This window comes from Schistocerca nitens, chromosome 3 (genome assembly GCF_023898315.1).
Source record: "Schistocerca nitens isolate TAMUIC-IGC-003100 chromosome 3, iqSchNite1.1, whole genome shotgun sequence".
Taxonomy (NCBI): domain Eukaryota; kingdom Metazoa; phylum Arthropoda; class Insecta; order Orthoptera; family Acrididae; genus Schistocerca; species Schistocerca nitens.
In genome coordinates this window covers 239,564,261-239,636,349 of record NC_064616.1, presented here as the reverse complement: position 1 = coordinate 239,636,349, position 72,089 = coordinate 239,564,261, and positions in this window count along the sequence as shown.

Sequence of the window (72,089 nt, the reverse complement as noted above, 5' to 3'; positions counted from 1 at the left end):
GGGCACACAGTTTTAATATGCCAGGAAGTTTCATATCAGCGCACACTCCGCTGCAGAGTGAAAATCTCATACTGTACTTTGATTATATCAAATACAACAGAAAGAACTTCACTATGACCAGTTAGTACTCGAATGAATTAGCTTAGTTTTAAGTTTAGAGGCAGGACAGTCTTGTATTGGCGCTCCGTCAAATGTGTCAGCAGGGTATCATGTTGTTTTACTCATAGTACTCGCTACCTATCGTTACGCGGTGTGCAGTCAGCTGTGTGGTTCGAGTCCTGTTGTAGGCTACTTTACTTTTCGTTGTGTTTCTGTGCCTTATTATACAGTACTGTCAACCCTGGGTACGTATTATGGTGTTTTACCGTCTTCCAAACACGAATTCACTTATGCGTTTAGTGTTTTGCGCTGTTTGTACTTAAAATGGTGTAATACATTTACATTTTCTCTCTTCCAGTACTTGTTACCAATGGAAGCCTACAACTCGACAAGTGAAAAGGCAGGTATGATATTCTGCTACGGTTTAGCAAATTGACTTAGCCTGAGAGCCCGTTTCCTCTACTTCTTGAACAATTTCTGTGCCCATTTATCTACAGGACGTTCAGGCCATAAGGCCACAGGATCATCATTTCAGACGGCGGTTCTGTCAGTGGCTGTTGGAGAAGTGTATAGCAGATCCACTTTTCACATTCAAGATTTTATTTACCAATGAGGCAGGGTTCCCAAGACATGATGTGAATTTTCATAGCATGTATAGGTACATGAAAATCCCAAGCAATTCAGGAAACAGGGCATCAACACCGCTCTCAATCAACGAGTGGGTACGCGTACTTGGTGATACATTAATAGGGAGATACGTCCCACCACAAAGGTTAACTTTCTCATTAATGTGTTGCCTACCTTGCTGGAGGCTGTGCCATTGCAGCAAAGAATACATATGTAGTTCATGCATGATGGCGCCCCAGCACACTTTCGTCATAGTGTGCGCGAAGATCTGACCCCAGACGTATCAGGACTGCTGGATTGGTCGAGAAGGAGGGTGGCGTGGAGGAGGGGGCGGGGGGGGGGAAGAGGGGAAGCACACCTGGGCCTCCTCGTTCCAAAGCCTCAACCCCCTACACTTACGGTTATGAGGACACTTGCAGGATTTGGTCTACATCACGCCAGTCGACCACATGCGGACAGCACACGGTCGCGTCTTCAATGTGTGCCAGTAAGTACAACACCACCCGGGTATACTTCAAAGGATACGTCATTCCTTACGTAGAATGGCTGAGGAGTCCATTGTTATGAATGGACACCACATTGAACACCTCCTGCACACACGTGTTTATCACATAAAGTATGCAATTCTGTACCCATGTTTACTGGAATTATCTAAGGAAGTATGCATTTTCAGATCTATTTTTATTGGAATTAGTTTTCTTGCTTCGATAAGTACTTCCACCTCTAAAAGTACTCGACACTTTCTTCTGAACACCCTGTATATATGCAAGAAAAATTTCATTTTTTATGTTCCTGCCGCCATAATGGCACACTTGCCTGCAGTTAACTTTATAGAAAACCACAAGCTACTAGCTGCAGGCAACGGCGGTGTACCGCGGGCGCCTCCTGTTTGACAGGGATGATGTCATAGCAGCCTTAATGCACCCATACGTGGGAGATGTTATACATGTGAACTAGCAGCAGTAGTAAAATACGAGTTTAATGAAAGATACAAATATTTGTCAATACTTTGCCAATAAATTATTGAATGGCTGAATTCTGGTACAATGCACACAAAAAAAACTGAAGTAAACTCCGTCCGAACAGGCCTTGGAAGTCCCAACGGTTCCGACCGGCCACCCTGTCATCCTCAGCCCACAGGCGTCACTGCAGATATTGGGGGCGCGTGGTCAGCACACCGCTCTCCTGGTCGTATGTCAGTTTACGAGGCCAGAGCCGCTACGTCTCAATCAAGTAGCTCATCAGTTTGCCTGACAAGGGCTAAGTGCACCCCGCTTATCAACAGCACTTGGCAGACCGAATGGCCATGCATCCAAGTGCTAGCCCAGAACGACAGCTGTGTTACCACTGACACCAAAACTACACTTAAACTATTTTTTTCCAGTGCAAAGTTTTACCGCCCCAGTATTTTGTCGCCCTGTGCACCTGCTCACGTTCCACCTGCCTAAATACGGCACCCTCAATCACTACCTGTGAAAAATCCCCTTAGAAAAATTTTATAAATGACAGTGCTGGAAAACCTCTACGTTATTTGTTTTTCAGACATCTACGCAGAACTGAACGTACTCAGACATTTCTCTCTTCACTTATTCTGATCAACACGAAACAAACACACAATATTTATAGCGCAATGCAATCTGACCTTCAACAATCCCTACAAAAGAATGGCCCTGACTAACAATAACCTATAACTTTCATGAATCACTTACCTCACAAAAATCTTCGTTACTCGAACTACTTTAATACAGTGAGCGCCAATACTGCCAGCTAAATAAAGGATTCTAACTACTGAGGGCACTAACTAGTGATAGGCATAGTTAGCAAATGAAAGATTTTGATAGAGAGCAAACAATGTATTTACCTTAATAATATTCAAAAGTCCTCATATATATATATCAGTTCATGATATCCAATATTACAAATTTACTCTTTCTGGTGGACACACGTCCAGATCGTCCTCTCTCAAAATTCTGCCATCTCTCGCCCCACATCCACCACTGCTGGTGGCTCACCTCCAACTGCACAACGCTACACGCTTTTCTCATCCAACTGCCCAACACTACCATAGCGAATATTCCAACAATACCAACCAGCCACAGACTGCACACAGCACAGCCAGTGATTTTCATACAGAGTGCTACGTGACGTTACCAACATAAAAATCTAAACAGCCTACTTAGATAACCCCCATGCTCCCCACAAAAAATTTTACAAATTCTTTTGGGCACTGGATAATACATATTTGTTAAAAAAATTTATATTGACGCTAACAAATATATCAAATGCAAACACTTATCGATAGAATGTTGGTCAAAAGCTAAAATTTTCTCACAGTCCATAAAAACATTCCTGATCATTCACACAGCATTAATTGCAGTTTTTTTTCCCTCAAAGTCTGAGCAGTAAAAGAAGATGGACACGTAAGTAGTGGATTTACATGCAGTCTTGAAGAAGTAGTGTTATCCTTCCAACGGAAAGACAATGCTGACTCTTGGCATGCAGAATGGTAATGGGCCACAACAGAGCAAACCCACAGCAGAGTCACACGAATTTTGAAGAATATTGGTAGGTAGGTCATCACAGAGCAGACCCACGGTAGTCCTGGTAGAGAGTATGGTATTGGTGGGCCATCAAAGGTGCAGACACACTATAGTTCTTGTAGAGACGGCCAGCAGCCATCTGTTGCGACTGTGCAGGTGCACAATCACCATCGAAGAGTTTTGCGGACAATATAGCAAGTCCATAAACTACCACTTGTACACTCACAAAGCTTTTGGAATTGTCCTTAGAACCAGCAATGCTGTTAACCAGTCCCTTGCTGAATAATTAACACACATGCAAACAGTAACAGTCCCAACTTCTCATATATTGTGCATATACTATGACCAACAGAGACGTGTGCATTGAAATGAAACTTAATTTGAAGAACTGGTGTCTATACAAATATAAAATTACAACATAAAAATACAATTACAAAGGTACAAAATACATAATTAAATAACATAATAATACAGATAACGTTTGTAATAATACGGGCTTTACAAAAGAATAGAAATAAACATATACATCAGTGTTACAGGAATTATAACATAAGTAAATAAATAAAAAAATGAGAATAGTTTTCAAAACACTAATTTCACACATGAGCATTGAAACAGAACAGAATTAATAATGTCTAAGCATCTTTACAGAGTAAATAATATAGTATTAGAAAAATTCTACAACATAACTCATATCAGACAGGAAGAACAAAAATACACAAGGGTTCACAAACACATAGCAGAATAACACACAAGGAAAGGACATCTCCCTGAGTTCATCATTATTCCCAAAAAGTCCTATCTATACCTGTTGTCCCTAAACCCTACTTTTTTGTTCATATCCTCTTTTAAAATAATTATTTCTCATTGTACAATACTCATTTAGGCCCAAGTCTTTTTCATATAACTTCTCAACGCATTTCTTCCATTTCATCGCAACTCATTCTCTTATATAGCCTACCCCATCTTAGGCTAACTTAAATCTACTGAGCTCAGATATATATACTAAGGGATGAGGCAATGCAGCAACACATAACAAACAGCAATGACAAAAAAATGCAGATTGGCAAAGCGAGCAGCAGCATATCTAAATTAGCAAAGCAAATGCAACATTGCAACTAATATGAGCCAACGTGCAGCAACAAGAAACATAAATCAGTAATAAAACTGGCTTAACAAAGCAATACAAAGTGAAGTTCAGTAGCACTATGCCTGGCAAACAGCAGCATCAAATGGAGTAACTTATACCTAAATATGACAGAGCTCAAGCAGAAAAAATAGTACACTAAAGACAATATTGCAGATAAGGGAAATGTCTATTTACATCTTCATGTCTATGTCATTAAAGTGGTGCACCACAGCAACTTATTCTACAAAAGAAAATTACCAAGTACTTGAAAAGAAAATTATCTGTGCGGTTACTGTTATTAGTCCCTTCTTATTGTTCTTTTCTTTCCAAGTGCTCTTTTTCGAAGAATGTGGATCATAAAATTATTATTTAATACATCTGTTGACAGAAAGTGTCCAAATTAGCAAATGCATTTAATTTTATTTTATAAAACCAATGCTGCAACACAGCTGGAACCCAGATATCAAATGAAATAAGTAACTATGTACATCAGGTGTGCAGATGTAAGAATATTTCCCATCGGTTCATAAGCATTTTAGTAAGTAGCACAAAGTATGAGCTCCACAGTATAATCATATGTTTCCAAGTAAAAGCGTGTCATATTTGCGATGCTTTCTACAAATGAATGTCAATAGCGAGGTTAATGGCCTCTTTTTTTGTTGTGCCTCTGAAAGGCTCCGTTTTTTTTCCACGTGACTGTCGCATAGCTGGGCGCTTACAGCACATTACGTCAAGGTCACTTAGCTTTCTTACCGAAATATTTACGACAGCAGGTTCCGCTACAGTGACATCTCACATAAAAAAATTTCACAGGTCGAAGAATTACAGTAGAAATGCGTAGAAACGAAATCTCATGAATAGCAGTGTTGTGATACATTCATGCATGGACAAACATGTCATAACTCTTAAAGTATGATTCTTGGTTTCCAACATCCTTTTTCACAAACCAGATTACCTAACTTCTACTCATCATTTATATACATATACACACGTAATCACATTCCTCATATAGCATCAGCTTATTGATCATAAACATACCTCAACAGCATAATACACATCATCATCATCATCATAATAACATCATAACACCCCAGTCAAAACTCAAAAACGTCGAGGCTTTCTGCAATAATTTCAAAACCTACAAAAAATTCTCTGCTGATTTCAATAGTGTCATCTAACTCAAACATACTTTAAAAATCATGATCCCATACCAAATACACCATTCCAAGCTCTCATAGTATCACAATGGTTCCGAAAAAATATGAACAGTTCACAAAGTAAAGACAAAATACAATTTAATAAATGTGAAGTTATCCAACTGTGTTACTGACATAGTAAAAAAAATGTTTGTCTCTCTCAGTTAAATGATCAGATAGCTGTGTAATTCTGTGTTAGAGAAATATGGTACCGATATGTAAAGTTGTATAAGCAAGTACCATATTAGCTAGGGTTCCTAGCGCTTGCCACACACTTAGTACACAAAGAAGGAGTGTACCCCCTGAGGATTAATGTAATTATACCCTCAGGTGTTACAGATTACAGCAATGGAATGAAATGTATCACGGAAAACCTTTGTATCTTTCTAATTCAAAAATTTAAAAAAAATAGATGTTTTAAGTAGAGTTAATCACTGAAATACGTGTACTGTAGCGCTAAACTGTGCGCCTTGTTGTAAGATAATCTCTGTCATTACTTAAGGGTAAAAAATGTGCCATGTGTCGTAATTATCGTCGTCCGTAAGCGAAGTTCTGTAGAAGTCAATGTACTCTCCCCATAATAAACAAAAGTGAAATGCTTTGCGTATAGATATCGTAGTTATTACGCACATTACTGTGATCAAGAAAGTACTATACTTTAACGTATTTTTGTGCTATGGAAAAGGCTGTCTCATTGTAGCTATACCACAATAGTTACTACTAAAACATGTTTTACTTTCCAGAAGAATTCAGAAAAACTGTGCTGATACGAAACAGATACAGCGCAGAAGCAATCATATAAATTGTGTCACTCATTAGTAGCGTCGTGATATAATCATCAAATAAACTAACCACTGTGTTATCTGGTATCTCAGAACGTACTTTAAATCTAGATCGTATTTTCAAGTAAACCAAAATGTTGCAGTAAAATCTCATTAGCAGTACCAGTACATGTTCTAAGTATGTAAGCCTTATAGTCGTTACGTAATCGTGCAACGAACAAGGAAGAATGTACACACAATAACACCGTGTTGTCTGTTCACTACAAAAATGCATTCGTAATTACTGTCTAAATAAGTTCCCTAGGTTCTTGACTGGATAGTTAACTTTAAAACATAGGCGCATGTTAACCGTTTCTATGTGTGACAAAGCGTACTAGTAACGCGAAGTAGGCGCGCAGTCCGGAACCGCGCGGCTGCTACAGTCGCAGGTTCGAATCCTGCCTCGGGCATGGATGTGTGTGATGTCCTTAGGTTAGTTAGGTTTAAGTAGTTCTAAGTTCTAGGGGACTGATGACCACAGATGTTAAGTCCCATAGTGCTCAGAGCCATTTGAAGTAACGCGAAGTGAAAGATTTTATGTCAAAGACTAAGTTAAAAAGCAGATTATCTCTCAATAAACGGTTTTACATGTGAAATGTTGTGCAATCCTTTACTCTTCCTAGTACGCAGAGTTTCAACTTCAATGCAATTATCATGTGGTATACATTGGTAAAGAATGCTCAAATTTTTCTCAAGGTTAGTGTCTATGTTATTTTTCGCTGAGCCAGCCGGCGCACGTGGTTGCCTGCGGTGCGAGTCATTGTCTGTTACCTTTGTTGTCACGCGTCGTTACTGGGATTTGGAGATCTAACTTCTAAAAATTCACATTGTCGAGAGGGCCCTGCCCTGTTTGAAACCCACCAGTTCTGATTAAATTCTGGTCTGTTGTTAAGATTATATCGACTGTCGTCATGTCGGTAGTTTCTGCAATTTTTTTCTTGTCGGTCACGTGGTGGAGAATTTCTCCACGAGTCGTAACTGCGTGGTGGCCCATTGCGTCTGAAGTTATTCTGTCTCCCTTGATGATTCATTATGTTGTTTCCCATATTGCCTGTTTCTCTGTCTCTGCCATAGTCATTACCGCGGAGAGATGATCTTTCCCTGTAATTATTGCTACTCTGCCAACAGTTGTCATACGGGTGGTGTCTGTTTTGGTCACGATTTGCGTTGTAAGGGTAGCCTTGTCGCATCCAGTTATTATTTCTGTTATCGCGGAATTGCGACGGATGTGACCTGTAATTGTTGTGTTCCTGTTTTCGTGTCCAGCGATTGTCAGCGTCAATTTCCAATTCTTGTAATAGTCCCTGAAAAGCTTCGATGTCATCTTTGCAACGTCCTGCCAAATTAATATGTCGGAAATGTTCAGGCAATTTGATTGAGCAAATGCGAATAAGTTCTGAGGGGCTGTATGGGTTTGACAGATACCGATTCTTGTGCACAATGTCTTCAAAATACACTCCTGGAAATAGAAATAAGAACACCGTGAATTCATTGTCCCAGGAAGGGGAAACTTTATTCACACATTCCTGGGGTCAGATACATCACATGATCACACTGACAGAACCACAGGCACATAGACACAGGCAACAGAGCATGCACAATGTCGGCACTAGTACAGTGTATATCGACCTTTCGCAGCAATGCAGGCTGCTATTCTCCCATGGAGACGATCGTAGAGATGCTGGATGTAGTCCTGTGGAACGGCTTGCCATGCCATTTCGACCTGGCGCCTCAGTTGGACCAGCGTTCGTGCTGGACGTGCAGACCACGTGAGACGACGCTTCATCCAGATCTTGCTGGCCAGGGTAGTTGACTTACACCTTCTAGAGCACGTTGGGTGGCACGGGATACATGCGGACGTGCATTGTCCTGTTGGAACAGCAAGTTCCCTTGCCGGTCTAGGAATGGTAGAACGATGGGTTCGATGACGGTTTGGATGTACCGTGCACTATTCAGTGTCCCCTCGACGATCACCAGTGGTGTACGGCCAGTGTAGGAGATCGCTCCCCACACCATGATGCCGGGTGTTGGCCCTGTGTGCCTCGGTCGTATGCAGTCCTGATTGTGGCGCTCACCTGCACGGCGCCAAACACGCATATGACCATCATTGGCACCAAGGCAGAAGCGACTCTCATCGCTGAAGACGACACGTCTCCATTCGTCCCTCCATTCAGGCCTGTCGCGACACCACTGGAGGCGGGCTGCACGATGTTGGGGCGTGAGCGGAAGACGGCCTAACGGTGTGCGGGACCGTAGCCCAGCTTCATGGAGACGGTTGCGAATGGTCCTCGCCGATACCCCAGGAGCAACAGTGTCCCTAATTTGCTGGGAAGTGGCGGTGCGGTCCCCTACGGGACTGCGTAGGATCCTACGGTCTTGGCGTGCATCCGTGCGTCGCTGCGGTCCGGTCCCAGGTCGACGGGCACGTGCACCTTCCGCCGACCACTGGCGACAACATCGATGTACTGTGGAGACCTCACGCCCCACGTGTTGAGCAATTCGGCGGTACGTCCACCCGGCCTCCCGCATGCCCACTATACGCCCTCGCTCAAAGTCCGTCAACTGCACATACGGTTCACGTCCACGCTGTCGCGGCATGCTACCAGTGTTAAAGACTGCGATGGAGCTCCGTATGCCACGGCAAACTGGCTGACACTGACGGCGGCGGTGCACAAATGCTGCGCAGCTAGCGCCATTCGACGGCCAACACCGCGGTTCCTGGTGTGTCCGCTGTGCCGTGCGTGTGATCATTGCTTGTACAGCCCTCTCGCAGTGTCCGGAGCAAGTATGGTGGGTCTGACACACCGGTGTCAATGTGTTCTTTTTTCCATTTCCCGGAGTGTATTTCACTAGACTGGAAAATTCAGATTGTTCGAAATGTTTCATCATTATGATGCTATGTTTTACGCGATCTTGAATAGCTTGTGACCAATATGCTGAGAGGAAGGCATGATAAAATTCTCCTTCACTGTGACAATCGTGAATGACCGATTGCATTCTTAGAGCTGGCTCATTCTCTAAGTAGCCACACATAAATTCTGACCTGTGCTCTAATGACCAGTTGGGAGGAAAACAATGAGGGAATTGACGAAGCCATTCTTGTGGATGAATGTCGTTGCCAGAATTCTTAAATGATTTGAATTTACGTGTAGTAATGAACAGCTTACAGTGAAAATCATCATGTCGGCGAGTCGCATGTCGGTCACTGTTACTTCGGTTCGGCGGTTCCATCTCAAAATTCGGTGCACCTTGCCTATTTCTTTCATAATTTCCGAAGTGCCCTGTGTTATTATTTTGTGGCTGTTCCGTATTTCTATGTCCCTCTTCCCGTATTGGAGCGCGAGTGTCCTTTGAAAAATGTAATTCTTGTATTACCTGTGTCAACTGATCTTGTACTTCCCGGATTTCTCTTTTGTACTGTGTATTTGATTTGATTTTGATTTTCTTTGAATTTTTTAATTTGTTCATACTCTTCTGTGTCAGTGAAGGCAACCGGTCTTGTGTCATTCAGATCATCATCTACCTTTGTAGATAAGTTAGTGAACTGATCCAAAAGTTCGGCTACTTTTTCCGATAATGAACTGATTTCCTCAGTGTGTTTTTCTGAACCAAGTTTCAGAGTGCCCATTTGTGTTGAAAGCGCATCTATCATGTCCTTTATGTTTCTCTGAGTTTTTCAAGTTGCGTAACCGAATCGGTAGATGCAACTGAGTCAGTTTTAGCTTACAAGGTGTCGTGATTTTAATGAACAATAGTTTGCAGTTCTTTTATCGCTGCTTAGTGATTCTGTAATGCATATCCATGACGCGAAAAAATAGGTTAGAAATGCTCACAAATATGTGTTTTTACGTCATTACAGACTTTTTGACATTTCTATTCGATTTTAAGTAATTCAGCACTTAAACATACACGCGTTTGTGCAAGCGTGGTGTCTAACTTTTGAAGATTTTGTTCCAATGTGTCTAACTTTTGAAGGTTTTGATCCATTGTGTCTAACTTTTGAAGCTTTACTTCCATTTGTTGCATTAATTGTAATAACAATGCACTGGTGTCTGAAACATGTTCCTCAGTGCTCTTCGGCAGTGCATTTGAACCGGCAATATTCGCATTTTGAAAAGCAGAAAATGTGTATAGATTTATTTGAGAAAACTGTGAGGACGCAAAACCTGAATTTACAGTATTTGCAAGATTGTGTCCTGTCATTTCCGATTCCTGAGGCGAGCTGTTGCCGACCGATCGATCAATAATGCTTCCCTGTTCACTAATTGTTTCTCTGTCTACACCATTATTTGCCGCCTGGTCCATTTCCCTATGCACAGTTACCAAATTACTATGTTGAACATTAGTTACTTCATTACACGGTGGCGCTAACACACTTTCTTCGTCTTCACTGTCATTTCTCACATTACTTTGGAGCCTACTATTACGTTTCCACACGCGGTAATTGTCACAATATTTCACACGATAACACAGAAAAGCACAATTTGAAGAGTAAAATAAGAAAACACATTAACATAGCACTGAAAATAATATCTAGTTAATTGCAAGCGCAGATGCGAAATACTTGATGCAAATCTACAAGCACGCCACAACTGTTTTACAGTACAACAGTGCAAAACTAAAACTACAAGGAAGATTCTCCCTACAATTACGCGCTAGCAATGAACAACACCTACAATAATTACATAAACTACAAGAGACAATCAGAAGATTCCAGTGAGGTATCCTCGGCTAAGGGACGACATATGAAACATCCTCTTAGAAAAATTTTATAAATGACACTGCTGGAAAACCTCTACGTTATTTTATTTCAAACAGCTGGGCAGAACTGAACGTACTCAAACATTTCTCTCTTTACTTATTCTGATGAACACTAAACCGACACACAATACTTTTAGCGCAACGCAATCTGACTTTCAATAATCCCTACAAAAGAATGGCCCTGACTAACAATAACGTATACCTTTCATGAATCAGTTACCTCACAAAAATCTTCGTTACTCGAACTACTTTAATACAGCGAGCGCCAATACTGCCAGCTAAATAAAAGATTCTAACTACTGAAGGCACTAACTACTGATAGGCATAGTTAGCAAATGAAAGAGTTTGATAGAGGACAAACAATGTATTTACCTTAATAATATTCAAAAGTCATAATATATAGACTCCTGGAAATGGAAAAAAGAACACATTGACACCGGTGTGTCAGACCCACCATACTTGCTCCGGACACTGCGAGAGGGCTGTACAAGCAATGATCACACGCACGGCACAGCGGACACACCAGGAACCGCGGTGTTGGCCGTCGAATGGCGCTAGCTGCGCAGCATTTGTGCACCGCCGCCGTCAGTGTCAGCCAGTTTGCCGTGGCATACGGAGCTCCATCGCAGTCTTTAACACTGGTAGCATGCCGCGACAGCGTGGACGTGAACCGTATGTGCAGTTGACGGACTTTGAGCGAGGGCGTATAGTGGGCATGCGGGAGGCCGGGTGGACGTACCGCCGAATTGCTCAACACGTGGGGCGTGAGGTCTCCACAGTACATCGATGTTGTCGGCGGAAGGTGCACGTGCCCGTCGACCTGGGACCGGACCGCAGCGACGCACGGATGCACGCCTAGACCGTAGGATCCTACGCAGTGCCGTAGGGGACCGCACCGCCACTTCCCAGCAAATTAGGGACACTGTTGCTCCTGGGGTATCGGCGAGGACCATTCGCAACCGTCTCCATGAAGCTGGGCTACGGTCCCGCACACCGTTAGGCCGTCTTCCGCTCACGCTCCAACATCGTGCAGCCCGCCTCCAGTGGTGTCGCGACAGGCGTGAATGGAGGGACGAATGGAGACGTGTCGTCTTCAGCGATGAGAGTCGCTTCTGCCTTGGTGCCAATGATGGTCGTATGCGTGTTTGGCGCCGTGCAGGTGAGCGCCACAATCAGGACTGCATACGACCGAGGCACACAGGGCCAACACCCGGCATCATGGTGTGGGGAGCGATCTCCTACACTGGCCGTACACCACTGGTGATCGTCGAGGGGACACTGAATAGTGCACGGTACATCCAAACCGTCATCGAACCCATCGTTCTACCATTCCTAGACCGGCAAGGGAACTTGCTGTTCCAACAGGACAATGCACGTCCGCATGTATCCCGTGCCACCCAACGTGCTCTAGAAGGTGTAAGTCAACTACCCTGGCCAGCAAGATCTCCGGATCTGTCTCCCATTGAGCATGTTTGGGACTGGATGAAGCGTCGTCTCACGCGGTCTGCACGTCCAGCACGAACGCTGGTCCAACTGAGGCGCCAGGTGGAAATGGCGTGGCAAGCCGTTCCACAGGACTACATCCAGCATCTCTACGATCGTCTCCATGGGAGAATAGCAGCCTGCATTGCTGCGAAAGGTGGATATACACTGTACTAGTGCCGACATTGTGCATGCTCTGTTGCCTGTGTCTATGTGCCTGTGGTTCTGTCAGTGTGATCATGTGATGTATCTGACCCCAGGAATGTGTCAATAAAGTTTCCCCTTCCTGGGACAATGAATTCACGGTGTTCTTATTTCAATTTCCAGGAGTGTATATATCTCAGTTCATGATATCAAATATTACAAATTTACATTTTCTGATGGACACACGTCCTGATCGTCCGCTCTCAAAATTTTTCCATCTCTCTCCCCACATCCACCACTGCTGGCGGCTCACCTCCAACTGCACAACGCTACGCGCTGTTCACATCCAACTGCCCAACACTACAATAGTGAATATTCCAACAATGCCAAAAGGCCACAGACTGCACACAGCACAGCCAGTGATTTTCATACAGAGCGCTACGTGACGTTACCAACAAAAAAACCTAAACAGCCTACTTACACCAGCCATGACCTGAAGTCATACCCGAAGCTCCCGTACACCATAACACCTTAAGTAACACAGATGTGCTTCTCCAAAACATTAGAAGAATGGTAAATCTTTCCGGTCGCCACAGAACTCGCCGATGACTGTCATACGCGATTCGTGGTTCAAAAAAAAATGGTTCAAATGGCTCTGAGCACTATGGGACTTAACATCTGAGGTCATTAGTCCCCTAGAACTTAGAACTAGTTAAACCTAACTAACCTAAGGACATCACAAACATCCATGCCCGAGGCAGGATTCGAACCTGCGACCATAGCGGTCTGGCGGTTCCAGACTCCAGCGCCTTTAACCGCACGGCCACTTCGGCCGGCTTCGTGGTTGAAGACATGCGACACCATTCATCAGTAGTCCTTGCTTCCCAGTCACGGTACCACTTCATGCGTAGTCGTTTGTGTTGAGGTGTTAAAGATAGCAGGGATCCAGTAGTCCAGTTGCTTTCAGTCTCCGACTAGTGATGCGGGATGACACAGAATGTTGCAGAGAATCCATAACCTGATCTCGAATGGCAGAAGCGGATGCGCCGGGTCTACGACGTTCTTAATGCACAATTCGGATATTCTCCCTCGTGGCGGTCAGACTTCGTCGGCTGGAATCTTGACGACGAGGATGCTTGCCCACACGTTCCCGTGCGGTCCAACATCGGACCACTGTCGCGGACCACTGTCGCACCCGAATGCCCCACAAATCTGAATTCTGTACTGTTCGACCAGCCAGCCAAACGGATACCCACAACGAGGCCACTTTCAAATTCTGACAGCTGCTGTGACGCTCTCTTGCACGAATAAACGGCATCTCCGTGTCCTTCATAGTAATCTCTCAAATCATGATACAGTTCACGCCCCTTATACAGGGTGATTCACGGAGATATGCAAATATCTTAAAACATTACTCTACAAGCAAAACTAAAGAAAAAAGTTCATAAAAACATAGGTCCGCAAATGTTTAGTGACGGAATTACGGCTAATAAAAGGTTTTAACTGAATCTAATGAAACATGTCCCAGACGTGTAACTGCAGTGGTTTTCCAGAACATCCAGAGAAGCAAAGATTATTATACACTAGGTGATCAAAAATATCCGGACACCTGGGAGAAAATGACTTCCAAATTCGTGGCACCCTCCATCAGTAATGCTGGAATTCAATATGGTGTTGATCCCTCCTTAGCCGTGATGACAGCTTCCACTCTCGCAGGCACACGTTACATCAGGTGCTGGAAGGTTTCTTCGGGAAGACAACCCATTCTTCTTGAGTGCTGCACTGAGGAAAGGTACCGATGGCGGTCGGTGAGGCCTCGCACGAAGTCGGTGTTCCAAAACAGCCCAAAGGTGTTCTATAGGATTTAGGTCAGGACTCTGTGCAGGCCTGTCCATTACAGAGATGTTACCGTCGTGTAACCACTCCGCCACAGGCCGTGCATTACGAACAGGTGCTCGATCGTGTTGAAAATTGCAATCGCCATGAACGAATTGCTCTTCAACAGTGTGAAGGAAGCAGGTGCTTAAAACATCAGTGTAAGCCTGTGCTGTGATAGTGCCACGCAAAACAGCAAGGGGTTCAAGCCTCCTCCACGAAAAACACGACCATACCGTAACACCACCGCCTCCGAATATTACTGTTGGCACTACACACGCTGGATGGTGACTTACACCGGGTATTCGTCATACCCACACACTGCCATCGGATCGCCACATTGTGTACCGTGATTCGTCACTAAACACAACATTATTCCACCGTCACACTCCTTACACCAAGCGAGGAGTCGTTTGGCATTTACCAGCGTGATATGTGGCTTATGAGCAGCTGCTCGACCATGAAATCCATTTTTTTTCACCTCCTGCTTAACTGTCATAGTACTTGCAGTGGATCCTGATGCAGTTTCGAATTCCTGTGTGAATGTCTGGATAGATGTCTGCCTATTACACATTACGACACTCTTCAACTGTCGGCGGTCTCTGTCAGTCAACAGACGAGGTCGGCCTGTACGCTTTCTGTCTGTACGTGCCCCTTCACGTTTCTATTTCTCTATCACATCGGAAACAGTAGACGTACAGATGTTTAGGAATATGTAAATCTTGCGTACGGACATATGACACAAGTGACACCCAATCACCGGACCACGTTCGAAGTCCGTGATTCCGCGGAGCGTCCAGTTCTGCTCTCCCACGATGTCTAATGACTACTGAGGTCGCTGATACGGAGTACCTAGCAGCAGATGGCAGCACAATGCACCTAATATGGAAAACGTATGTTTTTAGATGTGTCCGAATACTTATGATCACGTAGTGTACGCCATGCCCTAGCGCTCTTTCCTGACGCACCTTGTAGTGGATGTGATACAGCGTTGTACACAATGGTTCCGTATTCGAATCGAGAACCTGCGGAAAGGGAAATGGCAATGGGCGGCGAGCAGCGAGGTTGTACCAAGAGACTAATCCCCGCTGACAACAACCACAGCATTCTATGTTTGCAAGAGTCTTTCGCCGTTTCTCGGAGACAGGGTCGTTTCAGGAAGCAGGAAACGATGAAGGACATACCCTAAATGTTCGGACACCAGACTTGGAGGAAAAGGTGATTAACACCAAGGAATGCGACTGCCGAGTCAGTGGCAGGCAGTTGCCCCGTCAGTACAGGATAAGCCAGACGACAGTGTGGAACATTATCCATGACAATTGTTGCTACCTTATCGCTTACAGTGTGTGTAGTGCTTACTAGCGACAGACTTACCACATCTGAAGCAGTTTTGTCACTGGTTTCTTCGCTAGGTAACCATGATTCCGCGATTTGTGTCATCCATTCTATTCACAGAGGCCAAATTTACGCGGAGTGGTATCTTTGACTGTCATAACAGGCATTTGTGGAATAGTATGCAGAACCTCCATGGTATGGTGACAGCGAATCATCAGCAAAGGTGCAGCCGGAACGTGTGGGCCGAGATAATTGGCGACCGTATTTTGGGACCAGTCTCCCATCCACGTCACCTAACAGGCCGGAGCCGGCCGATGTTGTCGAACGGTTCTAGGTGCTTCAGTCCGGAACCTCGCCGCTGCTACGGTCGCAGGTTCGAATCCTGCCTCGGGAATGGATGTGTGTGATGTTCTTAGGTTAGTTAGGTTTAATTAGTTCTAAGTATAGGGGACTGATGACCTCAGATGTTAAGTCGCACAGTGCTTAGAGCCATTTGAACCATTTTGAACAGGCGCGAACTATGGGCGTTCTTGCGTGTGACTTTGCCTCCCCTGCTGGAAGAAGTACCATTGATGATTTGAAGGGTTATGTGGGTGCTACATGATGGTTCTCCAGCCCACCTCGCCGTTAACGTCCGGACGCATATTAATCTGGTCTTCCCTGGTCGATGGATCGGACGAGGGATTCCAGTTACACAGCCTGCCCGTTCAGCTGCTCTCAACCCGTGCGATTTCTGGTTATGGGGCCATCTGAAAAGTATCGCGTCTGCAGAGACTGTTGCAGATATGGAGACACTGGAGCCGCGTATTCATGCTGCCTTTGAAACTGTTCGGATGCAGCCTGGACGATGTGAACGTGTGAGACAGAACTTGCTTCGGCGCGTACACGTATGCATTGAGGCACACGGAAACCATTTTCAACACATGCTGAAACTGTGGCTGCATGGACGAGCGTATATTAGACCGCAGTCTCTGTAATAATGTATGATTAAATATATTGTCTCTAGCATGGGAACCATGCATTTCTGGACGTAAGTTCATTAGACCTATTTTGCTCCGTGTCCTCTCATGGATCAATCCCTAGAGTTAGTACACTGTGGAAAAAAACACCCTGTAGAAACGTAGCGCAGGGCGTCTCAGACGTCAGCAGGGGGGCTGGTGCAGACCGTGCGTGGCACCATCCAGCTGAGCGGGGCTGACGTAAAGATCGTGCGAAGGTAATTGGCGAGGAAGGAGAGGTATCGCAATCGGTGCTTCATTTCATTATGGGCGGTTCGTAAGTACTGCCAGAGGTCAATGCGTGATTTATCGCCATCATTATGCAGGTACGAGATAGTCCATCCGTTGACCCATACAATAGCGTGAGTTTTTCTGGCGGGGAAATACGTGTCCTCAGGATGGATGAAAGCCCACGGCTCAATCGAGTCCGACGAAATGCGCAGTTAGCAGGCACCGAACTGTCGACCCAGTTTACGGACGTCATTGGCGGCAGTACAAATAAGGTGGCAATCATCATCGTCCACGAGGTGGTACCCGACAATCCGATTGCGTGAAGACATTGATTTGTGGCGCATTTTGTACATACAACATGATAACATGTTGGAGGCAAGTAAAGGCTGGTTGACATGGCGCCAAAGCTTGGACCACCGCGTCGATGGATGTGTGAGTTCTACGTTGTTGAGGGATGTACAGCACAGTAGTGGAGTGTGAAAACCTTTGGTTCGAGGAAGGCGCGTCTTAACTAAGTGACTGAAGTCAGTGATGAAATGAGAAATATGTGCCATATGGGGCGTGATGTGTCCTGCTGATACCGGTGGTGATATGGTTGTGGGCATAAGGATGTCCACTAAGCTGCACGTAAGGGAGGCGCCCCGGCCCAAACCTTGTGCATGGTGGTCATGTACATAGACGCCTCTCGGAGTGGCACTTTGGGAAGACCGAGGCTCCCAGCTCTCATGGGGGAGGATGAGCGTCTCGTAACGAACCTTAAAGAGGGTACCGGATGTAAGAAAGTAGCCGAACGCGACCTGGATGCTGCGTCCAGTATCTGATGGCAGTGGAATGTGGACCATCTTGGACGCCATATGTTGATTGAGGTATTCCATTCTTTATAAAGAATTGGGTCGGCGGAGGAGACTTTGTCGCGCAGATAAATTAAAAACTACGCTGAAAATTAGTGGCAACGGAGCGGCGCACGGTGGGGTTGAAAATAATACCAAAGTATCGTAGGTTCTGCACGCACTGGAGGGGTGCTAAGTTGTCGTGTGAGAGGCCGCGTCCAATGGACATCGCCGAGGCTTTAGCGACATGCCTGGCACTGCTTGCTGCTGCTACGTACACTGCTATCAAATCGGCTACTATTTGCGTTTTGATCGGCGAGCGGACTAAGAGGAGAAGCATGTCCTCATAAGCAGGACAGCAAAAATTCTGCTATCGCAACGTGAGACCAGATAGGTACTTCAGCTAAGGAGATGGGTAATCGCTCTATTCCCGCTGAGAGAGTACTTGCGCTCGGTATTCTGCATTATTTTCCTATCCTTATAACACATGCCGATCAAATAAGGTCTTCTGCAACAGTTTAAATTTCGTGTTCATTTTTGACCTGTTATAAGTTTGTAGCACACATCTGATTCTCTCAGTAAATGCTCTGTTCTCTTCAGCATCAGCTACCCTTACACTCATCGAATCTACACGGAACCTCACACACCCCTCAGATAGTAAGAGAGAGTTGCTGGGAATAGTGAGTGGATGTCATAGGGACATTCAACAATCAATACTTCCAGTATGGCTGATACGTAGCACTTCACCTGGCCTCGGCCGGAGGGTTGAGCGTGGGTGGAGCACCTGGCTGTTTCCATGGTTACGGCCGGCGCGGACAGCTATTGAGCGAGCGGCAGCGCCGGCGGGGGGAAATGCTGTCTTTCATATAATGAGTAACTTAACCGTTTACGAACTGCGCTGGCTTGCAACGTGGATGTCCTAGTCTGGAGTCCCTACCTGAACTAAGTTTGTGTTTTAAAATTCATTTTACTGAGTGAATAATTCAGACTGACAGAAAGCATTCACGGAAATGGTTGCAGATATATTTCAGTAACGAATATAAGATTATGCAAGTAAATAATCAGGATTATAAGGCAGTGAATAAATTTATGATGAGTGTATCAATAAATGTACTGTTCGCATGGCCGAATGGCCGAAAAGCGAGAACTCAGTACAAAACAAAATTAATTTTAGAAGAGACTACGTGCAAACGAGAAAGATAAGCCAAGGGCATCTAACTCGTTATTGTAATTTTCTGAACAGACAACATACAGGTACATAATTACTTGCTGGTGCTGAAATTTATATTTCGAAGTATGTCATTTTGGAAAAATTTCAGTTCACGGTGCGAGATCTTTCAGATTAAAATTATGTTCGCCTTCTTCCTCTTGTTTGTTCTGTGACGTAATCCATGCAAAATGAGCTGTAAAATTGCAAAATTTATCGTTTTCCATCATAAGGTAACGTACTACTCACCAGAGATACAGCGTGTTCTGTTTTGTTGACTTTTAGCAGCAACACTAGTACAGTATAAACAAAAATAACGCCTTTCCTTACAAATATATACCTCTCTTCTTGAAGAAATGCAAACAGGAAACGTTTCACACAATAAATTCTTGTTTTAAGTAAAAAAGTATTTCTGTCATCACTCTGTCCCTTAAAAAATGCAAACAGCATACACTTCATGTAATGAATATTCACTATTAGAGTAAAATAAATTGTTTGTTCCTCATGGGACTCACTGCTGAATACAGCGATAATGAGAACATTTTCATAAATTACAAATCGCAGATAATGTTACATACCGAATATAAGACACAATTATTGTTGTTCATAGACGTTCACATGCTGTTAGCTAAATTTATATTCCACGGCTGTGCGAAACATGATCCGTTAACAATTTTCCTAGTTCCTAATAGGTTCTCACTAAAAGCAAGACTGAGTTTAGGCTGCAGAACATGCAGATATTTATTCACATAATTGATTACAGTTGATAAGGTGTAAGATGAACTTCGAAACAAACAAACAGGATGTAAAAATAATAATTTCTAAATTCACAAACCCTCTAAGCTATTACTTTTATAGAAGAAGCACAGAACTTAGGGTCATGCGTTATAATTGGCCTTGGAATAAGAGAGAAACATAGAAAAGACATGGTGACAAGAGCCAGTATGACAGAAGAATTCAACAGCCTACGCAATTTGAAAATTAAATGGACAGCACTTGAGCAGTACATCAAGCAGAAGAAAGGGAAGCTGAAGCCACAACCTCTCAAAAATTACGTGTCAAATCAGTCTCGTTGACTTCTTCGTCAAAGGAGTGATAAACTGATTCCAATTTATTACACTAATCAGAATACTAGAAGAAGATGCACGACTCTTTCATTAAAATACCCATTGCTATTCGATATTCCCCCACGAAAGTGGAAGAAAGAATTAGTCCCATGTGTGTGTGTGTGTGTGTGTGTGTGTGTGTGTGTGTGTGTGTGTGTGTTTGTGTGAGTGTGTGTGAGTTTGAAGACATTGGAGAGGGAAGGACCACGGCGGTGGGGGTAGTGAAGCTCGGTGCGAGGCGGAAGGAGGGATCTAGAGTCATGTTCAAAAATAAGTGTCCAATCAAAATGTCAAAAGGATTTCTGTTGAAGAATATACAAGGGAGGAATAAGAGAATCGTGGATATTGCCTAAAGGATGGGCAGTCAAGGCGCTATTACGAAAGTATTATTAGTGGACATTATAGGGTGTGTCCATCCTTCACCTTTGTCGTGAAAAGACAGTTCTGAGCAGTGAGTTTCATTCTAAAACACTCTTTAGTTACAAGTCACAGAAAATTTATAACAAAAAGAGTTTACAGAGTAGATTAGATTAGTACTTGTCCCATAGATCATGAATACGACACTTCGTAATGATATGGAACGTGTCAGGTTAAAAAAGGTGTCTATACAAGATATTAAGTTACATAAAATATTACATGACACTTAATATTTTTAATCTTTTGTTTGGGTTTGGGGTGGGGAAGTTACCCACTTACTGTATCCAAAAATTCATCTAATGAGTAGAAGGAGTTGCCATTCAGAAATTCTTTTAATTTCCTTTTAAATGCTATATTGCTATCTGTCAGACTTTTGGTGCTATTACGTAAGTGACCAAAGACTTTTGTGGCAGCATAATTTACCTCCTTCTGAGCCAAAGTTAGATTTAACCTTGAGTAGTGAAGATCATCCTTTCTCCTAGTGTTGCAACCATGTAGACTGCCATTACTTTTGACTTCTTTCGGATTGTTAATAACAAATTTCATAAGTGAATATATATATATATATATATATATATATATATATATATATATATATATATATATATATATTGTGAGGCTACAGTGAAAATCTCTAGCTCTTTAAATAAGTGTCTGCAGGATGATCTTAGATGAGCTCCAGCAATTATTCTCATTACACGCTTTTGTGCAATGAATACTCTTTTACTCAATGATGAGTTACCCCAGAATATGATGCCATACGAAAGCAGAGAATGAAAATAGGCGTGGTAAGCTAATTTACTGAGATGTATATCGCCAAAATTTGCAATGACCCTAATAGCATAAGTAGCAGAAGTCAAACGTTTCAGCAGATCTTCAGTGTGATTTTTCCATTTCAACTCCTCATCAAGGCATACACCTAGATATTTAGAATATTCTACCTTAGCTACCGATTTCTGAACGAAGTCTATATTTATTAATGGTGTTATTACATTTACTGTGTGGAATGTATATACTGTGTTTTGTCTAAGTTTAATGAGAGCCCATCTGCAGAGGACCACTTAACGATTTTCTGAAACACATCGATTACAATTTCATTAGTTAATTCTTGTGTATTGGGTGTGATAGCTATATTTGTATCATCGGCAAAAGGTACCAGCTTTGCATCTTCGTCACTGTAGAATGGCAAGTCAATAATGTACGTTAAGAACTGCAGAGGACCCAAGACAGAACCTTGCGGCAACCCATACTTGAATGTTCCCCAGTTTGAGAAATCACAAGTTCTTTGCATATAATGTGAACTGCTTATTTCAACTTTCTGCACCCCTCCAGTTAGGTATGATTTAAACCATTGGAACATTGTCCCATTCATACCACAGTGCTTGAGCTTATTTAGAAGTATTCCAGGATTTACACAATCAAAAGCCTTTGAGAGATCACAAAAAGTCCCAACGAGTGACTTCCGGTTAGTCAGAGCATTTAATATTTCATTAGTGAAAGTAAATATAGCATTTTCCGTTGAGAAACCTTTCTGGAAACCAAACTGACATTCTGTTAAAACTTCATTCTTACAAAGGTGTGAAGCTACTGTACAACACATTATTTTTCAAGAATTTTTGGTAAGGCAGTCAGAAGAGACATTGTGTGGTAGTTGCTGACATCAGACGTATCCCATTTTTATCCAGTGGTTTAACAATGGCATACTTCAGTCTATCTGGGAAAATACCCTGCTTCAGAGAGCTATTACATATGTGGCTAAGAGTCCCACTTATCTCTTGGGAAGAAGCTTTTATTATGCTGATGGAAATGCCATCAATTCCATGTGAGCTTTTATTCTTGAGAGAGTTTATTATATTTCTAATTTCAGAAGGAGAGGTGGGTGGAATTTCAATTGTATCAAATTGTGTGGGTAAGTCCTCTTCCATTAACTGCCTTGCTTCTTCTAATGAACATTTAGATCCTATTTTCTCTACAACATTTAAAAAAATGATTATTCAAAATGTTTTCGACTTCCAGCTAGTTGTTTGTCAAGTTTCCATTCGCTTTGATGGTAATACCATCATCCTGTACTCTAGGTTGACCTGTCTCTCTTGTAATAATATTCAAAATTGTTTTTATTTTGTTATCAGAGCTATTAATCTCAGACATGATTCACATGATTCTGGACTTTTTAATAACATTTCTTAATGTAGCACAGTAGTTTTTTTTATAATATTTGGCTGTTTCTTGGTCATTACTCTTTCTTGTTGTTAGATACAGTTCCCTTTTGTGGTTACAAGATATTTTTATTCCTTTAGTAAGCCAAGGTTTTTTGCGTGGTTTCTTATAATTAGATTTAACTACTTTCTTGGAGAAACAGTTTTCAAATTCTCTTACAAGTTTATCATGAAACAAGTTATATTTTAAATTAGCATTGGGTTCCTTGTACGCCTTGTCCCAGTCTAACTACTGCAGATTCTCCCTGAAATTTCTAATTGTTGAGTCATTAACTGAACGCACAACTCTGGAGGGTAGTTTTGAATTACGGAATGGAGCTGTGTGATATACTATAACTAGCTGAGCACCATGATAAGAAAGGCCATTCTCAAAAGGACAAGAGTTTATGTTTTTAAACTTATCTTGTTCTATAAAAGTGTTATCTATCAATGTGCTACTGTCCCTTACTACCCGAGTAGGAAAATAAATGACAGATGTCAAATTGAAAGAACCGAGAAAGACTTCCGGGTCATTCTTCGTATAACACTCTTTCAGTGAATCAATATTGAAGTCCCCACAAATAATAATTTGCTCTCCCGTATCTGACAGATAGTACAACAAGGCATCCAAGTTTTCCAGGAATAAATTAAATTTTCGAGAAGGGGACCTATATACTGTTACAATTATAAAAGAGCCCTCCTTCAGTTTAAGTTGACAGGCACATGCTTGTATATGTTGCTCTAGATAAAACTTTTTTGTATCTAAGCTTTTAACAGAGTGATAACTTTTGACGTATATGGCAACTCCTCCTCTCACCTTATTCTCTCTACTCTTATGTGCAGCTAGTTTATAACCACTGATATTTACCTTTTCCATATTAGACACAATGTGATGCTCAGACAGGCATAGTATATCTATTACGTTATCAGATTTAATGTCATCTAAACAAATCAGCAGCTCATGTACTTTATTCTTCAATCCCGGAATATTTCGGTGAAAAATGGTAACAATTTTTTTTCCGGCCGCTGTGGTCGTGCGGTTCTAGGCGCTTCAGTCTAGAACCACGTGACCGCTACGGTCGCAGGTTCGAATCCTGCCTCCGGCATGGATGTGTGTGAAGTCCTTAGGTTAGTTAGGTTTAAGTATTTCTAAGTCTATGGGACTGATGACCTCAGATGTTAGTTCCCATAGTGCTCAGAGCCATAATTTTTTACTTTACTTGTGTGAGAATCTTATTTTTTCTTTAATCCACAAATATTTTGGTTAAATATGGTAACATTGCATAACTTAATCATACTTAACACTTGGTTCAAGAATCATAAAAGGAGGATGTATACATGGAAGAAGTCTGGAGATACTGGAAGGTCTCAGATAAATTATATAGTGATAAGACAGAGATTCAGGAACCAGGTTTTAAATTGTAAGACATTTCCAAGGGCAGATGTGGACTGTGATCACAATTTATTGGTTATGAAGTGTAGATTAAAACTGAAGAAACTGCAAAAAAGGTAGGAATTTGAGGAGATGGGACCTGGATAAACTGAAAGAACCAGAGGTTGTGGAGAGCTTCAGGGAGAACATTAGGGAACGACTGACAAGATTGGGGGAAAGTAATACAGTAGAAGAAGAATGGGTAGCTTTGAGAGATGAAATAATGAAGGTAGCAGTGAATCAAGTAGGCACAAAGACGAGGGCTAATAGAAATCCTCGGGTAACAGAAGAGACATTGAATTTAATTGATGAAAGCAGAAAATATAAAAATGCAGTAAATGAAGCGGGCAAAAAGGAATACAAACGTCTCAAAAATGAGATCGACAGGAAGTGTAAAATGGCTAAGCAGAGATGGCTAGAGGACAAATGTTAGGATGCAGAGGTGCATATCACTAGGGGTAAGATAGATACTGCCTAGAGGAAAATTAAAGAGACCTTTGGAGAAAAGAGAACCACTTGCATGAATATGAAGAGCTCAAATGGAAACCCAGTTCTAAGCAAAGAAGGGAAAGCAGAAAGGTGGAAGGAGTATATAGAGGGTCTATACAAGGGCGATGTTCTTGAGGACAATATTATAGAAATGGAAGAGAATGGAGATGAAGATGAAATAGGAGAAATGATACTGCGTGAAGAGTTTGTCAGAGCACTGAAAGACCTAAGTCGAAACAAGGCCCCGGGAGTAGACAACATTCCATTAGAACTACTGACAGCCTTGGGAGATCCAGGCCTAACTAAACTCTACAATCTGGTGAGCAAGATGTATGAAATTACAACGAAAGGACACCCTTAGCCGCTTACAGGCGTTGACATACGTCAACGGGGCAGATAAAAATGTGTGCCCCGACAGGGACGTGTCCGAAAGAACAGATACCTTCTTAGTATATATATAGTTAAGGCTAACCGGCCACTTGACCATCTTCTTCTTATGTGCGAATGCACAAACAGTGCCCGAACTCACGGGAATCGGCAACGCGCCGCGAGTAATGAGTATAATGGGCGGGGGCACTACGAATGTAGTGCGGGACAATACGTTGAGAATGTGGGTTTCGCGGGAGGCGTGCCAGAGATAAATCCCTTCAGTCTCGCTTTCTTCGGTGTCATCGGTGGCTCAGATGGATAGAGCGTCTGCCATCATAGTATATACAAGATGTATGAGACAGGCGAAATACCCTCAGACTTCCAGAAGAATATAATAACTCCAATCCCAAAGAAAGCAAGTGTTGACAGATGTTAAAATTACCGAACTATCAGTTTAATAAGCCACGGTTGCAAAATACTAACACGAATTCTTTACAGACGAAAGGAAAATCTGGTAGAAGCCGACCTCGGGGAAGATCAGTTTGGATTCCGTAGAAATGTTGGAACACGTGAGGCAATACCGACCCTACGACTTATCTTAGAAAATAGATTAAGGAAAGGCAAACCTACGATTCTCGCATTTGTAGACTTAGAGAAAGCTTTTGACAATGTTGACTGGAATACTCTCTTTCAAATTCCGAAGGTGGCAGGGGTAAAATACAGGGAGCGAAAGGCTATTTGCAATTTGTACAGAAACCAGATGGCAGTTATAAGAGTCAAGGGGCATAAAAGGGAAGCAGTGGTTATGAAGGGAGTGAGACAGGGTTGTAGCCTTTCCCCGATGTTATTCAATCTGTAAACTTTGAGGTTCGCCGATGACACTGTAATTCTGTCAGAGACAGCAAAGGACCCGGAAGAGCAGCTGAACGTAATGGACAGTGTCTTGAAAGGAGAGTGTAAGATGAACATTAACAAAAGCAAAACGAGGATACTGAAATGTAGTCGAATTAAATCGGGTGATGCTGCGGGAATTAGATTTGGAAATGAGACACTTGAAGTATTAAATGAGTTTTCCTATTTGGGGAGCAAAATAACTGATGATGGTCGAAGTAGAGAGGATATAAAATGTAGACTGGCAATGGAAAGGAAAGCGTTTCTGAAGAAGAGAAATTTGTTAACATCGAGTATAGATTTAAGTGTCAGGAAGTAGTTTTTGAAAGTATTTGTATGGAGTGTAGCCATGTATGGTAGTGAAACGTGGACGATAAACAGTTTAGACAAAAATAGAATAGAAGCTTTCAAAATATGGTGCTACAGAAGAATGCTGAAGCTTAGATGGGTAAATCACATATCTAATGAGGAGGTATTGAATATAATTGGAAAGAAGAGAAATTTATGGCGCATCTTAACTAGAAGAAGGGATCGGTTGGTAGGGCATATTCTGAGGCATCAAGGGATCACCAATTTAGTATTGGAGGGCAGCGTGGAGGGTAAAAATCGTAGAGGGAGACCAAGAGATGAATACACTAAACAGATTCAGAAGTTTGTAGGTTGCAGTAGGTACTGGGAGATGAAGAAGCTTGCACAGGATAGAGTAGCATGGAGAGCTGCATGAAACCAGTCTTTGAACTGAAGACCACAACAACATGGTAACATTATTATTTACTTTACTGTTGTGAGAATCTTGTGAGTTTTGGACCTCTTTAAAACCTGCTTTCCTGAACTTCTCATGGGACACTGATATTAGTCTAAAAAGAGGTACATCCATGAGTACTAGTGTCCCCCCTTACGGATTTCGCTAACAACCCTGCCAGTTTACCCTTCCCTTTCCTATTAAGGTGTAGGCCATGCCTTTTGAAATCCCTCCTATCAAAAGAATCGACAGGAACGAATCCAATGTCTGACAGAGTGGCCGCCCTACGCAACTGATCCAACTCCATATTTACCCTCCTGACAGAACAGTTCAACTGGGGCTGATCATGTCGCACGAAAGCAGTCACCAGCCCAACATTGGTATGGGTCGTTGCAGAGGCTATTTTCGCCAGGTCACACTCAATACTGTAGCCTTGGTCCCTATGAATACTGTTTCCCACTCCACCCATTATCATCACATGATCCTGCTTTGAGAAACCCTTGCACAAGGAACCTATATCCTCTACCACCAGACTAACACATGTACTTGGCTTGAAAAAGTTTGTGACCTGGTACCTGTCGCCTAATTTTTCCTGCAAAATCTGGCCCACACCTCTTCCAAGGCTGGTACCTAGCAACAGAACTTTCTTCTTACTTTCTACTTTTTTTGAAACAGTTGGTTTCCTAGTGAGATTCTGTTGCATCTTACCTACATCTGCTTCTACTGGAGCCTCTTAACTACTTAACTGTGGTAGCAAGGCCAATCTATTGATTGTGCCAATTGGGAAACTGTCAGACACTGTTCTCTTTTTGTGGCCCCTGTTCCCAGCTACCACTTCCCACCGCTGTTTATCCTCCTCCCCCCTTAACCTCTTCAGTTCCTCCCTCACTCTATCCAAATCAGCCTGAAGGGCTCTAATTTTCTCCTACTCTTCAGCTATAATCCTATCTGTTGAGCAAACCCTGCAAAAGAAGGGAAGAGTCTTGTTTGCTTCCCCAATTCCCACGCCGCTACAATTTCCTCAATGAAACCACCTGTCACAACAGCTGTACAAAACCCCTGAACTAACTTTCCTACTGCAGCTCACACACTAAGTATCCATGGTATTTTGGAAATTAGTTAAGAGATTTACTAAGTGCTAACGATAATATATTAAATACAGATGTAGAAGGACACTAAATATGTTTTGGGAACAAATATGTAAGTGAACTATTAGCAAATGCACTTAAATTTGTGGTATAACGCTAAGTATGCACGTTCAAAAATTAGGCCTAAACAGCCGAATGTAAACAAAACGAACTTTTTGCGATTACTGGAAGAATACGCAAATAAAAGAAAAGCCTTTAATGGCAAACTTGAAGAGCACACTAATGAACGTATTTAATCAGTTAATCTATAGCAGATGCACTTAGGATTGCGGTATAAGGCTAAGTATGCACACTCGGAAAGTAAGGCAAGGCCGCGAAATGTAAAAAAAGGTCATGTCATGTCATGTCTGTGAAAATTAGTATTGCAAATGAGAGATATAAATGTGATGAACACCTCAGTTTCCAGCATCCCACCCACCCTCGTCAACCTCCAGGGTAGGACGACCAGCTTAACCGAACGTACTGTCTGCGGTCCTCTCCTCTATACACAGCTTTCTATTTCCTCCACATGTGTCTTGGGCGTCCGTCCTCTTGAACGAGAGCCAGATCACGTGGTCGGAAGGCAACAGATCTAGCAATGTGCCTCTAACTTCGTGGAATCTCCTACGCTCCTGGTCCACCTTTGCCAGAAGTCGCCTTCCAGTTTTTGCCGTAGTTTACATCCCTTAGTCAGATTGTTGGGGACAGTAGGTTGTGGTCCAGTGGGCAGTTTTAACAAGCCCTCACCAACCAGAAATTGTGCTGGCGTCAGAGATTCCGTATCGTCACCCAGAGAGATTGGCCTCGAGTTTGCTGCGGCTTCAGTGATGGCCTGAATGGTACAGAGTTGTTCCTTAGTTAATCAGTTAATCTTGATCGTCCGAACACCCCCTGTAAGCTTCGCTTGACGGCGCCCTTCATCCTCTCCCACCATCTTCGCCACCAAGACGCTTGTGACGCAATGAATTTCCAAGTGATCCCGTTCTTCGCGAAGAATCGATGGGTCTCTCAGGCGGTCAGTGAGTTTCATAGTTCCAACAATTCTTTGTTGGTAGAGTAAAAAGTCTTTGCGTTGTCGGTGTAGATTGTGTACCGCAGTCGACGTCTACTGGAAAATCTCTGTGAAACCATCAAAAATGTGCCGATGTTCATATTAGGGCAAAGTTCTAAATGTATTGCACATTTTGCTGCATTAGCGAAGAGAGCTGTACAGGCCGTTTCCATGGTCATGCGTATCTTGAAGTAGAGAGGCCCTGCAAAGTCTATGCCAGTGACAGTAAAGAGCTTAGATTGTCTCATTCGACCTGCAGGAGGAGGTGCTTCAGTTTTTTGTCCTCTTGGATTCTTCATGATCCTGTATGATAAGCATGTATACAGGACCCCTCTAATGGTGTGAGGACCTTTAAGTATCCACAATTCTTTCCTAAGTTCGAATAACACTATTCTGACACCAAGATGATGAAGATCAACGTGTTTGTTAAATGTGAGGTGTCTCGCAAAGTGATGTAACCAGTCTATAAGTGTTGGATGTCGTTGTTCCCAGACGGATGAGTCCATCTTCAATGAGCAGATGAAAGCGACCAATTTTAGATTCTTGCGGGGTCGGTTCACCGTTCTGGAGAACATGAAATTCCAGCGTGAAACGTTGGTGTTAGACTGTCGTAATCCAGTAAGCGCTAGTATTCCTAAGCTCGATTGTTGTGAATTCTTCAGCAAGTTTTCCTTTGTGACGAATATCATGTGTGAAGCGAGGGATCCAACCCGTCGTACGATTTAATTTTCAGCAGGAACTGAATTAGGAAATGTCTATGATGCCAAGAGGTGTAGCAATGCCATCACACGTTTTTTACATTCTTCTTTTCTTACGGTATATCATTACTCATGTTTGGAGTACCAGATGGCCAACTTCCTCTTGGCGTGTAAGCCATGGTCGTCCCTGCCACCAAACATGTGCAGATTGTATTTGATTACCAGTAAGGCCTAGTATCAGGTGATCCGCTGGGTTGTTACGTCCAGAACAATGCCTCCACTGACTGGGCGACGTGTATTGAGGAATATCTGTCACTCTATTGCAGATGGAAGTCTTCCATCGATTCGCGTAACTGCGTATCCAGCCCAAGGTCACCGTGACGCCCGTCCACAAAGTCGCCTGGGTAATGTCGTACCTTGCAGCTGTGTAGAAATAACTTAGTAATAGTGCTCCCACAAGTTCACCTAGACGTTTCAGACTTGACAATATAATCCTTATGACAGGTACAGGTCTGTTCTTGCTAAAGTCTAAGTGAATCATTGTGTTGTCGTGTAGAACGCTGTGGCTGAACAGAACTGCTACGTACTGTCGTTCCGAAGACTCACAAAATACTTGAATTAGAACAGCGTGATCCTTAGTAGTTAATGTCCATTGCGGGATACGGAGAGATATAGAGGTACAATGGACACCCAAGAATTCCATCGTGTTGCCAGATTGTTGGACAGCAATTATTCCAATCAGTTCCCCTACACCATGTTTCTTGGAATAATAGTTTTGCTATGATTCATACCTGACAGAATAATCCTAGTCGTAAAATGTAGTTGTAGTCTGTTACAGTTTGCTTTTTGTAGTAGGTCTATCAGATAAATTTTTCTGTGACATCATCCGTGTTAATGTATAAACTGTCGATTGCTGTGTCCCAGTACACGCCTGAAACTTCAGTAGCTGCAATGATCTCTCGCCCTTCGGTTTTTCGTATGTTCTGTAATAATTTGAAGAAGTGGCCCATTGCGCTAATACACTGAAGCGCCAAAGAAACTTGTATAGGCATGCGTATTAAAATACAGAGATATGTAAACAGGCAGAGCATGGCGGTGCGGGCGGCAACGCCTATATAAAACAAGTGTCTGTCGCAGTTGGTAGATCGGCTACTGCTGCTACATTGGCAGGTTATCATGATTTAAGCGAGTCTGAACGTGGTGTTATAGTCGGCGCACGAGCGATGGGACACAGCCTCTCCGAGGTAGCAATATGTACTGTGAATATCAGGAATCTACTAAAACATCAAATCTCCGACATCGCTGCGGCCGGAAAAAGATCCTGCAAGAACAGGACCAGCGACGACTGAAGAGAATCTTTCAACGTGACAGAAGTACAGCCCTTCCGCAAACTGCTGCAGATTTCAGTGCTGGGCCATCAACAAATATCAGTGTGCGAACCATTCAACGAAACGTCATCGATATGGGCTTTCGGAGCCGAAGGCCTACTCGTGTAGCCTTGACGACTGCACGACACAAAGCTTTACGCCTCGCCTGGGCCCGTTCAAATGGTTCAAATGGCTCTGAGCACTATGGGAATCAATTGCTGAGGTCATAAGTCCCCCAGAACTTAGAACTACTTAAACCTAACTAACCTAAGGACAACACACACATCCATGCCCCAGGCAGGATTCGAACCTGCGACCGTAGCGGTCGTGCGGTTCCAGACTGTAGCGCCAGAACCGCTCGGCCACCAACGGCCGGCCGCCTGGGCCCGTCAACACTGACACTGGTCTGCTGATGACTGGGAACACATTATCTGGTCGGACGAGTCTCGTTTCAAATTGTCGCTAGCGGATGGACGTGTACGGGTATGGAGACAATCTCATGAAACCATGACCCTGCTTGTCAGCGTGGGACTGTTCAAGTTGGTGCAGGCTCTGTAATGATGTGGGGCATGTGCAGTTGGAGTGGCACCCCTGATACGTCTAGATACGACTCTGAAAGATGACACGCAAGTAAGCATCATGTCTGATCATCTGCATCCATTCATGTCCATTGTGCATTCCGACGGGCTTGGGCAATTCCAGCAGGAAAGTCTGACATTCCACACGTCCAGAATTGCTACAGAGTGGCTCCAGGAACACTATTCTTCGGTTAAACCATTCCGCTGGCCACCAAACTCCCCACACACGAACGTTATTGAGCATATCTGGGATGCCTTGCAACGTGCTGTTCGGAAGAGACCTGCACCCCCAAGTACTGTAATTGATTTATAGGCAAGCCTACAGGATTCATGGTGTCACTTCCCTCCAGCACTACTTCAGACATTAGTCGAGTCCATGCCATGTCGTGTTGCGGCACTTCTGCGTGCTCGAGAGGCCCCTACACGATGTTAGGCAGGTGTTCCAATTTCTTTGGCTATTCAATGTAGAAAGTTCAATATTTTCATGAGGGCTGTTAGTTCATAATACATAATACGGCTGATGAATATGGATTTTGCCAAACTGAGAAAATCACGAAACAATAGCTTTGAATTTTAAACTTTTGATTTCAAAAACTGACATCATAAATAAAGAATGGATACGAATTATGTGTAATGAGAATAACAAAGTAATATTTCGCCTATGTAACGAGTAAGGAATATCACGCGACTAATGGACAGTTATGGTGTGTAGACGTTCCTGCGTTTGGTTCGAGGGGCATTTAAGACAATTGTTTATTGTTAATGGATAACTCCAGAAAATGTATTACGCAGGTACAAGCCAGAGGATTGAATATTATTACAGTTATGAGTCAGTATTCTTAACTCATGGTTAAAATAGAACTTTCAGACAGTACAATGTCTTGTTTGAGCAATGCATGTGAAGCATATGTTTGTAAACTGCTTATATGAAATAAAAATTAATACTCGGAGCATCAACATTGGAGGAGCTGCTTTGTAAAACAATAAAGAACCATCTATTACGTATCCATGGCGAAGGTTACAAATATTTACAGTTCATGACTAATCTTCATAGGTAGTACGGTACTTGCAACATGAAATTCGTAGTCACACGTTCAAAACATGGTGCAACAAGATGTGACCACAAAGGCAAATACATATAGTGTGTTCGGATATTCCAGTTACAAGTTTCTAGGACTTGTAGAGGGGAGTGAGTACATAATATTTTGAAGAGAAAACCCTGTCCGCAGAAGTACTGTTTCCGTTCCAGGACGGTTTTCATTCAGACGCTTAACTCATCCACTTCTGTTTGACAACATGAATTAGGAGTGACGCAGTACAATTATTAGGTGGCAGCTGGAAAGAAACGCAACGAAACATCCACTTACAACTTAAGCATATTTTTTTGTGTGAACACTTAAACAGTAAGTGTTTACGTTATTTCAAAACAAAAATAACCCACCGTACCGTACGTGCAGAACAGTAATGACGCATTACAACAGCGGCTCGATGTGGCGACCACCTACGTTGTTACAGACACTGTGCCCTACGAAGTACGTTCAGTTACACACTCTCTCCATCCCACTTGGTGTCTCTTCAGTTTCTAGTGCAGCAGCCAGAACTTGTGCCAGCAGGTGTTTCTCTGTCTCTACAACAGTCTCGTAGCAAGGCAGATGCTAAGTGACATCAGGTGATCGTCTGACGCAGTAGACGTCATCCCGTCTACCCTACTTCATACCAGGATAAGTGACTCTGAGAATTTTCTCTTCCCGCAGCAGACTTGGTCACGTTACACATCTGAAATGAACCCCTCGTAGAACAGAAACGGTACGTTTCTGGACATGGATTCCTATTCAAAATATTATTTACTCGCACCCCTCTACAAGTGTGTAATTGTAATTTCCGAACTCCCTGTAACAGATAAAACGTTGCAATGAATCGCCTTAATTGAAACAAATTTATAATTTTGGAGGAAAACGAGAGCGAAGGAAGATTGTTCAAAACCAAAGAGAGTTGGAAAAAGGTCCTCGACAAAGAATTGTTCACAGTGCAGAGTTTGAGGAGATGTCCTTGGATCGTGTGGGAGAGGACTTATCAATAACTGCTCGTCAACTTGTCGGTGAATAGCAAATGTCGAAGAATATAGTGTGCAGTATGTGTCTGAAGCAGCAATTACACGTCATCATAAACAATGTGTTGAAGCAAGGGGACCAAATGATTTTTATTGGCTTTCAGGACATCTCCATATAACCATCTCAGTAGTGGAATGTCACTTATGACGATATGAACGTTAGGACAACACAACAACCAGTCTCCGGCGTACAAATTCTCCTGACCTGCTAAGAATCGAACCCTGACCCTTTCGCTTATCAGTTCGCCTCGCTGATCCTACAGCTACCAAGGCGGACCACCAAATAGTTCCAAACACAAACTTCAGTGTGTCAACGGATTATCGATAACGACACTTCAGTGCTGAACCTCCTACTTCAAAAATGGTTCAAATGGCTCTGAGCACTATGGGACTCAACTGCTGTGGTCATCAGTCCCCTAGAACCTAGAACTACTTAAACCTAACTAACCTAAGGACATCACACACATCCATGCCCGAGGCAGGATTCGAACCTGCGACCGCAGCAGTCGCACGGTTCCGGACTGCGCGCCTAGAACCGCGAGACCACCGCGGCCGGCGAACCTCCTACTGTCTGTATTATTTCCATCAATTTTGATGGGATTTCAACTGCCACAATAGCCATATCTGGAATGATATAAATTCATGTGCTGCACTCGTATCACCAGTAAAGATTCTCTGTCAGCTAGTGGATTGGTGCAGCATAAAATTATCTGACAGGACTTTATTTGTTGCCACCCAGTTTGACAGTACTCATTATCTGGTGTTCCTTTGAGATGTGATGCCAAAGTTGTTTGAGACTGTGCCTATTGTTGTCCATGAGAGAATATTATTTCACGATAATACTTGCACGATCCCACTTCGATATTATTCTCCATGACCACTGGCATAGTTCTCCCATCGCTGGATTGAATGGGGCAGTACAGCCCAATGGAAGATTTTTTGATATTGTGTTACACGAAGTTATCAGTTTACGAAGCCCAGTAGAAACTAAAGAGAATTTTTTTTTATTTTTTTATTTTCCATTGAATTCTTAAGAGGAACTAAAAAGTAAATGCTTATTTCTAACCCTAGTTCCTTATCGCAGAGTACTCAATGTAGGACCTTTCAGCACCTATATAATCTAGGCTCTAAAGATGTGGAATAGCTCTTCTTTGACAAAAGTAGCATACGAAAAACTGTGAGAAATCCAACTAGTAGCATCTTAGCAATATACTGGATTATACTGAGCCATGTAACTGATTCCTGAGAGGAATTTAATTTCAGCATCTTCATTTTTCACCATCTTGACAGTGATCTATTCTCCTAAACTCACTCTGACAAGTGTTACACATTCACTATAATTCTGCATCTCCTTCCCTACTTATGTGTTCATTACTGCCACCGAAACTGTTTTACATTTCTCGTATGGCAGGAATATCCCTCAGTAATCAAACACCGATGGTTTTGGCTTTTTTCTCTGTTTGTCTTTCATATAGACACTCAAACCGTAATCCGTGAAGTTGCTGGCAGTTGTTCAGATGATCACAGAGTTGACTATCCTATAATATCCATGATTAGTAGCATACAGAAATAAATGCTATGAGCTTTTTGAGTTTTCTTCCTAATGTTGTTATACTGTTTACAGCATCAAACGAACATTTAAGAAGTGTTATGCTCATAGTAAAAACAAAAAATGAAAGGTGGAATTTTGTGTTAATGTAAGATTATAGTCTGCTTTCATTTCCATGTTCTCGCGGTCGTTACAAGATAAGTATTGGACGACAATAGAATTGTTCTGCAATCAGTCGCAAATGACGGTTATCTAAATTTTCTCAGTAGTATTCTGCGAAAAAAAGGTTATCTTTCCTGAAGAGCTTCCTGTTTGTGTTCACGAAGCGCTACTCAAGAACGAGACGCACTGTTGTTCTGTATGTGGTCTCCTTTATAGATAGGCTACACATTTCTAAAATTCTCCCAATAAACCGAAGCCGCAGACCCTAAGTTCTCACTCCATTTCACATTCACTGGTTTCAGAGATTAATTTTTATTAATGAGGAAATATGAATAATCATATATAAAATTAATTATTATTAATTAATCAGTATCGTTCTCATTAACAATAACAATAAAAACATACCTTTATGTACAACGGGGCTGTCAGTCAAAGATCCTGTATTAACGTATTTACAAATCTTTCCAAAGGGAACGCACGAGTCAATACTGACGTTGCGACACAGATTCAAGGAAGACAAAGTCATGTTTATAGTATTATACATTTAGAGGCAACATTGACTAGAACACACTTTTCGGAACCGTGAAGGTTATCTACAACCTTCACAGAAACCAGACTGCATTTATATGAGTCGAATGGGATGAAACTCCCTCTTTCCGAACAGGCCTTGGAAGGCCCAGTGGTACGACCGACCAAGGTGTCATCCACAGCTCAATGACATCATTCGAGAAGGGTGGGGTCAGCACCCCGCTCTCCCGGCCGTTGACAGTTTTCGTGACCTGGAGGCGCTACTACCAGACCAAGTAGCTCCTCAATTGATATCACGATGCTGAGTGGCAGGGCAAGAGCGCATGGCGGCCCGGATGGTCTCCCATCCAAGTGCCAAACACGCCCGCTGGTGCTAAACTTCGGCCATCTGATGGAACGCGGTCATTCACTGCGGCACCGTCATTGACCGAATGAAATCAAAGGGAAGCAATAATTGAGAAGGGAGTGAGACAGGGCTGCAGCCTATCCCCGATGTTATTCAACCTATACATTCAGCAAGCAGTAAAGAAGACCTAGGAGAAATCTGGAAAGGGAATCAATGATCAGGGAGAAGAAACAAAATCTTTGAGGTTTGTGGTTGAACAGATTGCATAGTGTCTCGAAAACAGATTATAAAATGAGCAGCAATAAAAATAAAACTAGGATAATGGAATGTAATCGAATTCAGCCAGGAGATGTTGAGTGAATTAGATTAGGAAATGAAACACAAAAAGTAGTAAATGAGTTTTGCTATTTGGGCACCAAAGTAATTGCTAATAGATAAAGAAGAGAGGACATGAAATTCAGATTGGCTGTAGCAAGGAAACCGTTTCTGAATATGAGAGATTTGTTAACATCGAATGTAAATTTAAGTAACTTCTGAATTTATTTGTCTGGAGTGTAGGCTTGAACGGAAGTTAAACGTGGGCAGTAACTGTTCAGACGATAAGAGAACAAAAGCGTTTGAAATTTGAAGCTACGGAAGAATGCCGAAGATCAAATGGATGGTTTGTATCATTAATGAGGAAGTACCTAATTGAAATGAGAGGAAAGGAGAAAAGAAATCTAAAGCAGAACTTTACTGCTGGAAGGAATTGGTTGATAGGACAGACCGTCATCCATCAAGCAACTGACTGTTTGGTGTGCACTGGAAGGGAGCGCGCGCGCGCGCGCGTGTGTGTGTGTGTGTGTGTGTGTGTGTGTGTGTGCGTGTAGTGCGGACGAGGCGAAGCGGAGTGGGAGGGTCTAGTCAAGTCTCATAGTCAAATTGTGCTATACTTTTCTTTTCTCCCCGGTTCGATTGACTACCTCTGTGGTTTCACCGCCAGACACCACACTTGCTAGGTGGTAGCCCTTAAATCGGCCGCGGTCCGTTAGTATACGTCGGACCCGCGTGTCGCCACTATCAGAGATTGCAGACCGAGCGCCGCCACACGACAGGTCTAGAGACATTTCCTAGCACTCGCCCCAGTTGTACAACTGACTTTGCTAGCAATGGTTCACTGACAAAATACGCTCTCATTTGCCGAGACGATAGTTCGCATAGCCTTCAGCTACGTCATTTGCTACGACCTAGCAAGGAACCATTATCAGTTGCTATTGATATTGTAAATAATGTTCAGACAAGAGCTACGTTCAACATTAATGGATTAAAGTTAAGTATCCCACCAAGTACCCCCTTTTTTCTGAAGTCTACATAACTTGTCCTGTTCCAGACCTCACGCCAGCCTGCGTGAGCTTAAACGCATGCATTTCGGCTTCCTCCAAACCCCGTGGGTTGGCTCCTGCCAATCCACAACATTTTGGCGACGAGGTTTTCTGCGTTCTTAACTATACTGCCCTGATTTACTTGTGTAAATGCCGGCCGCGGTGGTCTCGCGGTTAAGGCGCTCAGTCCGGAACCGCGCGACTGCTACGGTCGCAGGTTCGAATCCTGCCTCGGGCATGGGTGTGTGTGATGTCCTTAGGTTAGTTAGGTTTAAGTAGTTCTAAGTTCTAGGGGACTGATGACCCCAGATGTTAAGTCCCATAGTGCTCAGAGCCATTTGAACTTGTGTAATGGCTTCGCCACAATCTCTAGATGTACTGTCCGAATTTTATCGCTTACAGAATCAGCCGACGCAGGCCTTACTGGATGCCCTTGGACAGCTCGTCCAGGGTCAACGTGCAATGCAAAACGATGCGGCAGCCGCCGCTCCACCGCTAACGCAGCCACAACACGCTGTTGCACCAACTTTTCGTCCTTTTGATGCTGCACTGGAATGCTGGACGGAGTGGTCACGCCAATTTGGATTCCATCTCGCCGACTACAGAATTCAAGGTAATGAGCGGCAGCCTTTTCTGCTTTCCTCCATTGGCGTCCAAACGTACCATGTGATAGTGAAATAATTTCCCTGACGCGATGTAGCAACTCTGTCCTACGACGAAATTTTGTCTGCATTAGATGCATATTTCAAAGAATCAGTCAATGTAGTTGCAGGTATACCTTCTTTCGTACAAAACGTACGGCCGGTCAAACTAATCGGGAGTGGGTTGCAACCTTGCAAGGCCTTACTAGGGATTGTGCTTTTGAGTGTCAATGTGGACTCCTTTATTCAGATACTATGCTACGTGATGCAATTGCACAGAACGTTTCTGATGTTCGTATAAGGGAACAGATTTTGAAACTAGTCAATCCCTCCCTTCAACAAGTGATGGACATATTGGAGCGGCAGGACACACTTGACTTTGCTCAGGAATCATTTGAAAGTTCCCCAGTCGTGTGTCACGTTATCCGTTCCGCCGGGCGAGCTGCACGGAGCAGTAAACAGCCCTCTCGCCCAGCCGTGCAACGGCCGCCTGGCTCTCAGCCACGTGTGCCTCGTAGGCAAGCAAATGCAGTGCTAAAATCATGCCCGCGGTGTGCTACTAGACATTCGCGTGAGAATTGCCCGTCACGCCAGGCTATTTGCTTTTTCTGTAATAAAAAAGGACATGTTCAAAGTGTTTGCCAGAAAGAGCTCAGATCGGACACTCACAACCATTCCAGGCCCTTTGCTTTGCGCCGGTATCGGAATCGAACCAAGAATACTCAGGCTCGTGACCCTTCGCCCATGGAAATTCATGTAGATCATTCCACTCCGCCCAGTGCCACTCTCTCTAACAGTGACTGTGTTCGACCCACAAATAGTGTGCGTCGACATCGCCGGGAAACCCGTCAAGTCGCAAGTGGTTCTGTACCAGTGTTAGTTCACGTTGCACGTGACAGTCGCTCTTGTCGTCAACAGGACAATAAACTTTTTGTAGATTTGGACATTAACGGCAAAGTGATACCATTCCAGCTCGATACCGCAGCTGCAGTTTCACTTATCAATCAAGACACGTACAAACAGCTGGGCACACCTCCGTTGCGTGCCACAAATGTTAAGCTAACTACATATTCAGGTCACGGGCTCCCTGTGTTAGGACAGTTCAGCCTTCTTGCGACATACAAGGGACTAACAAAACTAGTGTCATTGTACACTCTTTGACATAAAACTTGACCGGCGGCCGGCCGCTTCAGAGGCTAAGTCCGCGCCGATCGCGACATGGGACAAAAAAACTGGCCAACTCGCTAATTCTCTAAGTCCGGTTATCTGCACAATCTGGCAACACTGTAGACTGCGGCACTTCCTGGAGGAAAACTTGTCCCATGATAGAAAAACTCTAGGCAGATTACGCCTGTGGTCTAGCGGTAGCGTGCGTTGTTTCTGTTCATAATGTCAGTGGATCGAGAGCAGCTGGCATAAAATATTTTTATAGCCTCTTCTGTCTGAATGCTGAAGACGTGAATGTAATGGTAGCGCAGATTCAATCTATTTCGCTTTGTGACACACCGATATCAAAATTTTATCCAGTAACGATTTTGCGGCAGATTTCCTGCAGACTCTGGACGCCGTATGCGGCAAAGCTCCGGGATCCATTTGCTGGCTACTGGCAGCGGCCGTGGCGACAGCAGCGGCGCTGCACTCCCCTGTTCTTTATCGAAAGCGCCTGCTACCGCTCATCGCTTTTGATGATTTAAAACGCTTTATTATTAAATGTTGCTCCACAGAAAATTTCTACAATTTCCATTCACTCTCAAAAGCAACGGAGACAGACGCCCTGATTAGTAGGCGGGTATTATATTACATTAATCGGCAAGAGCAGAGTATGGCCCGAAATTAATTTTATAGACTGGGACGAAATTAAACCACCTCACTACATTCGATGAATTTAAAAATGCTTCATACCTCGTTTCTTTTCCTTTCAAACTCAATTATTTGTGCAACTTTTGGTCAATGTTTGGATGTTTTCGTCAAGCCAGGGTGAGCGTCTGTGGTGTAAAGTGTATTACAGTTCTTGTTTCATTCCTTATGGTAAGTCTATGCGATAAACTGTGTGAATACCTTGCAATGCATGCTCTGTAGCAGTGCAGGAACACTGCACATTTGGAGTTCCATGTATGGGTTCATGAAGTATTTATTGTTGATCGGAAGTGATAGTTAAGGTCATCAGATTTAAACCAGAAAAATTTGTCGTTTTGAAGGTTTCAGAGAACGAAAAGGAATTGCTAACGCCGGTGTTAGAAAACGTCTACAGTTAAATGCTATTGCAAAAATTTAGAAGAAGGGAACTATATTAATGAACATGTGCACTTCATAAACAACCTTCTGACATGTTAGACCTATATGACGAACAAAGCTCAAATTTATATCGTTGACAGTCGGTCTGAATCTTTTCAGGGTCTATTTTACAGTGAAGCACCTTGGAATTTGCAAAGCAGAAATCCATGATATTAACTTAATTTACTAAGTCGAAATCGGACGAAGATTGATGTTTAAAGGCATTCTTCAGATTTCGCATAAGAAATTTTTACTAGCAGTTTGCAACTCCATTAATTAAAATGGAAAATAAAAGCTTGTAGTCAGTGGCTTCTACCGTGATTCGAACTGCTATGTCTAATAGTACAAGCACTGCAACGCACAAGGGAACCTCTGAGCTAACGACACACTGGCGGCCAGAGGCGGAATATAGTCACTGCGATGTTGCCTGAGCCTCAAAACGCAACCTTAAACACACGAACAGAGGAGGTGGAGATTACTGTTTTAACGTCCCGTCGACAACGATGTCATTAGAGACGGAGCACAAGCTCGGATTAGGGAAGGATGGGGAAGGAAATCGGCCGTGCCCTTCCTAAGGAACCATCCCGGCATTTGCCTGAAGCGATTTAGGGAAATCATTGAAAACCTAAATCAGGATGGCCGGGCGCGGGATTGCACCGTCGTCCTCCCGAATGCACACACAAACAGGTGTTACTTATGTGAAGAACGCCGTTCTTGGAGTCCAGAAATTAAATATATTTTCTAATTGTGTCATCTTGCAGTGCATTATGTCGTACGAGTCTTCGATGTGGAAAACGAATGTCAAGTGAATTTAGCGAGGTAACGCCGACCTACACCCGGAAGTAAATGCACTATCAGAGTGTTGACAAATACTTGCTACGACGCTGCCATTTCTAGGCTCTCTGACGAGGCAGCTCTTCAGCGAAATGCTTGCCGTGATTCTCCGATACGGTTCTTCAGAGTGGAGACGCGCGCGCACGTTTGGTTTTTATGCGGCGTTCTCCCCTGATGGTTTCTGACGTCGCCTTGTGGGCTATGTATACATATGAGACATTCAATTATCATTAATCCAGAATCATACAAGTTTCAGCTTCCGGCGTGGAAGAAGGCTGTTGACGCCGACATTATATCATTTCAACGTAGGGAAAGCAAAACGGATCATTCAATGTTTCTCATTCAACATAAAGCATGTGAGATAATTTTCCGTAACGTTCATAATCATCTAAAAATACAAACGAAGTAAAAATACACCGGAAGCTTAATCGAATTGAATATAACGCTTTGCACCTCGATGTCGAATTTGTCCACTTGCAATCTTTTGCAGCATACACATAGAATGTCATGATTACCACGAGAATGAAGAAATATGTTGGTAAGGATGGAAGCAAGAAGAGACGCAGTCAACAAATATTCTATTCCTCATGGCATTCATTTCATTTGACACGTAAGAAGAGGTAAAGCGGGAATTTACTTTCGTTAACACGAAAGATATGCCGCACATATTGATAACGAGGAAGTCTGCGTCTTCATACGTTTCCTCCTTGAAATCTGTATGCTCTATTATATACTAAGTAGCCCGATCATTGTTTCAGTAATGTTACCCTCTTGTTTGACCCCGTAACGATGAACAGATTCCAAATGCATGTCTCCCTTCCTGGGTTGTTTTTTGTGTTTTATTGCTTGGAATTCCTGAAGCAGACCAGTCTGCCTTCCCTCCTCGTGGGTTAGGTCTCAAAACTAAACCGCTTTGTATCCAATGGCATAATTTATTCAGACAGCATCAGCATAAGACTATCAAACAAAGCCTTCCATTTACAGTTGCAGCACTCTAAGCAGCACTGACCAAAGTGTAATCCACGGTCATGGTCCTAAATTACCAGCTGTCTGCTACTGTGGCAAAGTCCGTACTACACTTTCGATTCCGCAGCACCATTTTATCTGGTAACACTGTGTAGTTGCACAGTTGTGCTACCAGGTCTGTCCTCACACTATCAACTTTATGTATCTCACTTCTCCTGTAGCGTAGATCACGAGGAGCCGAAGTAAATGAGTGTATTCTGCATGACGTAACATTCTGTATTCCCTTCTTTCATAGCCACTCTTCATGTGCATCGATACCAAATAGGAATGCGAAAACTCTTGCGAGTGAGAGAATGACAATAACAATCGTAACAAGAACAAGCAAATAATGAATGATGTTTATTCCAACGCAGAACGAGAATGGCTTTAAATATAAAACTCTGTATCTATATCTATATCCATATCTATTGATCTTTGAGTTGGCACAATGCAAATATATTCTTAGCATTTAGTTACTGAATTTAGTTCTGGATGTTTGCAGAGAAAAGGAAAAGTCGGTACTTCTCGCTAGTGTAATATAATGTGAACCAGCAACTACCTTTTCCTTAGAACACGACTCAAGCAGGTCCTCAAGTAGGTAGCAAGGCACTGCTGCATTCTGTTCCCTGACATTGCTCTGATGACGGTTAATGCAGATAGTTCCGAATATGAAATACAAAGCGTATTGCAGGTTAGTTCCTAGGATAGTAACATTAAATTTGCGTTGTAGACGGCACATGAACGTGACGACTATCCATATTACTCATCAATATAAAAAGACAATATTTTGGGAATTTAGCAGGATTACTCAAAATGAATTCTGAAATTGGGTGACTGACTGCACAGGTGCTAAACGTCGTCAAGAGTATACGATGTCCTAATCGCATTAGGAATATGAAGATCGTCTTCGACAGCTCGCAACTTTCACATTGCTATCTCCACCCTACTCCAGACAGCCCTCGGTGGAGTTGCACTACGTTGCCGATGTTATGGAAGGCCTTCAAACCGACAACAGACCACATATTGAAAAATACAAGCGAATTCTCTTGCAGCGTAAGCTTATTGTAACTAATCCAAAAATTATTGGAGAGGAACATTGTCCTATTCAAAAAAAGTAAAATGTTACACACTGTTGACGTCAAACGGACATTATCTATGTCCTGTCTTGTGTCCTACTCATCTATAATATCAAGTGTACTATGAAAATGATTATATATAATGGATGATAGGGTAATGCATTGATACCAGATGGTCGGGGCCGGCCGGTGTGGCCGTGCGGTTCTAGGCGCTTCAGTCTGGAACCGCGTGACCGCTACGGTCGCAGGTTCGAATCCTGCCTCGGGCATGGATGTGAGTGATGTCCTTAGGTTAGTTAGGTTTAAGTAGTTCTAAGTTCTAGGGGACTGATGACCTTAGAAGTTAAGTCCCATAGTGCTCAGAGCCATTTGAACCATTTGAACTATTTAACACAAAATGGCATTAAAAATTAAAGTTATTCACGAGCAGCTAGTTGAGAATATGTATGAACATTAAATGACACGACGAACTGAAATAATATGACGAAGAGTTCAGCGCTCACTGGGAATAGAGCCCCACACATATCGTTGTTGACTACACACAAAGAGACGTCAGCTACCGAATTTTTATCCACTAGCTGCTCAGAATAGCATCTTGAACTTACAGTCATCTCGCAAATAGTTCTGTGTCTCACTGGGAGTTAAAAACGTCAGATATCGTTAGTGTTGACAACGAATGAAAATACATTAAAAATCAAAATTATTATCCACCAGCAGATAGGTGTTCTCATGATAGAGCTTGATAATACATAATTAAATCTTTAGTGCCGGGCCAGGATTCGATCCCATTCACGCGTAATATGTGAAGGTGTTGAGGGATCTGCAGTTTTGAACAAACAACAAATTGTAGCCGAGCTGTATTGCCACGAAGGGATCAAATTCCGCGTTAAGGGCGGTCTGAGTTGCATTCCCAGTTTAGAACCAATTTTATCGACATACAGAAGCTCAAATAAAAGATGGAATAAGTGTCCTGTGACCATACATAGCGTTTGTGTCGTCACTTGAAATAAATAACTAGTATAAGAAAGGTTACTGGTGATAGAGTTTCTACATGTCGCCACTCCAGACTTTATTGGTGGTTCAAACTACCGTCTACTTGGTAAAGAAGGAATATCATCTTTAATGTGAATTTTCAGACCACGCAGCCATTATATCTCCTTCACTTGGTGTAGCCAGGAGAGAATGGAATCTGTCTCTCCCTATCTAAAATCATTGACGGAAGTGGGAATCGAACCCAGACCATAGGTATAACAACCTACCATCCGTCCAACAGACCACGAAATCCTCTTCTCTGCGAGTCATTTTTCTATCGTAACGCAGTTGCGCCACACTGGATGAGAATTCTGACACACAGGCTCCCTGTAGTAATTTGCAGCATGTTCAGTAAATTCATTTACTTGGTTGACCGAATCACCATGAACTAGCTGCCTCGGCTACCCAGTGCATACATTCGACTATTTTGTAATCACAGAAATAAAATCACGTAACTGCCACCTACACACAACTGCCAACAGTGTAGGATGCAGAAGTTTAAATAGGAAGTGTTCCTTTCCACTTGAGCTATTCTATTGCGCTATCTGTTACTAGAAAACGTCGTTCAGTCGAAAAGAAAAGCTGTAACTGTTTGTCTCTCAGAAGTCAAGACCTGGCCATATGCATAATCTCACAGTGCTGTGGAATCCAAAAGTTCTGGAGGAGTAGTTGCCGAGCTCTGGAGCTGCAGTAGCTACGTGTCAGCTTGTAGCATAGATAAGATGTCGCGAGTTCGAATACATTCAGTGCTACATTTCTTAAAACGCAATTCTGCTCTCTGCTGAAGGTATCAATCTAATGGAACTTTGAACATAATTCCCTTCACTTCTCAACCCAAAGTAGTCGCATGTGGAAAAAGGGCTAACTACTGTGACATTTTGTTCTATTCAGGTTTAATAGACATCAGGCAGCAGATGCATCTCGAAGATGTGCAGGGAGAGCGCATCGTGCCATAATATGTCAGAAAAGTATTTTCTACATTAGCCGTCGTGTGGTAGTGATATTTTATTCTTCTTCAAACTTTGTTTGACAGCTTTAACTCAGAACAAGTTTTCTACATGCATGTAATCAATAAACTGCATGTGCATTGTCAGACTGTCATAGGTAACATCGGAGAATTCGCATATATCGTTGATTATTAATTTCTCTCTCATGTTTACTATTGTTTTAACAACACTAAAGGAAACCTTACGAAAATTGTGCACTGTATTATAAGAAATGAAATAAAACTAACCATGATAACCTTACGACGAAAGTATCTGTACACAAGCATGCCTCTATCGACACGATTTAGTAAAATACTACTCACTTAGATTTTGATTGGGTCTGTGTTTAATTGGTATGCTGTGTCATACTCAAGAGGTATGCAAATGTGGCATTTCATAAATATAGTTACGTATACCTAGAAACCCAAAATTCGCTTGGCAGCAGCGGAAAGAGGCCTTACCTGTTGTGCAGCATTGTAAGTTTTTCAACATTGCACTATGAGCTGAAAGCATTTTCTTGCGATTTCCTTATTGATGTTTGATCTGACTGCTTGTAGCTCTTTCACAGAAGGGATAAAAACGTTACAGTCAGTGAGACTGGAACTGCGAACCGTAACAGACGGTTTCTCACAGGTCAGCATGTTACCACAGAGCTGGCGAGGAGGTATGGGTCTTAGCTTCCTATTACGATGGCAATAGTAACTAGAACTCGTAAACCGCTATTTGAAGGTCGAGATTAGTTGCGGTTTCCACCTGCAACGACTTTCCTGGGCTGAAAACCGTAAATTTTCAATCTTTTGTTACCCTTCAAGCGATAATAACTCAGATTATTCAATGGAAATGACAGGTAAAATCAAGTGAACTTTGAGGCTTAATTCCGTGCACACCAGGAAGTAACTCGTCGATCACAGAGTTGCCAAACATACGTTGCCTTGTTGCCAAATCTCAGTTACAGTACCAGCAGGAAGAAGACGAACCGATGTGATCCTACAGCGGTCTGGGAAGTGACCATAGCTGGTGTCTCCAAGTCGCGGCTGCTACGGCCTGGAATACGTAATGCGTCTGATTCGCTTTCTGTAACTAGGTTTAGGGACTGGAGCGTAGTTACTAATAATACTCAGAACTGACTGCAAAATGAGCATCATAAATCAGTAACTCTCATTGTTGTTTTTATATTTCTTTCGTAAGTGTACTCAAAACTAAGAAAATCATTCACAGGCGTTTTCGTGCCTCGCCGATAGTCGAGCACAACATACAAATAAAAATAAAAAAGAATGTGTGTGTGTGTGTGTGTTTGTGTGTGTGTGTGTGTGTGTGAGAGAGAGAGAGAGAGAGAGAGATAAATAAAAAGCAATGAGAGAGAGTTTAAAAAATTGTTGTAAAGAAATTGAATCATGGTATTTAAAGAAATCTTTCATTAAAATGACACGTTCCACATCATTACGAAATGTCGTATTGATGATCTATGGAACAAGAGCCGGCCGCGGTGGTCTCGCGGTTCTAGGCGCACAGTCCGGAACCGTGCGAATGCTACGGTCGCAGGTTCGAATCCTGCCTCGGGCATGGATGTGTGTGATGTCCTTAGGTTAGTTAGGTTTAAGTAGTTCTAAGTTCTAGGGGACTAATGACCACAGCAGTTGAGTCCCATAGTGCTCAGAGCCATTTGAACCATGGAACAAGAGTTAATCTAATGTAATCTAATCTAATCACATCATATTGATGATTAGCCATGAAGAGTCATGAATTACCGAAATTTTGGCCAATACCAGTAACCAAATCTAAACTTGAAAATAAAAGACGACAATTTTTGTAATAAACCGTGACTCCTATCAAGACCCTTTCGTCCCTGTTATCTAACCACGAAAGATGTCTGATATACCTCCATTCTGAAGTAACAAAGTGTGTATGCATTTAAAGATGAAGTGCATGATGTGAAGTTCTGTGACGGAGATACGAACCCAACACGTAATCCGATTGTTAACTAAGAAAAATCAAATGTTACGTATCGGTTTTTCTTACGAGCCGCTAGGTGTCTGAATCTAAAATACGGATACAAACTTTTGTGCCTAAGCGACAATCGAACTGCACACCTACCGTGCATCCACGAATATAGCTTAAGTATCAGTTGCTTACTCATGAACAGTAAGATGTGTGTGTGTTTGACCAGAAATAACGACACCTGTTGCGATTGTTGGAAACACATGAACAGACATTGAAATTGCGCGTTAATTTTCACTAGCAGGTGGGTGTGCACTTGATAAAGCTAGAAATGAAATTATGAATATTTTTGTACTGGATCAGGTTTCAGACCCACATACTTACATTTGGAGGAGACCTAGAGAAGATTGCAGTCTTGGGAAAAGGAACGAAATGACTGAACTATACTGTTCCGAGAGATTCAGATCCTCGAAAGAGGAGATACGAATTCGAATCACAGTCCAGCACCAAATTTTTAAACGTCTCTAGTTCAATCAAGTACAAGTAAAATAAGAGCCCTGTCCCTTTAAATGGCTATCGGTTCATCAAATAAAATAAAATTTCCTAATGTAAGTAAGCTTACTAGCGACTGTATTTCTGTTTACCATGACTTCCGCTGTGTCATTTCCCAACGTAAACCGGCTCTGCCCAGCTGGTAATGAAGGAACGTGATGTTTAATGCGGATTCTGGATTATAACGTCTTTCTCTTGAGGTTACCAGAGGTAAAATAAATCTGTTTGTGCCTCTTAAAAGTAAATGCCTGAACCCACGCATTGCACCTGTGATAGCTCGTTCCACCATACCATTGTGGCCACATTACCCAGCCCCAAGAGTGTGCTCTAACGGATGATGTGCTTAGCTTACAAAATTAGTCACGGTGGAAAAAATGCGAGTCTATTAAATGGTCAAGTAGAAGCCAGCTTCTGACGCAGAGATTATGCTATTCTCATGTCAGCAGGATGTAAAGTCTCTTCTAGGCATCATAGGCTGGATGTGAAGCCATTTTGATTTTTCACAAATTCAGCAAATTTCTTAGTTCGAGAAAATCCACTGTGAAGTGTGTTGCCGGATAATTCGATTATTACTGTTATTATTAATATCATTCTATTCATACCGCTGCTGTAACACAAGTGCTTGAACATCATTTAATGCCTTTTGGTCACTATAGATGTAGTTTCCCAAGAACAGGTTCTTTCCCTGTCTACGGAATCCTTTTCATGTTAATATCAAACACCAGCAATTACTCGTAGATTACTTTAAAACTAAAGTAATTGACGAAGACGTTACTTGGTAACAAAAACGCACTGCCTTTCTTCATTTACTTTCGCCTAGAAATGGCTATCGAGTACTGACAAACCAAAAGGCAAGAGTTCTTACTGCCTTCCGATATACGTTGCTGTTAGTTCTTCCACATGATTTGGTCGACATGACCTGTTTCAAGTTGTGTATGACAGACAGTGTTTTAGAAAATCTATTGTTTCCCTTTGAAATAAACAGAAGTATTTTCATTCTAAGCTGTCCAAGTAAAAAATTTTCGCAATATTAGTTCAAATTTAATATTCGCTTCTATAATGTAGGAAAGTATTTCACAGTCGCAAAACTCGCATCCGAAACGTTGACCTTACACGTAGTCGCTGACCATACATTCTAGCTCAGAGTGACACCAGTTTAAATAACCTAATGTAGCGAAGACTGTTTGCCAGTGCTCTTTCTCACCGGAAAATACGCAACTCACTCATTTGGCTCCATAAGTACACTGTAACAGTAATGTCTGTGTGACATTTGTCAGTAAGCTTTTGCCTTCCAACCGGCAAAATACGGCAGAGTACGGCCGGTAAACAATTCACAAACCACGATTTAGTGCCAATAAGACGATTTCTTTAAACATTGTCGAAGCTGAGGGAATTTAGTTTCTGCTTAAATCGTCTTCAACGTTCACAGATATCTCAAATAGGAAAAAGCTGAATATCCAGGTACGAAGGTTGTAAAACAAACTTCCCACAGTTTGTGTCAGGTTGATCTTTTCGTCTGATAACACTGCTTAAGTATTTTGTCTAAGAGGTATCACAAGTAGTATCCCTGTAGCTGTGGGAATCATTGGTTGAAAACGAGTTTAACACCAATGGGTACAGTGCTGCTAAATTTTCACAATTATTATCAACCTAGGTCTGAGTTCATCCACAAACTGAGGCGTATTTATAATATTGGAGCTAGACTGTGTATCCTTGTCTTTCTTGAGTGGTCATTGGAAGGCGTTTACACACACGTATACAATACTATGAATACTTCGAACGCTATGGTTAACGTTGCTCTCATAAACTACTTTTTTTTAAATTCTTCTGGGTCTTCAGCGTGCAATATGTGTTGTAGATACAGTCTCAGACCAAAAAATTGACCGCCGAGTCGTTCACGTAAGGTGGACAATACAGTCGTGTTCCTCTCAGAATTCTATGTCTGGCAATATGCTCGATCTAGCAACATGTAGACTGCGGCACTTCCCAGAGGAAGTCTTGACTCCAGTCTTAAGTACATTACTCTTGACTACGACCGTAGTCTTGAGGTAAAACGCGAGACCAGCTAATATGATATTGTAGATTCGCTTGAATTACACTCATAGCTTCAGCACCGAGAGGAAAGGGGCGATAAAAATTTTGTCGATATGTGCTTTCGGTCGCCAGTCGTCATATTAGCTGGTCTCGCGTTTTACCTGAAGACTACGGTCGTGTTCCAGCAGCGGTATGAATAAAATGATAGTAATAATAACAGTAATAATCGAATTATCCGGCAACTTCACACTTCACAGTGGATTTTCTCGAACTAAGAAATTTGCTGAATTTGTGAAAAATCAAAATGGCTTCACATCCAGCCTATGATGCCTAGAAGAGTCTTTACATCCTGCTGACATGAGAATAGCATAATCTCTGCGTCAGAAGCTTGCTTCTACTTGACCATTTAATAGACTCGCATTTTTTACACCGTGACTAATTTTGTAAGCTAAGCACATCATCCGTTACAGCACACTCTTGGGGCTGGGTAATGTGGCCACAATGGTATGGTGGAACGATCTATCACAGGTGCAATGCGTGGGTTCAGGCATTTACTTTTAAGAGGCACAAACAGATTTATTTTACCTCTGGTAACCTCAAAAGAAAGACGTTATAATCCAGAATCCGCATTAAACATCACGTTCCTTCATTACCAACTGGGCAGAGCCGGTTTACGTTGGGAAATGACACAGCGGAAGTCATGGTAAACAGAAATACAGTCGCCAGTAAGCTTACTTACATTAGGAAATTTTATTTTATTTGATGAACCGATAGCCATTTAAAGGGACAGGGCTCTTATTTTACTTGTACTTGATTGAACTAGAGACGTTTAAAAATTTGGTGCTGGACTGTGATTCGAATTCGTATCTCCTCTTTCGAGGATCTGAATCTCTCGGAACAGTATAGTTCAGTCATTTCGTTCCTTTTCCCAAGACTGCAACCTTCTCTAGGTCTCCTCCAAAGGTAAGTATGTGGGTCTGAAACCTGATCCAGTACAAAAATATTCATAATTTCATTTCTAGATTTATCAAGTGCACACCCACCTGCTAGTGAAAATTAACGCGCAATTTCAAAGTCTGTTCATGTGTTTCCAACAATCGCAACAGGTGTCGTTATTTCTGGTCAAACACGCACACATCTTACTGTTCATGAGTAAGCAACTGATACCTAAGCTATATTCGTGGATGCACGGTAGGTGTGCAGTTCGATTGTCGCTTAGGCACAAAAGTTTGTATCCTTATTTTAGATTCAGACACCTAGCGGCTCGTAAGAAAAACCGATACGTAACATTTGATTTTTCTTAGTTAACAATCGGAATACGTGTTGGGTTCGTATCTCCGTCACAGAACTTCACATCATGCACTTCATCTTTAAATGCATGCACACTTTGTTACTTCAGATGGAGGTATATCAGACATCTTTCGTGGTTAGATAACAGGGACGAAAGGGTCTTGATAGGAGTCACGGTTTATTACAAAAATTGTCGTCTTTTATTTTCAAGTTTAGATTTGGTTACTGGTATTGGCCAAAATTTCGGTAATTCATGACTCTTCATGGCTAATCATCAATATGATGTGATTAGATTAGATTAGATTACATTAGATTAACTCTTGTTCCATAGATCATGAATACGACATTTCGTAATGATGTGGAACGTGTCATTTTAATGAAAGATTTCTTTAAATACCATGATTCAATTTCTTTACAACAATTTTTTAAACTCTCTCTCATTGCTTTTTATTTATCTCTCTCTCTCTCTCTCTCACACACACACACACAAACACACACACACACACACATTCTTTTTTATTTTTATTTGTATGTTGTGCTCGACTATCGGCGAGGCACGAAAACGCCTGTGAATGATTTTCTTAGTTTTGAGTACACTTACGAAAGAAATATAAAAACAACAATGAGAGTTACTGATTTATGATGCTCAGTTTGCAGTCAGTTCTGAGTATTATTAGTAACTACGCTCCAGTCCCTAAACCTAGTTACAGAAAGCGAATCAGACACATTACGTATTCCAGGCCGTAGCAGCCGCGACTTGGAGACACCAGCTATGGTCACTTCCCAGACCGCTGTAGGATCACATCGGTTCGTCTTCTTCCTGCTGGTACTGTAACTGAGATTTGGCAACAAGGCAACGTAAGTTTGGCAACTCTGTGATCGACGAGTTACTTCCTGGTGTGCACGGAATTAAGCCTCAAAGTTCACTTGATTTTACCTGTCATTTCCATTGAATAATCTGAGTTATTATCGCTTGAAGGGTAACAAAAGATTGAAAATTTACGGTTTTCAGCCCAGGAAAGTCGTTGCAGGTGGAAACCGCAACTAATCTCGACCTTCAAATAGCGGTTTACGAGTTCTAGTTACTATTGCCATCGTAATAGGAAGCTAAGACCCATACCTCCTCGCCAGCTCTGTGGTAACATGCTGACCTGTGAGAAACCGTCTGTTACGGTTCGCAGTTCCAGTCTCACTGACTGTAACGTTTTTATCCCTTCTGTGAAAGAGCTACAAGCAGTCAGATCAAACATCAATAAGGAAATCGCAAGAAAATGCTTTCAGCTCATAGTGCAATGTTGAAAAACTTACAATGCTGCACAACAGGTAAGGCCTCTTTCCGCTGCTGCCAAGCGAATTTTGGGTTTCTAGGAATACGTAACTATATTTATGAAATGCCACATTTGCATACCTCTTGAGTATGACACAGCATACCAATTAAACACAGACCCAATCAAAATCTAAGTGAGTAGTATTTTTCTAAATCGTGTCGATAGAGGCATGCTTGTGTACAGATACTTTCGTCGTAAGGTTATCATGGTTAGTTTTATTTCATTTCTTATAATACAGTGCACAATTTTCGTAAGGTTTCCTTTAGTGTTGTTAAAACAATAGTAAACATGAGAGAGAAATTAATCATCAACGATATAGGCGAATTCTCTGATGTTACCTATGACAGTCTGACAATGCACATGCAGTTTATTGATTACATGCATGTAGAAAACTTGTTCTGAGTTAAAGCTGTCAAACAAAGTTTGAAGAAGAATAAAATATCACTACCACACGACGGCTAAAGTAGAAAATACTTTTCTGACATATTATGGCACGATGCGCTCTCCCTGCACATCTTCGGGATGCATCTGCTGCCTGATGTCTATTAAACCTGAATAGAACAAAATGTCACAGTAGTTAGCCCTTTTTCCACATGCGACTACTTTGGGTTGAGAAGTGAAGGGAATTATGTTCAAAGTTCCATTAGATTGATACCTTCAGCAGAGAGCAGAATTGCGTTTTAAGAAATGTAGCACTGAATGTATTCGAACTCGCGACATCTTATCTATGCTACAAGCTGACACGTAGCTACTGCAGCTCCAGAGCTCGGCAACTATTCCTCCAGAACTTTTGGATTCCACAGCACTGTGAGATTATGCATATGGCCAGGTCTTGACTTCTGAGAGACAAACAGTTACAGCTTTTCTTTTCGACTGAACGACGTTTTCTAGTAACAGATAGCGCAATAGAATAGCTCAAGTAGAAAGGAACACTTCCTATTTAAACTTCTGCATCCTACACTGTTGGCAGTTGTGTGTAGGTGGCAGTTACGTGATTTTATTTCTGTGATTACAAAATAGTCGAATGTATGCACTGGGTAGCCGAGACAGCTAGTTCATGGTGATTCGGTCAACCAAGTAAATGAATTTACTGAACATGCTGCAAATTACTACAGGGAGCCTGTATGTCAGAATTCTCATCCAGTGTGGCGCAACTGCGTTACGATAGAAAAATGACTCGCAGAGAAGAGGATTTCGTGGTCTGTTGGACGGATGGTAGGTTGTTATACCTATGGTCTGGGTTCGATTCCCACTTCCGTCAATGATTTTAGATAGGGAGAGACAGATTCCATTCTCTCCTGTCTACACCAAGTGAAGGAGATATAATGGCTGCGTGGTCTGAAAATTCACATTAAAGATGATATTCCTTCTTTACCAAGTAGACGGTAGGTTGAACCACCAATAAAGTCTGGAGTGGCGACATGTAGAAACTCTATCACCAGTAACCTTTCTTATACTAGTTATTTATTTCAAGTGACGACACAAACGCTATGTATGGTCACAGGACACTTATTCCATCTTTTATTTGAGCTTCTGTATGTCGATAAAATTGGTTCTAAACTGGGAATGCAACTCAGACCGCCCTTAACGCGGAATTTGATCCCTTCGTGGCAATACAGCTCGGCTACAATTTGTTGTTTGTTCAAAACTGCAGATCCCTCAACACCTTCACATATTACGCGTGAATGGGATCGAATCCTGGCCCGGCACTAAAGATTTAATTATGTATTATCAAGCTCTATCATGAGAACACCTATCTGCTGGTGGATAATAATTTTGATTTTTAATGTATTTTCATTCGTTGTCAACACTAACGATATCTGACGTTTTTAACTCCCAGTGAGACACAGAACTATTTGCGAGATGACTGTAAGTTCAAGATGCTATTCTGAGCAGCTAGTGGATAAAAATTCGGTAGCTGACGTCTCTTTGTGTGTAGTCAACAACGATATGTGTGGGGCTCTATTCCCAGTGAGCGCTGAACTCTTCGTCATATTATTTCAGTTCGTCGTGTCATTTAATGTTCATACATATTCTCAACTAGCTGCTCGTGAATAACTTTAATTTTTAATGCCATTTTGTGTTAAATAGTTCAAATGGTTCAAATGGCTCTGAGCACTATGGGACTTAACTTCTAAGGTCATCAGTCCCCTAGAACTTAGAACTACTTAAACCTAACTAACCTAAGGACATCACTCACATCCATGCCCGAGGCAGGATTCGAACCTGCGACCGTAGCGGTCACGCGGTTCCAGACTGAAGCGCCTAGAACCGCACGGCCACACCGGCCGGCCCCGACCATCTGGTATCAATGCATTACCCTATCATCCATTATATATAATCATTTTCATAGTACACTTGATATTATAGATGAGTAGGACACAAGACAGGACATAGATAATGTCCGTTTGACGTCAACAGTGTGTAACATTTTACTTTTTTTGAATAGGACAATGTTCCTCTCCAATAATTTTTGGATTAGTTACAATAAGCTTACGCTGCAAGAGAATTCGCTTGTATTTTTCAATATGTGGTCTGTTGTCGGTTTGAAGGCCTTCCATAACATCGGCAACGTAGTGCAACTCCACCGAGGGCTGTCTGGAGTAGGGTGGAGATAGCAATGTGAAAGTTGCGAGCTGTCGAAGACGATCTTCATATTCCTAATGCGATTAGGACATCGTATACTCTTGACGACGTTTAGCACCTGTGCAGTCAGTCACCCAATTTCAGAATTCATTTTGAGTAATCCTGCTAAATTCCCAAAATATTGTCTTTTTATATTGATGAGTAATATGGATAGTCGTCACGTTCATGTGCCGTCTACAACGCAAATTTAATGTTACTATCCTAGGAACTAACCTGCAATACGCTTTGTATTTCATAATCGGAACTATCTGCATTAACCGTCATCAGAGCAATGTCAGGGAACAGAATGCAGCAGTGCCTTGCTACCTACTTGAGGACCTGCTTGAGTCGTGTTCTAAGGAAAAGGTAGTTGCTGGTTCACATTATATTACACTAGCGAGAAGTACCGACTTTTCCTTTTCTCTGCAAACATCCAGAACTAAATTCAGTAACTAAATGCTAAGAATATATTTGCATTGTGCCAACTCAAAGATCAATAGATATGGATATAGATATAGATACAGAGTTTTATATTTAAAGCCATTCTCGTTCTGCGTTGGAATAAACATCATTCATTATTTGCTTGTTCTTGTTACGATTGTTATTGTCATTCTCTCACTCGCAAGAGTTTTCGCATTCCTATTTGGTATCGATGCACATGAAGAGTGGCTATGAAAGAAGGGAATACAGAATGTTACGTCATGCAGAATACACTCATTTACTTCGGCTCCTCGTGATCTACGCTACAGGAGAAGTGAGATACATAAAGTTGATAGTGTGAGGACAGACCTGGTAGCACAACTGTGCAACTACACAGTGTTACCAGATAAAATGGTGCTGCGGAATCGAAAGTGTAGTACGGACTTTGCCACAGTAGCAGACAGCTGGTAATTTAGGACCATGACCGTGGATTACACTTTGGTCAGTGCTGCTTAGAGTGCTGCAACTGTAAATGGAAGGCTTTGTTTGATAGTCTTATGCTGATGCTGTCTGAATAAATTATGCCATTGGATACAAAGCGGTTTAGTTTTGAGACCTAACCCACGAGGAGGGAAGGCAGACTGGTCTGCTTCAGGAATTCCAAGCAATAAAACACAAAAAACAACCCAGGAAGGGATACATGCATTTGGAATCTGTTCATCGTTACGGGGTCAAACAAGAGGGTAACATTACTGAAACAATGATCGGGCTACTTAGTATATAATAGAGCATACAGATTTCAAGGAGGAAACGTATGAAGACGCAGACTTCCTCGTTATCAATATGTGCGGCATATCTTTCGTGTTAACGAAAGTAAATTCCCGCTTTACCTCTTCTTACGTGTCAAATGAAATGAATGCCATGAGGAATAGAATATTTGTTGACTGCGTCTCTTCTTGCTTCCATCCTTACCAACATATTTCTTCATTCTCGTGGTAATCATGACATTCTATGTGTATGCTGCAAAAGATTGCAAGTGGACAAATTCGACATCGAGGTGCAAAGCGTTATATTCAATTCGATTAAGCTTCCGGTGTATTTTTACTTCGTTTGTATTTTTAGATGATTATGAACGTTACGGAAAATTATCTCACATGCTTTATGTTGAATGAGAAACATTGAATGATCCGTTTTGCTTTCCCTACGTTGAAATGATATAATGTCGGCGTCAACAGCCTTCTTCCACGCCGGAAGCTGAAACTTGTATGATTCTGGATTAATGATAATTGAATGTCTCATATGTATACATAGCCCACAAGGCGACGTCAGAAACCATCAGGGGAGAACGCCGCATAAAAACCAAACGTGCGCGCGCGTCTCCACTCTGAAGAACCGTATCGGAGAATCACGGCAAGCATTTCGCTGAAGAGCTGCCTCGTCAGAGAGCCTAGAAATGGCAGCGTCGTAGCAAGTATTTGTCAACACTCTGATAGTGCATTTACTTCCGGGTGTAGGTCGGCGTTACCTCGCTAAATTCACTTGACATTCGTTTTCCACATCGAAGACTCGTACGATATAATCCACTGCAAGATGACACAATTAGAAAGTATATTTAATTTCTGGACTCCAAGAACGGCGTTCTTCACATAAGTAACACCTGTTTGTGTGTGCATTCGGGAGGACGACGGTGCAATCCCGCGCCCGGCCATCCTGATTTAGGTTTTCAATGATTTCCCTAAATCGCTTCAGGCAAATGCCGGGATGGTTCCTTAGGAAGGGCACGGCCGATTTCCTTCCCCATCCTTCCCTAATCCGAGCTTGTGCTCCGTCTCTAATGACATCGTTGTCGACGGGACGTTAAAACAGTAATCTCCACCTCCTCTGTTCGTGTGTTTAAGGTTGCGTTTTGAGGCTCAGGCAACATCGCAGTGACTATATTCCGCCTCTGGCCGCCAGTGTGTCGTTAGCTCAGAGGTTCCCTTGTGCGTTGCAGTGCTTGTACTATTAGACATAGCAGTTCGAATCACGGTAGAAGCCACTGACTACAAGCTTTTATTTTCCATTTTAATTAATGGAGTTGCAAACTGCTAGTAAAAATTTCTTATGCGAAATCTGAAGAATGCCTTTAAACATCAATCTTCGTCCGATTTCGACTTAGTAAATTAAGTTAATATCATGGATTTCTGCTTTGCAAATTCCAAGGTGCTTCACTGTAAAATAGACCCTGAAAAGATTCAGACCGACTGTCAACGATATAAATTTGAGCTTTGTTCGTCATATAGGTCTAACATGTCAGAAGGTTGTTTATGAAGTGCACATGTTCATTAATATAGTTCCCTTCTTCTAAATTTTTGCAATAGCATTTAACTGTAGACGTTTTCTAACACCGGCGTTAGCAATTCCTTTTCGTTCTCTGAAACCTTCAAAACGACAAATTTTTCTGGTTTAAATCTGATGACCTTAACTATCACTTCCGATCAACAATAAATACTTCATGAACCCATACATGGAACTCCAAATGTGCAGTGTTCCTGCACTGCTACAGAGCATGCATTGCAAGGTATTCACACAGTTTATCGCATAGACTTACCATAAGGAATGAAACAAGAACTGTAATACACTTTACACCACAGACGCTCACCCTGGCTTGACGAAAACATCCAAACATTGACCAAAAGTTGCACAAATAATTGAGTTTGAAAGGAAAAGAAACGAGGTATGAAGCATTTTTAAATTCATCGAATGTAGTGAGGTGGTTTAATTTCGTCCCAGTCTATAAAATTAATTTCGGGCCATACTCAGCTCTTGCCGATTAATGTAATATAATACCCGCCTACTAATCAGGGCGTCTGTCTCCGTTGCTTTTGAGCGTGAATGGAAATTGTAGAAATTTTCTGTGGAGCAACATTTAATAATAAAGCGTTTTAAATCATCAAAAGCGATGAGCGGTAGCAGGCGCTTTCGATAAAGAACAGGGGAGTGCAGCGCCGCTGCTGTCGCCACGGCCGCTGCCAGTAGCCAGCAAATGGATCCCGGAGCTTTGCCGCATACGGCGTCCAGAGTCTGCAGGAAATCTGCCGCAAAATCGTTACTGGATAAAATTTTGATAACGGTGTGTCACAAAGCGAAATAGATTGAATCTGCGCTACCATTACATTCACGTCTTCAGCATTCAGACAGAAGAGGCTATAAAAATATTTTATGCCAGCTGCTCTCGATCCACTGACATTATGAACAGAAACAACGCACGCTACCGCTAGACCACAGGCGTAATCTACCTAGAGTTTTTCTATCATGGGACAAGTTTTCCTCCAGGAAGTGCCGCAGTCTACAGTGTTGCCAGATTGTGCAGATAACCGGACTTAGAGAATTAGCGAGTTGGCCAGTTTTTTTGTCCCATGTCGCGATCGGCGCGGACTTAGCCTCTGAAGCGGCCGGCCGCTGGTCAAGTTTTATGTCAAAGAGTGTACGTCCTTCGTTCTTCTTCTGCAGTGAACTTGTTTGGTTTAGATTTATTTCAGTTGTTTAACTTGTCTATAGTAAATCAGGTCCTATCAGTGAACCAGACTGTGCCTTCAGACAGTGTTTCTCGTCTAAGTGAAGAATTTGCAGACATTTTTTCAACGGGCCTTGGTTGGGCTAAGAACTATAAAGTACATTTGGAACTGAAAGTAAACGCGCAACCGAAATTTTTCAGAGTGCGCAATGTTCCCCACGCATTGCGTGATGAGGTCGCAAGAACATTACACGATTTGGAATCACAAGGTGTGATCGAACGTGTGCAGGCTTCTCTCTGGGCATCACCGTTAGTAACGTTGCCAAAACCTTTCGGAAAATTGAGACTGTGTGGACTTCAAGGCAACAGTGAATCCACAACTAGTGATTGCAACTTTTCCTTTACCCCGCCCGGAAGATCTTTTTGACAAACTGTGCCCGGGTAAATATTTTTCGAAGTTGGACCTAGCAGATGCGTACTTGCAAATACCGGTGGACGATGAATTCCAGCGCGTTTTGGTGGTTAACACGCATCTTGGTTTGTATCGATTCAAACGACTGCCATTCAGGGGTGCATCTGCCCCTGCATTGTTTCAGCAATATCTACAAACCGTTTGTGCGTCGGTCCCTACTGCAGCAAACTATCTGGACGATATTGTGATCTCCGGACAGACGGAAGAAGGACATCTAGCCAATCTCAGAACATTATTTCAGGTCTTGCGACCAAATGGTCTTCGCTTGCGGAAGGACAAATGTGTGTTTTTTGCTCGTGACTTATCCTACCTGGGACGTGTCCTCAATGCCAAAGGCATACATCCCAGTCCCGAGCACCTCCATGCCATACAAGCCTTGCCTTCGCCGCAGAATTTGAAGCTGCTACAGAGTGTGCTGGGAAAGATTAATTATTATCATCGCTATGTGCTTCACGCCTCTTCCATTTCAGCTCCGCTTCATCGCTTACGCCGTAAAGGTGTTCCGTTCGTCTGGACGACGGAATGCGAACGCGCCTTTCTCCAGTTGAAATCGGCGTTGCTTTCCAATACTTGCCTTACGCCATTCGATCCCCAGAAACCCCTTTTGTTGATGGTAGATGCATCGGATTTCGGTATCGGTGCTGTGCTTGCGCACAAAGATGGATCGCACGATCGCCCGCCTTTCTCCAGTTGAAATCGGCGTTGCTTTCCAATACTTGCCTTACGCCATTCGATCCCCAGAAACCCCTTTTGTTGCTGGTAGATGCATCGGATTTCGGGATCGGTGCTGTGCTTGCGCACAAAGATGGATCGCACGATCGCCCTATTGCCTTTGCGTCCAAATTGCTCTCGTCTGCTCAAAGAAATTATTCACAGATCGAGAAAGAAACATTGGCTCTCGTATTTGGTGTTACTAAGTTTCATGATTTCTTGTATGGTCGTCACTTTACCATCATCACAGACCACAAACCTTTCACATCGCTTTTTCATCCGAACAAGCCTGTACCTACGCGTACAGCACAGAAATTCATTCGCTGGTCTAGTTTCCACTCGCAGTACCGCTACGATAACTTGTATCGGTCCATTGCTAAGCACGGAAACGCCGATGCGTTGTCCCGTTTGCCTGTTGCTGAGGATAGAGCATTCGAATCTTCCGAACTTGCTTGCATGTTCATTGATGCGGAAACCGATGACGTGGTCGAATCGTTTCCGATTGATTTTCTACGTGTAGCTACAGGCACAGCTGCCGACCCTGTCCTTGCTACCGTTCTGCGTTTTGTTGCCACGCAATGGCCCTTGTCAAAGTCACGGATCGAGGATCCGTTGGTTCGCCGATTTTTTGCTTACAAGGAGAGACTTTTGGTTCGACGTGGTGTTTCGCTGTTGCGTTCTGATAATGATCAGTCCAGGGTTGTGGTCCCACGTTCGTTACAGTCCTCTGTCTTACGGCTTCTCCACCAAGGACATTGGGGTATAGTGCGAACGAAACAACTTGCTCGTCAGCACTGTACTTGGTTCGGAATCGGTGCTGCGATTACGAATATGTGCTCCTCTTGCTTGGCGTGTGCCGAACAACAATCCGCACCGCTGCGGAAATTCTTTGCATGGCCAACAGCCACTTCCTCTTGGCAACGCTTACACATCGATTTTGCTGGTCCATTCTGGAATGCTCGATGGTTGGTTGTGGTAGATTCATTCAGTAATTTTCCTTTTGTGGTCCAGATGTCTTCCACGACGTCATCTGCCACCATCCAAGCGTTATCTGTTATCTTTTGCATTGAAGGTCTTCCGCAGACTATTGTTTCCGACAATGGCTCACAATTCATGTCCGCAGAATTTCAGTCATTCTGCAACGCCAATGGTATTCAACATCTGACATCCGCTCCGTTTTCGCCTCAGTCAAACGGTGCTGCTGAACGATTGGTCAGGACTTTCAAGTCCCAGATGTTGAAGTTGAAAGAGTCGCATTCTCGGGAGGACGCGTTATTGCTCTTTTTTTCCTAGTATCGCTCTCAGTCCCACGATGGTCACTCGCCGGCTGAGTTGCTCCACGGTCGTCCTCATCGAATCTTGATGTCTTTGCTACATCCGCCGCATCAGGTTCCTGTGCAGCGGCAGAAACCTGCTTTTGCTCCAGGCGACGTTGTCTACTATCGCCACTATCGAGGTTCACGGCGTTGGCTCGAAGGGCGCATTCTTCGCTGCCTCGGCCGCGCTATGTATCTGGTTTTGGGGGCCTCTGGTGAGGTGTGTCGGCATCTCCATCAGCTGCACCTCTGCCGTCGCATGGGATCTGCCGCTCCCCATCTGCTTTCAGCGACGGTGCCGTCAGGTCAGCGCCCTGGGGACCCATCTACTGGCTCGCCTCAGCCCCAGGTGTTACCGACGCTGCCTTCCATTTTGCCCCATGGCGACGCGCCGTCGCCGCCGCCTGTTCTTCCGCCGGCGACGCCCGCAGTGGACGCGTCGCTGCAACCGCCTGGTGCCTCCCTGGGTCACGCGCCGCCGCTCGCTTCCTGTGACCGGTTGTCCTCCGCCATGGAACTCCTGCCCGCGCCGGACCATATGTCGTCTTCGACCGTCGGGTGACCCGGCCCGACGGAGGTGGACCCTTCGTCCCCTCCTGTCTCTCTGCGGGCGCATACACCGCATGTTGGCGTGCACCCTGGAGCAGGTTTTCAGGCGTTTCCTAGCTCCCCTCGGACCGAATGGCAGGGTGCGGGTGGCACAGCCTCGCCTGTTGTTAGGCTCCCCACCTCGTCGCATACGTCTACATGGGGTCCTTCCCACGGCGGGCGGAAACTTTATAACACCACCATTCGCCGATTTGCGGGGGAGGAATGTGGTGTCACCGCCAGACACCACACTTGCTAGGTGGTAGCCTTTAAATCGGCCGCGGTCCGTTAGTATACGTCGGACCCGCGTGTCGCCACTATCAGAGATTGCAGACCGAGCGCCGCCACACGGCAGGTCTAGAGACAAAATGGTTCAAATGGCTCTGAGCACTATGGGACTCAACTGCTGAGGTCATTAGTCCCCTAGAACTTAGAACTAGGCAAACCTAACTAACCTAAGGACATCACAAACATCCATGCCCGTGGCAGGATTCGAACCTGCGACCGTAGCGGTCTTGCGGTTCCAGACTGCAGCGCCTTTAACCCCACGGCCACTTCGGCCGGCCTGTCTAGAGACATTTCCTAGCACTCGCCCCAGTTGTACAACCGACTTTGCTAGCGATGGTTCACTGACAAAATACGCTCTCATTTGCCGAGACGATAGTTAGCATAGCCTTCAGCTACGTCATTTGCTACGACCTAGCAAGGCGCCATTATCAGTTGCTATTGAGATTGTAAATAATGTACAGACAAAGGCTACGTTCAACATTAATGGATTAAAGTTAAGTATTCCACCAAGTACCCCCTTTTTTCTGACGTCGACATACCTTGTCCTGTTCCAGACCTCACGCCAGCCTGCGTGAGCTTAAACGCGTGCATTTCGGCTTCCTCCAAACCCCGTGGGTTGGCTCCTGCCAATCCACAACAACCTCCTCATTCATTATATAAAACTGAAGAGGAAAATCCAAGACTTGAGTACAGTGAACAGGCCAAAATAAATGTAGGGTGCAGAGGTGAAGAGACTTGTGGAGAGCCATATCAAACCATTTTTGACAACGGCCCACAGGAACCATACCATCTCCCGTAAACAAACGAAATACATGAACTTTTATTTTATGTAAAGCTTCAGTGTGACGCAAATAATACAGTAAATTATGGAAATTATGAGTTAATGAATTAAATGTGTGTGTTTAATCTTATTTGTGATAATGCTGTCTTTTATAAGTAAGAATTCTTGACCCAAAATAGTTAACAGTTTCTGTGCTCACTTAACACACAATAATAAGAATGGTCAGACAGAATTATTGTAAAACGTTTGGTGAAAAGAGATCTTGATAAACTGTTAACAACGTCTGATAAGGTTAATCTTCCTGTTGATAACTGTGGTAATCAGCTGGAATGACTCCAGATGAGGTTCTACTTCCAAGATATGCAATATTCTTTCTCTCATTACATCAGTCTTAACGGTACTGTTCTTTACTAATTATTATTCCATGTGCTGCCATTTAAGACTTAGGGACCTACAGAAAGGATAGCTTCTTAGACATTCAGTTTACTGTATTACTACTGATAACGACTGTAACAGTCTCGATGCCTTCCGATTCTCCGAGCCAGGCCAGGACAGGGAAGCGATGAGCCACGTGCCGTGCCGCCAGAGCTGACTCTGCTGCTTTAGCGCTGATGGTGCTGCCTACACAGCCGACCAGTCAGCTTCTGCGCAGTCAGATCAGGCGAGGTTTACCTGTAGCGGGCCTGCGCGGCTGCTCCTTCTACAGATTCCTACCCTCGACCCACCAGGTCGTGACGGACTCACTAAAAATAATGAAACCCAAGAGACTGACGTTTTCCTTATGCCTGCCCTACGCAGAGCCCATTCACCCCGTTTTGAATAAACCAGTTGTGTGTAAAGTATACATTCTTATTAATACTAAATCCTCTAAATTCTGACACCCACTGCCAATCTTGGCCATCCTGTACACTGGTGTGCTGAAGAGCAATCACTTAAGCCTATTCGTGCCTACCCCAAAACACTTCCAGAAAACAAGTGTGAATAGGAATAGCGCTCTGACTGTAAAAAAAAATTAATATATTTAATATATTTAAGATAGTTCATTTATAGGTTTTGGTGAGTGAGTTTGCGAGTAACAAAATATACGACGTAAATGGCCGTATCTTTTGACTGAAGTGATTTAGAAATTTTTTAAAACGCCAAGGGACCATAGACTTTAGTACAAATTTCAGTTCGATGCTTCTACACGTTCCTGAGAAAAATAGGTCTCAACAGACGGACAGACAACCAGACGAACAAAAGACGGTCCTATAAGGGTTCTGTTTTCACCGATTGCGGTAAGGAACCCTAATAGCATTTTCTCGCGGAATAGAAACCTCAGAATTTCTGCAGATGATGCTGTTATCAGTAACAAAGTATCGTCTGAAAGAAGCTGAACAAGTATTCAGTCAGGTATTGTTAAGATTTCAGAGATTGACAACTTTCCTTAAATACTCAGAAATGTAAAAAGGTGCATTTCACAAAACGAAGTAAATGTAGTATCGTATGATTATATCAATGAGTCACAATCGCAATCCGTCACCTCAAACAAATACGTGGCTGTAACAATTCGTTGGGACATGAAATGGATCGACCACTAAGTCTCCGTCTCAGGTAAAGCAGTTGACAAACTTTCCGTTCCTTGGTAGACTACTGGGGAAATGCAATCCGTCTACAAAGGAGACTCCATTCAAAGGAGACTCATCCTGGAATAATGCTCAAGCATGTGGGACACGTACCAAATATGCCTAACAGGAGACACTGAACGAATACAGTGAAGTGTAGCACGATTCATTCGGTCCTTAGGAGAATGTCACAAAGATACGGAAAGGCCTGAACCGGAGTGGCCAAGCGGTTCTAGGCGTTACAGTCTGGAGTCGCGCAACCGCTACGGTCACAGGTTCGAATCCTGCCTCGGGCATGGATGTGTGTGATGTCCTTAGGTTAGTTAGGTTTCAGAAGTTCTAAGTTCAAGGGTACTGATGACCTCAGAAGTTAAGTCCCATAGTGCTCAGGGCCATTTGAAACATTTAACTTGACAATTTTATGGCCGCTCGGCATTAGCCTAGCGGTCTCAGGCGCTGCAGTCATGGACTGTGCGGGTGGTCCCGGCGGAGGTTCGTGTCCTCCCTCTGTCATGAGTGTGTGTGTGTTTGTCCTCGGGATAATTTATGTTAACTAGTGTGTAAGCTTAGGGACTGATGACCTTAGCAGTTAAGTCTCGTAAGATTTCACACACACACAATTTAATGGACGGGCATCAACAGCGAAACTTGTGCATTTCAAATAAAAACCGTTTCACCTCCTGTATATCCTTTATTTAAGGCACGGCCAGTTTCGTAAGTTAAATTGCGTCATCAGGTGCAAATCTGAATAGAAACGAGAAAGAGCCGGTACATAAGGTTACACAAAGACCTTATCAGAGTGTTAAAGTGTGCCAATAATACAAAAGTAAACATATTAGTGAAGATAGCAAATGTCAAGTGAATAACTCATAGACTATGAGATAAGAGCCTGGAACCTGTTGTGGGCTGTATATAAACGTAATATTTTGAATTTAAAATGTAAAATTTCTTACAGATTTTAAAAAACTAAAGAAAGTTTAAATTTTCATAATCGAGAATCGTTCTAGCAAAAGGCACGAAGGAAGAGGAGGTAAGGGGGAAAGAGCGAATGAACCAGGCTATTCATTTAAGTGATCAAAGCTAGCCAACATGGATATAAGCCTTAAACATAACTTCCTAGGTCCTTACAGTTTGACCCACATATTTCTACTGACAATCATCGCTGCTGATGTAAACACCTGACGACTCGTGAGGCTCGCCTTTCGTCCCTGCTCTGTGTTTTAAAAAATAGTTCAAATGGCTCTGTGCACTATGGGACTTAACATCTGAGGTCGTAAGTCCCCTAGAACTTAGAACTAATTAAACCTAACTAACCTAAGGACGTCACACACACCCACGCCCGAAGCAGGATTCGAACCTGTGACTGTAGCGCTCGCGCGGTTGCAGACTGAAGCGCCTAGAACCGCTCTGTCACGGAAGCCGGCTCAGTGTTTAAACTTCAGTCCATAATTTCTAAGAATGAATTGTGCTTGGTCAATATCTTTTTTAGCCAACTGTACACTCATTCTGTTTGGAACCGTTCAATTGCACAGAATACTATGATAAGAGAAGATCCTAGGGCCATTCTCCTCCACGGGGAGTTGTGAAGATGAAACATCCTGTTGATCCTGGGCCGAAGCAGTTCTACGGCTCTTTCTCTTTTCCTGTTTTAAAAGGCTCTTGTTAATACTCGGGGCAAAATGAGCGTGGTTCACATTAGAACCTGCTACGAACTGGATTGCCCTATATTAGCGTCCATAAGCTACTTTATGTAACGGGGCGTTACGTAATCCATGAAACACTGACCAGAAACCTGTCTTTTTATACTCCAGATGGTAGGAGGAAGAGCTGTGAATAGCCAAATCCGTGGTTGCTGTTTTCCTATGAATGTCGTTTCTCAAAAGGATTCCCTGACATAGTGACTGACATGTCCAAAAATGGTAACGTCCTAATTCTGGACGCTACGTTAGAGAATTCTTTAGAGAACGGCTAGGAACCAGTAACCACGAATTTGGTTCTTCACAGCTCTTCCTATCACCCTCTAGAGTGCATAAAGGCAGCTTTCCGGTCAATGATTTATAGATTATATAACACCTCATTACGTAAACTAGCATATGAACGCGAATATAGGGCCATCTAGTTCATAGGACGTTCTCATGGAAACCACGTACATTTTGTCCCGAGTAATGGCAAAAGCCTTCTAAAAAAGAAATAAAGGAAAGAGCCGTAGGACTGCTCCGGCCCAGGATCAACAGGGTATTTCATCTTCATTACTCCCCGGGAAGGAGAGTGGCCCTAGGGTCATTTCTTATCATAGTATTCAGTACTATGGCACTGTTTCAAATGCAATGGGTATGCAGTTGACTAGGAAGATATTGTTCCCACACATTTCATTCCTAGGAATAATGCGCCAAGATTTAAATACAGGGAAAGGACGAAACGTGAACAACAGACGTCGTCAGGTGCTTACAACATCACAAGTTCTGATTCAGTCGAAATATATGGATCAAACTGGAAGGTCGTTGGAAGTTATGTTTATGGAACAAATTTCTGGTTGGTATTCCAGTTATGCCTTGCGTTCAAATTTATCCGAAACGTGCCACTCAGCATCTGGTATTACATGTCGTTTTTCAGTTTTGCGTACGGGACGCGAGGGTAATGTTTTCAATATCTTCGAACACTAGATCTACCGTGCATTAAGATAATCTTCAAATCAGCCACTTAATTTTCAAAATGAATTAAGTCATAAAGTAATTTTGACTAGCTTTGGTTACTTAAATGAATGGTGTGATTCCGTTTCGCTGACCCCTTACCTCCTCTTCCTTGGTGCCTTTGCTGAACGATTCTCGATTATTGAAAATTTTTGAGAATCGTTCAAATTTATTTTTTGTTTTTTTTTTAAATTGTAAGAAATTTTAAGAATTTAAATTCGAAATGTTATGTTTGTAAATGGCCCACAACAGGTTCTAGGCTTTTATCCCTATGGCTATGAGTTATTAATATGTTTATTTTTGTACGCTCGATTCCCAACTGTTTCCTTAAAGTTCAATATAGCTCTGTGCACTATGGGACTTAACATCTATTCTCATCAATCTCCTAGAACTTAGAACTACTTAAACCTAACTAACCTAAGGACATCACACAACACCCAGTCATCACGAGGCAGAGAAAATCCATGACCCCGCCGGGAATCGAACCCGGGAACCCGGGCGCGGGAAGCGAGAACGCTACCGCACGAACACGAGCTGCGGACCCTTAAAGTTCATCGGATGATATTTACGCATCCGCGTATGCGCCGCGTCTCTCGGGGCTATGTTTTCATAAGCTGCTAGTTCATGTATGGCAATCGCAGCATTCCGTTCCGGCGCGGCTTCGGCAGATGTACCGTTTACTCTATACTTTGTCTTTGCCCCTCCTTCATTTTCTTTTCGGTGTTTTTTATAATCTACTCTCTCGTTTCATTTGTTAACAGGTTCGTGTTTCCCGCCACATTTTTAATCCATGACTATCGGTTTATGTTAAACTTCCCGAATTTTAAAGAAAGGGTTGGAATCGGTCTGTAAAAGGGGCTTGACTACTATAAGTCTTGCGGCCACTTTTTATTACTGTGATATGGTCTTTGCGTAACACTGTCCACCGTCTCTTTCTTGTTTTTACTCAGATTTGCATCTGAGGATGTAATTTAAATTACGAAACCGGCAGTGCCTTTAATAAAGTATTTAGAACAGCTGCGGCGGATTTTATTCAATACGCTTCTGTTTTTATTGTCTGAACGGCTTATCGCCACGTTTCACTCGCGTACAGGCCTGCATTTAAGATAAATCCGAACTGAAAGGACTTCCTAACATTTAAATTTATTGTCAGTGTAAGCAACTTCATAGCACACTTCATAGTAGTTTGCGTAATATGAATGTAGAGGGAATGCTCAGTTTTATCTTGCGTTTCAAGAGCTGGCTGGACAGTCCTGGCGATCTGTGCTGTCGTATGTCCTCCGAGTTCACTACGTCGTGCGCGACGGTGTCAGCCTTGGCAGGCTGTAAACAGTTTCTGGTTTCCGCATCGCTGAGCGCCGCCTGGCGGGGTAAGGCGCTGCTATCCGCTCACATTGCCCGGGTGCGACACTGCGTACAGGGAAGCATCAGGTGCGCGCGCCTTGTGGACGAGCGTTCTGGACAGCTGCCTGCCTGCCCGTTCCTCGTAGCGGACGGTCGTGGAATCGGATCCTGCTCCGTCACACGGCGCCCACGCATCGCCAGCCGGCTTTGTTCCGCCGCGACATCATCCTCATCGCAGCGTGAAGATGGAGGCAGTGAGTGTTGAACTGTTATTGTTCTAGGCCACCGCGAGACTGCTGAACCGGAAAACGTAATAAGAAGACCCGAGAATATCTATTTTAAGTTTAGCTTTATTTGCAGCTTAACAGTGTCACGAGATGGTGCCTGGCTACTCTACTTTCATTGATGCTGCATTTGCCAACAATATCTACATCTACATACTTACTCCGCAGCCCATTGTACGGTAAACATGATGTGTTGGCAGAAGAGCCAACACCGTGTTGCTAGAGGAGGCCGAAATGCACGCGTTTAAGCTCACGCAGACTGGCGTAACATCTGGAACAGTTAAAGGAGTTGAGTCTAATAATTAAAGCACGAAGCTCTTGGAATACTTAACTTTAATCCACAATTGGAGAACATCGCTCTTGTTGATACATGAATTATAATCTCAATATAAACTGGTAACGGCGCCTGGCTAGGTCGTAGCAAATGACGTAGCTGAAGGCTATGCTAACTATCGTCTCGGCAAATGAGAGCGTAATTGTCAGTGATCCATCTCTGGCAAAGTCTGCTGTACTACTGGGGAGAGTGCTAGGACGTCTCACTAGACCTGCCGTGTGGTGGCGCTCGGTCTGCAATCACTGACAGTGGCGACACGCGGGTCCGACGTATACCAATGGACCGCGGCCGATTTAAAGACTACCACCTAGCAAGTGTGGTGTCTGGCGGTGACACCACAAAACATGGCGGAAGGTACCTTCTAGTACTGTTATTCCCTCTCCTGTACCACTCACAAATGGAGAGAGGGAAAATTTACTGTCTATACGCCTCTGTACGAGCCCTAATTTCTTTTATCTTGTCTTCGTGGCCCTTAAGGGAAATGTACGTAGGTGGCAGTAGAATTGTACTGCAGTCATCCAGAAATGCCGCAAATCTAAATTTTCTCAATATTCTTTCGCGAAAAGAATGTCTTCTTACATGCAGGGATTCCCATTTGAGTTAACGAAATACCTCCGTAATGGTCGCGTGTTGATCGAACCTACCGGTAACAAATCTGCAGCACGCCACTGAACTGTTTTGAGGTCTTCCATTAATCCGACGTGGCGGGGATCACAAACATTCTCTCAATAATCCGAAGACGACCATTCGCCCTCCCTACTACCGACCTTACGCTTTGCGACGTTGTGCCTGTATATTTAATCGATGTTACTGTGTCAAGCAGAAAATCACTAACACTGTATTTGATAATTAGTGCATTTTTTTGCCAATTCATCCACATCAACTTCCAGTTTTCTAAATTCAGAGCATACACCAAATAGATGTTGTGTCTAAGTCATTATGTATTCCTCTGTACTTTCCGGTACAGGTATACGACAGAATCATCAGCAAACAGTCGCAGATTGCTGCCCACCGTATCCGTCAGGTTGTTTATGTATAAAGCTGAGTTTCGCACGACCTATGCTTTCTAAACCGTTGCTGATTTGGGGACGGAAGCTTTTGGCTCAAGAAACTTTATTATGTTTGATCTTAGAACATGCATAAGAATTCTGCTGTAGACAGATCTTCGAGATATTGGTATGGAGTTTTGCTGGTCCGTTCATTTTCCTTTCTTATATACGATAGTCACCTGTGGTCTTTTTCCGTCGCTTGGAACTTCGCGCTGGATTTGAGTTTGGCCTTAAATGCAAAAATACTTTGTATAAATCGGAATTGGGAATCCATTCGAACTTGGCGACTTTCCTGTTTTTAATTGTATCAGTTGCTTCTCAACACCAGGGATTATTTCTGTATGTTGTGCGACGGTTAAACGATGGTATGACTGTATGATCCTCCTCCGTGAATGATGTTTTAACCGTGATATTTAAACCTTCAGCTTTCTTTTTTCTGTCTTCTATCACCACAACATTTTGTTTAGACGAGTGGCTGCATAGAATCCTTCCACAAACATAATAATTTAACTTCGGACAGAATTTTCTCGGATTCTCGCCAAGATCATTTGTTAAGGTATGACGGGGCAAGTTGTATGCTTCACGCAAGTCTTTTTTTACATGCCAGATTTTCTATTAACTGTTGCCTGTTGCCACTTGTTTGTTTTTTGACCGAGAATGTAACAATTTCTGCTTTCTCAGCATTTTCCTGATATTGTTATTAAATCAGAGCGGGTAGTTTCCGCCTCGGCACATACGTCTCCAGAGCACGATTTACAGTCGGATTAAATCTGGCCACACTTCCTCTACGTCCGTCGTATCGGAACTAAATGATGTCCATTCACTGCTTAGTAGGATGCTAACAACTGCTAATCTGCTCTTTCTAGTATAAAAACTCTCCCAGTATTCTTGATAGATCTGTTACCTTTGGAAATCGTCGTTATGATGTCATGACCACTGATACCTGTCTCTCTACTGACACTATCGATAAGGTCCGACTTCTTTGCACCTAGAAGGTACAGAATATTTCCATTGGGTGTGGGTTGTCTAACTAGCTGCTGAAGACAATTTTCGAAAATGTGCTCAGAACTAAACTTTCTGTCCATTCCACCTGCAATGAATCTACAGAGGTCAAGGCTATATTCTATAAGTTAAAATCGCATTTCCGCGCTGTTGAGTGCAGACTTCCTTTGAATGATTCTATTACTGTTACGGCGGAATCGCGTGGCCGGTAAAGACATACGATGATTATCTTGAGTTCACCTGCGCCGGCTACACACATCCACATGAATTTCGCAGTCAGACCTCTATGGGCACAATATTTT